The 72089-nt window shown below is 41.6% G+C and overlaps 1 protein-coding gene across 2 annotated transcripts; it reads right to left on the bottom strand.

Annotated features, from left to right (window-relative positions):
* Positions 1–25524: 25524 nt before the first annotated feature.
* Positions 25525–55085, bottom strand: LOC136855350 (tripartite motif containing 13-like). 2 transcript variants are annotated; one of them, XM_067132270.1, is made up of 5 exons: positions 54928–55084; positions 42590–42857; positions 34627–35325; positions 34052–34237; positions 25525–26660 (listed from the first exon to the last, which is right to left on the bottom strand). In XM_067132270.1, the coding sequence occupies exons 3-5, from the start codon at positions 35143–35145 to the stop codon at positions 26343–26345; spliced, it is 1023 nt and encodes a 340-aa protein (XP_066988371.1). In that variant the 5' UTR covers positions 35146–35325; positions 42590–42857; positions 54928–55084; the 3' UTR covers positions 25525–26342. The 2 variants fall into 2 exon arrangements, with proteins under 2 accessions (XP_066988371.1, XP_066988370.1); XM_067132269.1 differs by lacking the exon at positions 42590–42857 and having other exon boundaries at positions 54928–55085.
* Between the last annotated feature and the right edge of the window lie 17004 nt (positions 55086–72089).

Consider the following 72089-nt stretch of genomic DNA (forward strand, 5'->3'; position numbering starts at 1 on the left):
AGAAAACCAAAACATGAGATTCAGGACCCAGGGACGTCAAAGCAACGGTAAGCCTGAGACTGAGTACTGGACAACAAACATCACGTTAGAGGAAAGGTATGTAGGCCTACTTCATGGAAGAAAGAGCAGTCCGGCAGGAAGAAGGTGCAGCAGGATTTTCATAAAAATAATCTTTAAAATCATTGACATCGACTCCAGATTTATTTTGATTTCACGTGCAAATCTTACGCTGCTTAGAGTACTTCATGAAATTTGACGTCATCAAGTATTTTCTACTTGATTTCAAGCGAAGCCAGAAGACCCGAGAAGTCGAACAGAAATCAGTCATTCACACTTAATAGATAACATCTTATTAATGACGTTTAAGTTAAATCACTTTGGAGTTTCGCTTTCGTGTGATATTTTACACTGGGCGCTTTGCTTATTGTGAACTGCACCGACATGGCGGGAGGAATACGGAGGAACTTCGCATTGAACCCGAAGCTCCCGGGTTTTGTCCTCAGGAAGTCTTTCCGATAGGCGGTTGGCCAGCTCTGGGTTCCTAGAGACGGCTTTCTCTCTCTCTCTCTCTCTCTCTCTCTCTCTCTCTCTCTCTCTCTCAAGCGCGCGCACATTTTACTACCTTTCGTGAGGCACGAATTTTGCTAACTCAGTTTTCACTAAAACTGGTTTCACATTGTGAATGATAATTGGTCTACGCTTTGTCATATTTGAATAACTGAGCGATATTTCTTATGAATGGCCGATATTCACGCTGGACCTGTTTAAGAATATGAAAGCTAAATAGTAATAAATCACGTTCATGTTCGACTTTTGGCTTAACGAAGCTCTCTTGATTCTGCTTATTGCTAACCGCTTCACATTCTTGACAATAACCAGCGTCTTATTACTCTTAGAGCTCTCCCGCAAGGTGTTATCCCGTGACTCTTGCTCTGCTTGGAAAGCTTTGCCGATGAAAGGACTCAGTTGAGCTCAATTTACTTGCAGGCGCCAATGGAAGGGCTGACTGAACCTTCCATCAAAGGAGAGGTACATTTTCCCCACTAGTGGATCCAGGGGGGCGGGGGCACCTGGGCACGTGCCCCCTCCTGAAAAATGACAAAATAATGATATTGAAAATTTAGATACTAATAACAAATGAGAAATATAAAATTGGGGACAAAAATAAAAATCTATTATAGAAATAAAATTAAGAGAAAAAAATAATAATAATCTTAAGGATAAAATAATAATGGATTCGATATTTCCTGATAGAACAGGCGATTGCTGTCCATTTCACACACACACACACACACATATACAATTATATACACATGTACACATTTACACACATATTATATATATATATGTATAATATGAAATTAGTGGCCCCCATGACATTTTTTCTGGTTCCACAAGTGGTTTTCCCTGTGGAGATGGCATGGAAGGAGAAACATGAATATCTGGTGAATCTTGACACTGACAGTAAAAATCAACTTCCTGAAGAGATTTTCATAAGATCTGTAGGCCTACTCCCATTTCTTTAAAACAGAGGAACGGATGATGTCAACCTCAACATTTCTACATCACGAGAGAAACTACAGATGAGGGTGGAAGGAGGTAGACTCGGCAAAGAACGAACCTGAAACGACAAGGAGACTCATTCTTTAGGGTCGTCCTTCAAACATACGCGAGACAAACGTCAATTAGACGTCAACACTTGTTGTAGCTCCTGTTGGCATTGAAGATGCGCCGCGAGAAACTTTTAGTTGACTATATACTTGAAAATACTCTTTGTCATTTGAACTCTGATGGCATAAAAAGGACTGCTTCATGTTGGTATTTCTGCACCCCACTCTCCAGTGACCCTGCAGCCTTACTTTAAATAAAATCAGTTATATGTTATTTTACCTGAATTATTGGCATATTGCGTATTTTGTCACATTCACAAGATTAAGAATAGATTTCAATAAAGAAATATGGCAGTTATTACCTTAAAACACCGTCATTAAATAACAGCAGTTATGAAAAGTCAAAAGCTTATTTCTCGATAATTCTTACGTCACCTTTAAGTCCAGAACATCGTGTTCTTTTGATACTGAACAGAAGAACAAGAAGAGAGCAGCTGTATTTGCAAGTTGCCACAATGCTTCAGGCAGGGCAACCGATCAAGACTACAGTTTACCCCAAAGCCAAATCAAAGTCCTTCAAAAGGAGGCATCGCGCTTACCCCATTCAAATGGGAAAACAAGCACGTTAAAAGAAGGTAATGTTTCAGTCACAACGTCTTGTTGTCAGAGGTCAGACCCTGTGTACTATGCTGCGAGTGTTATAGCCTATAATACCACTGTTGAGGAACGTGCAACGCTAAAGATGGTGGGAAAGACTAAAACAAAGTGCGTCGAAGAAGCAGCCTTTAACGAAACTGAAAAGGAACAAACAACTGGAGAATGGAAGACATCGCCATGAAGAGAGGATCAGCATGGTGCTCAAGAGTAAGTGTCACGGATTATATGGATTATTTTTATATAATATATAGGTATTATTTTATAAGTTGCCAGTACACGATATGAAATTGTAACCTACATTTTTTAAAAGAGCTCTACATCAAATTATGACTTACAAGGTATGTCAATACCAGAACCCCGCCCCCTCCATAACTAATATGGGAAAATTGTAACCAGTAAACACCCCTATTTTACGTGGTATTATTTTATATTAGCAACTTATAAAGTTTTATCTATATATATATATATATATATATATATATATATATATATATATATATATATATATATATATATATATAAAATTTTCATTATTGCCGAAGATTTTAAGCCTGATAAGTACCTGCAGATTCGATCACGAACAAAGCCTGCACCTGTAGGCGACACGGAAGGCGAATGACGCTTCCATTTGGTCAAATGTGATTGTTTAGGGCTATCCGAGGTCATTGTATGTTGTGGGAAACTTTTCTATATTAACGTTGACCAGATGAGCTGCAAGCTATCATAACATTGAGCCTGGATTTGGTATTTGCAAGAGGATGGTTATTCTGTATTTATTGATTCCTTATCAGCAAAGCTTATAGGTTCTTGCAAACTGATATTCTCTTGTATTTAATGATGCATGCATAAAAAGCTTCGAGGATTTATTATACATGAAATTGACTTCCATCCATTCCCTTGATCGCAAACATGTCTGTCTGTGCCTTGATTATTGTGATAGCCTGTAAAAGACCGGGTATTTAATCTAATAGCATTTTTGTTGTAACTGCTGTAGATGGTGATATATTAAGAACAATTGTGAGAGCTATTTCCAAAATCTTGGCTCTCGTAGAATCATCGAGAACTGTAAAGCAACCGTAAGAATCCCGTAGCCCGAACTTAGGTTTAAATGTATTCGATCACCAATCTAACCTCACAAAGGTTGGTAATAAGGATATTTGAGTATGCTGTCACCCACCCACGCCTTCTTCTTCTTCTTCTTCCTAACGTAAATTATAAGAGCTGTGCCATTTTCTCAACACGGAACACTTACATATACCCTCCCTTTTATTACAAGTACTTAAGAGTCAAAGGTACACGGCTCTGTTATACTGTATGATCAATCGCCTTCCAAGGCATTCTCGGATTTGGAAGTTGTACCTTTTTCATTCAATTTGAGACTATTCGGCCGTCTCAGTCGTGACCTGCCTTTCTTCAGGCAAATTGTTTTGGGTAACTTGACTATTTTTTTTTTTATAGGCGTACGTGACTGACGTTGTTCGGTTGCAACAGAAAAAATATGACGACTTTTGAAGTCTGTTGTATTGTTTGTTCATTTTCAGCCCTCAGCGCGTTCATCAAATTATTGGTGACAATTTGGTAAAAGTTTTTATTGTTTTCAAGCCTCGTGCTGAACCATATATAATATGCAAATATATTGAAACTTCAAGGAGTTTTTCCTTGCTGTTCACTGACGAAAATCCACTCCCCAGCATTTTAATAAACCCAACTACAGAGGTTGAAATTCTGAGAAGCACTTGTGTGATTTTCTTTGTGCCATTCAACGTGAATTTGTTTGGTCTGCTGTTACCTCGTAGCTGACACTTTTCCTGTTGTGTGTGACGACTCGCCGTCAGATCAGGGGCGCCATTTCAGATTTTTGTTGGAGGGGCCAAGATTGTTTGGCGAGCGAAGCGAGCCTAACCAACGGGAGTTTTTTTATTTTGAGCTATTTTATTAGCTTTTTGAAGCCACATGAGAGGTATTTCAGCAAAAAAACAAACATTGTGTGTGATAGACATTTGAATTTCGGTAGGAATAATGGAAAACCAGCTGCTGTTACTTCTTGGGGCTTGGGGGTGTAAGGGGGCAATTTGAGTGGGGCGGCAGTGGTCCCCCCCCCAGCTCCCCCTAAATGACGCCCCTCCGTCAGATACTTACAGTAGGTTCAAGTTTCCAGCATGTGTAGTATGACTGTCGCTGTCTACATCTCGTCTGAAGAGATTCGCTGTTTTCCTTGCTCTAACAAGCGAGTGCAAGTCGTGGAGAGAGAGAGAGAGAGAGAGAGAGAGAGAGAGAGAGAGAGAGAGAGAGAGAGAGCAGTATAATTGACATCTACTTACATTACTGATGAGTATTGACCTATCAAAAGTGGAGGCTAAATATTAAGTTACTTTTTTAGAGAGACTTTTTTTATTTTTTTTTATTTTTATTTTTACCCGATTCACGTTCTTGTGCCCCTGTGGCTGAGTTGGCTTTGCTCGTTTCATAAGAATAGCCTGGGTCTAGTTTTGATGTGAGTGATAATTATCCTTTATTGCAAATGTGAATGCCATCCATTAATTTGCTTTGTAGTCTAAAAGTTCATGATGAATTAAGGTCTCTCTCTCTCTCTCTCTCTCTCTCTCTCTCTCTCTCTCTCTCTCTCTCTCTCTCTCTCTCTCTCAGATAATGGTTAATTAGTTAAAACATAACTTGATTGCCTTTCATCCCCACCTGACACATCCGAGGATGATATGATCTGTCGGCAAGTGAACTAGAACCCGTCGGCAGTTAGGAACCTTTGTTATCGTCCTCAGATGTTGAAGGATGATCTTCCATCCTTCAGGTGGGGGAGAACCTTGGATAACGTCACCAAAATAAGTAAGCGCTCAGAGGCATATATGTTATAGTAAGATTGTGAAACCTGGGATTTCACGAAATCCCTGAAGTTTTCAAGGAAACCGTGAAATCACCAATTCACTTAGGAACAGTTTTTGATCCCTGAGGGGCTAGTACTAAACACAGCAAAACAGTGGTTCATCTACACTGTTTCGCTGTGTTTAGTACTAGCTTGTCGGGGATGAAATGCACTTAGGGACATATGATCCCCTAGGGGCTAGTACTAAACATGGCGAAACAGTGGTTCACCTACACTGTTTTGATGTGTTTAGTACTAGCTTGTCGGGGATCAAATGCACTTAGGGACATTTGATCCCCAAAGGGCTAGTACTAAACATGGCAAAACACATTTGATCCCAAGGGGCTAGTACTAAACATAGCGAAACAGTGGTTCATTTACACTGTTTTGATGTGTTTAGTACTAGCTTGTTGGGGATCAAATGCACTTAGGGACATTTGATCCCCTAGGGGCTAGTACTAAACACGGCAAAACACATTTGATCCCAAGGGGCCAGTACTAAACACGGCGAAACGGTGTAGATGGATCACCGTTTCGTCGTGTTTAGTACTAGTAATTCAGAGATCAAATGTTCTTAAGTGAATTGGTGATTTCACGAATTCCCTAAGGGATTTTGTGAAATCCCAGGTTTCACAATCTTACTGTAACATATTATACACTGTACATACACGAGACAAAGTGGGCGAAGGAGGAACCCATTAATTAAGAAGACTGAGGACACTGGAACGTTTTCCATCGACAAAGTGACGTTGATCCTCAAATGTTGTTGTGATAAATAGGTGTTGTCTATGACGACAATTTCAGAATCAATTCAACTGGCTCACTTCAATTCCCTCCCTATCGAGCCTCTTTCTTTGTTTGTAAATATTGTCGCAGAAAGGAGCGTTCACAGATCACTGATAGTTATTTTTAGAGTTGTGATTCTGATAACGACAGGTTGGACAAGGCCTGTGAAGAGCAGGAACAAAGATTACTTTTTCCTGACACGTTCTTCTGGGGAGGGTATTTGTTTTGTTATTTACCAAGTTCGACAGAGGTTGTTATTGCTTTTTAGGCTGGGCGGGGGCAAATAGACTTTTACATTCAAGGTATTATTATTTAAATACTAAGTTCTCAGGAAGTCTGAAATAATTTGCAGTTCAATGATTACAGCGAACGCTGGGATCATTCACATGTGATCGTTTTTGTGGCTCATTCTTGCCAATCTTTAGCGCTCATGTTTGCTGTAATCGTCGAATTGCAAGTGATTTCAGACTTCCTGCGTACTTAGTATTTAAATAATAATGCCTTGAATGAAAGTCAATTTTCCCCCAATTAGCCTAAAAAGCAATAACAACCTCTTCTTCATCTCTCATCGCCTCTGTCGCACTTGGTAAATAACAAAATAAATATCCTCCCCCCAAAAATGTCAAGAAAAAATATTTTGTATTCCTCCTTTTCACATCCATTTTTCAACCTGACATCATCAGAATCACAACTCTGAAAATAACTGTGACTTGTGAACGCTCATTTCTGCCTCCAAACACTAACTCTATAACATTCTTGAGCTTTCGGTAATTAATCATCTAATATGAGCATTTTATCAGTCTGTTTTTATCTCGGGAACTTAACTGCTCGTTTAGAGCTCGCTCTCAGTATTTATTTCCGTGAAGCTTCAGTAGAAAGATCATTCGTTTGCCATGTCTCCTTCCTTATTCATTCTTGCGTTCCGTTTCTCTTTATTGATGCGTGATCTACTTTAGACTCGGTTCACGAAACCTCGATATATCGTGCAATGTTCGAGGTACTGACTTCGTGCTCCAATCTGTTGTTATAACTGACATAAGAATGGTTTTCTTTTTTGAAGGGCAGAGTCAAGAATGTCTTCATAATTGGGGAATGATAATATGCTGCCATTAAGAGCGGGCATTAGATTAGCTCTGTGAGAGGTCAAAATATGAATAGTTCGCGGGGCAGCAAACACTTTAGTCTCGCAGTAGATGAATTTAGAATAACTTCCAGTCTCGCAGTAGATGAATTTAGAATAACTTCCAGTCTCAGTAGATGAATTTAGAATAACTTCCAGTCTCGCAGACAGATGAATTTAGAATAACTTCCAGTCTCGCAGTAGATGAATTTAGAATAACTCTCCAAGACAGACAGATTCGATTGGCCAACTCTTCTATATCTCCTCAAGGAGATTCTTGGACAACTCTCTCTTCTATAGTATATATATATATATATATATATATATATATATATATATATATATATATATATACATATTATATATGTATATATTTGTTTCTACATAACATACACAAATTGTTGTTTACCAGTCATGGTAATAAATTAATTTACTTAATTTTTTTCGTCTACACTAATTTGTGTACACCAAATAATATTAACTCGAAACACAAGTTAAGAGATTTATATAAAATACTGAACCAAAACAATTCATTTACAGTTACATTATAATATATACCGAAGTACAAACATGTTTAATATTGTATTAAAAAATGTTTATGCATAGTGTTAACGTCAAATTACAAGACGGCAGTGCATTGATTCATTCTACTATATGTGAATGAAATAACTTAATTATTGTCTTTTACATACGGCTATTATTTGGTAGTTGAAGTTTTAAACTTTCTCTTTTTATTCAACTTTTTGTTAGCTACAATATAATTTTTCTTGGGAACAATAATTATTCAATAAAACGTTAGAAACCAATACTATTAATTTTGCTATTTTTCTGTATTGGAGTAGCATATTTATTATTTAACCTTTGACCTTTATATGGGGATTTTACATTCATTATTGCCCATCAAATGTAGTGTAAAAAAAAATTACATAAATCTGCAACTTCTGAACAAAAAGGGAAATAGTAATTTTTTCCAAGAGTTAGTAAAGCTTGAATGAGATACTCGTTGAATATTTGTAAAACTAAATGAACACACTGTTTCTCAAAGGTGGGTGAGGAGAATACTTTTCATGGCAGTTTATAATAATGTTTCAAGAGTAAACCATCTTCTATCTCATGAAGTTTTTTCAGAGCTGAATGGTGCATAATGAATTTCATTTTCAAAATTTTTCCATCAAAATATGATTTTCAATTCAAATCAAAAATTTTAGATAATTTACATCAAAAACTTCATTGTTTTATTTGTATCTTTCTGGCCAAGCCAATTATTCCTGGTAGCCTACATCTCAACAAGTGTACTGAATTTCCGCCTTTATAATCAAGATATGGTTTCAAGTGAGTTTCATCCACTGTCAGTAACACTGTTTTGTCATTGAGTAGTAATGATTTACATTTTTTCTTAAAATGTACATCAGAAAATGAGTCATTTTTTTTGGAGACACACTCCTGATGGTAGAGTACCTCAGCAATATTAGGAATTCCTTATCTCTCAAGAGTATAACTTTGAGGGGAACAATATAAAAAAAAAACCAGCTCTGATGAATAATCAAATTTATTCAGTCATTAACTGCAGTTGTTCAAATATGAATTTCAGCACAAGCAAATGTTCAACTGATCATATAAAATTATTGCCAAAAATGAAATCACTAATTTTATAAGTTATAAAATTAGTGATTTCATGTTTCTGAAGTACGTCACTTAGGAGATTTAATGATTCCTACAGAGGTTCATGATACTAGTATCATTGAGTAGATATAACAGAGATCTGACATTGAATAACATTGCTGTTATAAATTATGAACATTGCAGGTTTTAGAGTGTATTTCTGCTAAAACCTGATATTAGTATCAAACCTAGCATTGCTCCTTGATAACATGAACAACGCATGTACTGTGCAGTTAGCCTTCACAGTAGGTAGGGTACTGTGTTGTACAGTATGCTAATTCATAAATCTGTACCCAACTGTTACCTGTGGAAGAGGAAAGATGGTCTTTTAATATTTGTATGAAATGTATAAATGAACATTAAAACACAGTAATGCCATGAGGTTAGGTTAGTTTTATTGACATCCTTTCTGTACCTGTAACTGTAACCCTAGAAAACTAGGCCAGTCTAATTTTATCCACCTTAACCAAACTAGGTCCAATGAGGTTTGTCTCTTACCTTTGACTACTGGCAATGGTAACTTGCCTACTTCTTAATCACTATACTGTACATCCACTTGTGATGAACCTAACTTCTATGTCTGTGCCATTTCCAAAGCTCTTGCTAAGTCCTACACTGGGAGTTGTCTGGAGTTGTCTGGACACGGGCTGCACAAGGAGTTGTCTGGAGTAAGCCTAAGCCGGCTGTCCGCGGTGAGCTAGCCTGTGGCAATTGACGTTTTCCTATGTTATTTGACGTGTTCAACAAGATTTTAAAATAACATTTTGGCATCGGCTGTAACTAAATGTAATTGACCCTTGAAAACTGCACATTTATAGTGGTGTCACGCATACAGCTCATGTGAAATTGCGCTTAACAGCAGCCTCCCGGCAAAATGCACCTAAATTCATGTATAGTAAGCAAAACAACACGAAAACCATCAATTGCCATGGTCTAGCTCAACTGGACACTATTCGTTAATGCGACCGGTGTGAAAGAAACTGCACGGGTATACAAAGCCGCCATCTTTAGTTGCGTAACCACTGGGGAGCCATGTGTTCGGCTGGGGAGATAGGTTACTGCACTGCACAGAAAGTATGAGTTGGTAAAGTGACGTAGGACTTAAGTAAAGAGGCGTGGCGTAAATAACTGTTTACCCCAAAAATAACGCTTCACATAAAAACACAATGGTAAAATTATATATTAGCTCCGTGCCTCTTTCTACCTTTTCAACTGGTTTTTCTACACTTTTAGGGAGTTTCTGATACTGGCAGTGCATCCGTTTGTTGTTGGCCAAATGGAATGTCCCTTCTCCGTGTTTAGTACTGGCCCGGGGGTGGGTGTAAGTTAATAAGTTATTGCACTTGCGGACGGGATATGAACCGTTAAAACATTGTGCCCGTGCTCTGTCTTGAAGATGCGTGCCGACCTTGTTGGATGGACACGGGTTAGTACCTCAGCGCCAAAAATTAAGGTAAATTCATAATTAGCAATTGTAACCAAAACTGTGGAAAAAGTTAACATTACAACATGATTGGTTTGATCGCCCAACCCCAAAACACCACGTAACTCTCTCAGTTAGGGGCATTGGGTGAACCGAAAACTCCTGTGTCGACATGCGTGAAAAGTGCCTTTGGAATGGCTCCGCTGTCCATTTATTCAGCCTTTTTGCTTGTTTTTGTGTTCCAAATGGCACATGTAACAGGAAACACAACAGTAAGGTGGCCAAACTTTTTCCCCAAGTTATTTACCCCACCCAGAACCCCAGATTCCCAACTATTCTGGAAAGTGTTTTCACCCATTTTATAAGTTGCCATTACGATTTTCTACATTTTAAAAAAGACTCATCCAATTATGACTTATAAGGTTAGACAATACCTGTCCCCCAACCCCTCCATAGCTAATATGGCAAAATTCTCAATGTAAACTAGGTTACCTGGTATTATTTGTCCCAACTTATAAAATTTTACTGATTTAACGGTCCCTCTTACCGTCGTACATTTCTAAGGTAAATTACAGCTCAATTACTTTTGGCGGTCAAATATTACCTCGAATTCTTGATCAGCAGGTAAGTTATCGAAAAACGTCAATTGCGTAGGACCAGCTCACATGGACAGTAACCAGATCTACCGTTGTCTGGACAAAGAGGCTACACACTGGGAGTTGTCTGGACAAAGGCTACACTGGGAGTTGTCTGGACATAGGCAACATTGGGAGTTCTGTGTTAAGTCTAGTTTATATAGATTAACTAAAATTCAGTTAAGCTAAGCAGTCTTTCTTTATATTGCACTTTACTGTGCTGCTCCACAACACTACCTAAATCCCTTTTTCTGGCTACAGAATTCTTAGGCTATACTTGAGTGTAGGCTATACTTGCAAAGGCCTAACTCATGTTACCTTACCTGACAAACCTAACTGTATGTTATCCTAATATGGAATGGAATGGAATATGAAATTTATCTTAAAGCCAAGCACTGGAACTGCGGGATTACTTGGCATCCGCGGGATTACTCAGCGCTAGTTATCGTCATGTTATCCAGAGGCAAAAGTCAAACACTTGTTGCAGTGAACTTAGTGTTGAGTTTACCTATTTACCATACTAAGTTCTTTCAATAAAACACACTTGATATATCCGTGGCACGCTACTTCATTTTGCCATGTAAGTTTTACGGTCCAATTAACAAATAAAACAACAGAACTACGAGAAAACCTCGTACTCAAATGAAGTACAGGAAGGAAGCTCGAGAGAGAAAGACCGCTAACATCGGACTACTAGGGTCGATGTCGTCACGTCATGACGTCATCTCCAACAGGCCTTGTCTCTCGGATTACAGTCCGTTAGTCCGAAGGCCCGATAGTCCGAAGGCCCGATAGTCCGAAGGCCCGATAGTCCGAAGGTCCGATAATCGTAGGTTGGTATTTTTATGGGTGTTTACTGGTTACAATTTTGTCGTATTAGCTATGGAGGGTGGGGGCTGATTACAGTCCGTCGGACTATCGGGCCTTCTGACTTTCGGACTATCGGACCTTCGGACTATCGGGCCTGCTGACTTTCGGACTATTGGACCTTCGGACTATCGGGCCTTCGGACTATAGGGCGGTTACCGTCTCTCGGTGGCCTTGGGTGTACCCTCACCACCTCACTTCGCTGAGTCATGTAACCAATTGCCTTATAGCCTTTGTCGAAAGCGGACGCAATACTGTCTTCCTCTGCCTGAAAGTTTCTTGGCTATTCTACCTGCACTTCATCTTGGCTTTTCTTTCCTTTTGTTGTGCTTGGAGTATAATTGCGATATCTGTTCTTATTCGTGGATATGATGCAAACCCAAGAATCATCTACTAAGCCTAAATCTCGCTTTTGCCCGGGTGTGGGAGAGCGACATTGCCATTGCTTTCTCTCACCCCTTGAGGTAGACCGTCACACCGTTTGCACCAAATGCCACAAGTGAGTGTATTCAGTGACTTATACTTGTCCCGAGTATTGTGACTGGTCCCCAGAGCAGTAGATGATGTTTGCTGGGAAGAGGAAGTCCAAGAAGGCTGCTCGTCCATCTTCGGAGGGGTATTCTCCTGTGAGGACGCCAGGTAGCTCCTTGCAGGTAGCTCCTTGTCTCTTCCCATGCGATTCTGCTCCGCTGCCTCGTCATCTAGGGGAGAAATCACTCCTCCACGTTCCCCTGGTGCTTTGACAATGGGGGCTTGGTATGGAGGAGCGGGGCCCTCTCACAATCTCTCGAAGGCTTCCTCCAGTTGCGAGCGGGGGAGCATTCTCCCCCTGGGCAAAGGGGGGAAGCCTCTGATATTCCATCTTTTTCAGGCCTGGGGGAGATTGGGAAGACCTTTCAAGGTCTTAGGAACCTCTGGCCATCCCTAGGTCTTCCAGGGGAACTGTCAGTGCAGGTCTTGATTGCACTTCTTAAGTGCCTCCAACCAGCCCCTTCTCTACGGCATCAGTAACTGGGATTATGAACAACCACAAAGATCTCTCTACAACTCTCCCCCATCGCAGGACTGGGAACCCGCGTCTTGGATGTTCTCGGACATTGGGGGCGCAGAGTACAACTCTCCCCTGTCCCAAGATGGGGGACCCGTGTCTTGGGTGTCTCCGGGCATCTGAGGCACAGAATATGCCTATCCTCGTTCTCAGGGACCAGCCACGACATGGCTGATGCCCAGGGCACCAGTACCAGACACCATCTGATGCCCAGTAAAATCCTTCTTCCGTACAGAGCCAAGGTTCCAACTTGGAGGCTCATTCTCATCACAGTAGAAACGTTATCCAGGGGACACTCCTTTGCCCCAGTCAAGCCACGCTCAAGGGTCTCCTCAATCCCTGCCCCCGAAGGTTCTTACTTCTGGGCTCCAATGGACCCACACTGCCACAATGAGCATTCACAGTCCCTTGACTGAGACGCGGCCTACTAAAGAGAGTGGGTGTGTAACATGCAGACGTTGCTCCCACCCCCCGAGTCCCCGACCCAGGACGTGGCTTCACCAAGCTGCGCCTTGGCTGTTCGGAGGATTGGGTCCCAAGTCAGCGATGCTGACCCTAGGCTTTGCACACTAGATAGACCAGTAGAGGCCTCGGCCTCGAAGAGAAGTCCGGCATGTTGCTGGGGCAGACTGTGCTCTCACAATACAAGGCATGATCATTCTCTGGGGGCAGTTCTCGCTCACGGGAATGTGAGGGAGCCTACTCTCCCCAGGACAGCTCCTGCACATGTTCGCGAGGGAATGCATGCTCTCCCAGGGACAACCCCCGTTTACCTTCGCATGATGGGAGCTCTCCCTGACCCGTACACTGATCGTCACTGCAGGTTGACAGTTGTTTACGGCCTTCCTCTCCTGCCAAGGATTCGACCTGCGGAAGATCAACAAAGGGTGCTATGCCCCTCTCTGTCAACCTCCTGGGACTGCACAGAGACGAAATGCTGGGACTCGGGTTGGCGATCAGGATTTGGCCTCCCATTGTTAGCCTTCGTATGTATCTGATGAAGGTCTCTTGTCCAGAAAGAACAAGTGAGGACTGTGACTTGGAAGGGCTGGAAGGTCCTCTCCCCAAGGATGCAGATACTGAAACTGCAGAGTTCACCATTGAGATTGTTAAACTGATCCATCAGTACAACAATCTTAAGTTTAACAATCTCGCGACGGAGACCCTGGCTGACAAGGAGTTGTTCCTTGGGCCTTGAAACCCTGGCTAGGCCCCCGCAGGGAATCTTTACCATCTATAGAGTTGCCATGGTCGAAGCTTGCAGAATCAGTCCTGGGTCAGGTGAATTCTCTTGTCTCTGGAGGGGAGAACTATCTTGGAGCCAGCCACTTGTTCAAGCTGCTTCCTCCACCACTCCCTCATCAGAAGAAATTTTACAAACCATTGAAGAGGTCAATCCTGACTGCACAGATTGACCCGGACTTAGTTCATCTTAGTCCAGATCTGTTGTTAGAGCAACTCCTAGTGGAAAACATCTCCCTCTTGCATCAGGAGTCAGCCACATTGGAAATGACTGCCATGGGAGCATTTCAAGTGGTCTCTTGGATCAACCGCTGGTCTATAGCAGTAGCCAAGGTTATCACTTCCTCTTCATCACTCCCCAACGAGGAAATGGATAACCATAACAGACTGCCTGTCTGGAGGTAAGACCATTACTTACCTGGCCCACCAGACAGCTAACCTATGGGCAAACTTGCTACTTAAGAAGCAAGACGCAGCTCTTTGTCAAGTTCTGAAGTTCGAAGTCCCCAAATTGGTCTTAATTCTAAGGAATGGACCTTGCTGGCTCCGCTTCTCTTGACAAAGAACAAGTGGGACACTGCTCATTGCTCGTTGAAGGGTGGATGACAATGACCGCCTTGTCCATTGTGCAGTGGCAAAGACCTCAGTCCTTCGCGTGCCATTGCAGCCCAACCCTCGAGTCAGGCTGGCCCCCCCCTTCTGCAGGTTCTAGGAAAGCACAAAACCATAAGGCCCCTCACAAGAATACCCAGCCCTTCTTTATTTACGTCAGAAGGTGCAGACAGCACCCCTTTCGTTCCTCTACCCAGCCAGGGGAGAGGAGGCAGGGAAAGAGGAAGGGAGAAGGGTGCTAGGGGTGCATTCTCCATATGCTGCTAATGGTTGGGGGGTAAGGGGGCTGCCTGTTCAGCCATTGGGCAACATGGCAGTGACACACAGTGGACCTGGGTAGTGAATATCCTTGGGTGGGCTTATTTGATGCCTTTGAGTCTCCCACCCCTCACCAATCTTCCAGTCATCTACAAAATATGTTTCTGGCTTGTCGAAGGACCTCTCCTTCAGAATGAGGTGAAGATGATGCTGAAGAAGGGCGCTGTGATCGTGACAAACCAGTCTCAGGCTTTTTACAGCAGGACTTTCTTGTGAAGAAAGCATCAGGGGAATGTCATAGACCTGTCACTTTGAATCGATTTGATTGATTCAAAATGGAAACGACTCGGTCAGTTCTGGCAACCATCAGGGAGTCTGACTTCATGCTTACAGTGGATCTGCAAGATGCATATTTCCAGATACCCATCCATCAGTCCTCTTACAAGTACCTCCGCTTTATCCTCAATGGGACGGTGTATCATTTCAGGCACTTTGCTTCAGGCTATCAACTGCTCCTCAGGTGTTCTCAAGAGTGTTCACCCTTTTTTCAACTTGGGCCCATTCGCACAGAATACATCTTCTGAGGTATCCTCGTGATTAGCTAGTCACAACGAAGCTCATTTGCAGTTGCTCCAGTACAGAGATTGTCTCCTCCGGATTTTATGCTTGGCCTGGGCATTGCATTAAATCTTGAAAAAGTCAAACCTCCCAGCAAGTTCAGTGCTTTCAGCTTCCCTTCAGGATTGCGGTGGGGATACATGATGCGCGGGTGATGTCTGGTATGAAAGCAACGGTAGTAGGTTGACCATGCTGAGGAACTCCTGCAGGGACTTGATGGTTTTTGGCATTGGGAACTTCTTTACTGCATCCACCTTGGAGGCCATGGGGCTGGACACCTGGCAGGGAGATCTCATGGCCCAGAAAGTCTACCTTTTCTGCTCTGAAGGTGCACATTTCGAACCTGACGACCAAACCGTTCTCCTGCAGGCGCTTCAGCATGGCCCTGACGTGATGCAGGTGTTCCTCCCGGGACCTGGAGAAGATCAAGATGTCGTCTACGTAGCAAACGCAAAAGGGTAGGTCCCCAAGATGGTGTCCATAAGGCATTGGAATGTGGCCCTGGTGTTCCTGAGGTCGAAGTGGAGTAGGAGAGGTATACGTTCTGAATGGCATGCTGATGCTGTCTTCAGAATGTCGTTGGGGTGCACTGGTACCTGAAAACAAGACTTGAGTAAATCCATTTTTGTAAAAACTTTGGCCCTGTTAGGTCCTGCATGTTCGGCAAGGGATAGTGGTCTGGTGTCGTTACTAGGTTCAACTGGCGATAGTCCCCACAGGGCCTCCAGGAGCCGTCTGGTTTCTTTACCATGTGGAGGGGGGACGCCAACGGGCTCAATGTTTCCTTGCAGATGCCCAGCTGTTCCATCTCGGCAAAGGCTCGTTTAGTGTCTTGGAGTTTTTTGGGTGGCAGCAGCAGAATTTGGTGTGTGTTGGCAGGCCTGTCATGGTCATATGGTGATGGATGCCGTGTTTGGCCTGGGCTCCCGGCAACTGATGCAGCTCTGGCTTGAAGACGTCTGTGAACTCGTGGAGGAGGGTGCTGTACCTTTTGAAGAGATGGAGCAGACAGTGGGGATCCCCGGCCCGGTGGAGAGTGGTCAGGAGCAGCAGGTTCCGATATCCAGCAGGCGTTTTCGGCCGATGTCTACCAGAAGTCCATGGTGTGAGAGGAAATCAGTGCCCAGGAGAGAGAACTTGACATGTGCGATGACAAAGGGCCAATCATATTTACGGCCCAGGATGGATATTCTGTGGATGGGGCTTCCGTTTGCAGCCACCAGTGTGGTTGTGGCGCTGGATGTGCGGTCGTGGTCCTCTCTTGATGGTGGAAACACTGATTGCATTGCCTCGGTGTCTACCAGCATCCGTCGTTTTGATAAGGTGTCGTGGATGAAGAATCCTACTGGCCGGGAGTCTTTAAGGTTTGCGGCCACTGCTGTTACTTGTGGCCCCTTTTCTCGTTTTTTGAGAAAGAACAGGGGGTTCTGCAATTTCTGGCGGTGCTTCCAAACCTCCTATGAGAGTAACACCAGGCTGGATCTGTCCACGTCCTCTGCTGCTGTGGCAGCGCCTTCCTCCTGTACGCAGCGTTCGTGTCCTCTGCCTCGCCTTCTTCTGTTACCAGGTTACAGGCTGCGGGTGTTGAGCCATGTTTGGAGACTTTGGTGGCCTCATGGAATTTGTGTGCGATGCTCAGCAATTCGTCTATTGGAAGGGCATCCGCATCTGTGATTTGCACCCTCACCTCCTGTGGAAGGTGCCGCAGGAATATTTCCCCCGACAAACTGATCTCCTTCCTCCGACCATCGGCGTCGACCCCCTGCAGCATCAGGAGACCTCGTAGTGCAGGCCAGGTGTCCTTGGGTGATGCGTCCCCCAGGGGCTGGGTCATCAGGTCAAGGGCACGTTGGGCTCTCTCTGGGATGGGCATGGAGTATGTTTCGATGAGCTTGTCTCACAGGTCTCTGTACTTGACTTTGTCAGCTGCGAGTCCAACCATGGGGTGATTTTGTTGAAGACCTCCTCCGGCAGCGTTGTCATGGCTACGTCCGCCTTGGTCTCCTCGTCTGTAATTTTCGCCACCCGGAAATGGACATCTGCCCGCAGAAACCAGGATGCAGTGTTTTGTCGGGAGAACGGAGGGAGTTTTATCGCCTGGCTTAATGCTGTCTTCGAAGGTGAGAGAGGGATGCAGAGGATGTGTGTGTCCTCGGAATGACTTTCTACTTTCGTGTCTGACATTGTTCCTCACACCAGAACGTGAAATACGTGCCGTATTTAGTCTGTTAATGGTGTTTGGGGCTTGTCAGAAGTCAGAACTATATGCCGTGTGGTTCCGTTGATGACTTCTGAGTACGGTCGACGTGAATTGTAAATGGTGGGGCCAAACCATTCGAGCACGCCAGAATGTACCTGAAGGGGTATGCCGTAATTAGTCTGTTAGTGGCATGGGTGTTCTCCGAGGAAGGAGCTTTCAGAGGCCTAGACTTTTGTCGCCGTGTGGTTCCATTAAAGGCTCTCTGAAGGTAAAGCGGCCATAGTGAGTCCGTTAATGGCGAAGCCAAAACCGCTGTGTTTACCGTCACTCCTTGGGTCACCAGTTGTGAGGACAAGAAAGGTCAACTGGGTATTAACTTCTTTATTACCTGAGCGTAGGTATACATGGCAGAGTGCAGACGGAAACGTGGTGCCCAACCTCTGATCGCTGTGACCAGCACTCTGAGCAATTTGCGTTTGTTGACAGACAAACAAATAGCAATTTTAAGATTTGTAATAAATGTACAACGATGAAATACATATCGGCGGAAAGGCCAGAAAATTCTACACATGAAGATTTACATGAGAGTCTTGACATAGTAAGAAATGCAATGCATGACGTGATTGATGCGAAAACGAAGAGATGTCTGACGTCTTTACAGTATAAAAAACACACGTACCTTATTCGAAATCGGAATTGTCAGACCACTCTGGCAAGTCGATTCTTCTTTTGTTTTGGACAACGGGCACTGGCTGTTCCATTTGTACCGCAACGTCCAGTGTTTCATCTTTCACAAGACTAACTGCTCCTTCCTTACACTGTTCACACAGACCACAAAAATCGCCTAAAAGGCCACTTTTCATCAGAAACAAACACAATTCACTTCCATTGTCACATAATTTAACCAAATCAATAGTAGTGACTGGATTTGCAGCGGCAAATTGAACATGAGACGGATGGAAGATGTGGTGTTAACAGTTTGAATTCTGTGCTAGAGTGAATGGGTCACATGGTCGGATCGAGGTCAAACTACTTACTTATGCGGAGGGATTTGGTTGTTGCGGCTGCCCCGGTGAACTGTAAACTACCCAGAAATACCGTAGACTAAAAATGTGTCGTCGATGTTGGACTTATGAAAATAATTTAGTTATTTTTATTTTTGTTATGTTTTATCTTGTTCCATCCTGATATTGATAACTTTGTATTTATATTTTACTTATGCTTTTTACTTGTGTAAAAACTATATTAATTTTACGTATACTATTTGAATGTCTCTTTGACGGTTCTTTGTTGACCAATTTTCAGCTATCTATTTTTTTCTGGTTGCTTCTAAGTATGTAAATACCTAAATAGCAGTTCTTGGTAATTGTTAACAGGCCAGTTGTAAACAAGTTTAGTAACAAATCTGTATGTTTTAACAGTTAATTTCAAAACGCTAACTGCTGAATATTGGATTTTAACATTTGATAGTTACATTTTGACAATTATTCCCTCGAAAGAATGTTATATGTGTGAATTTCTCTGTAAACACCCGTCTGTAGCCGAAGATGTCTGTAGAGACGAAACGTCCCAACCAATAAAACATCCATCAAAATGAACTTTGGTACTTTACTCCATCAGTTGCCTGAGGAACAGAGGAAAATAATGGGGAAAATGGAACATTAGTAAGAAACTAATAAACTGCAACTTTGCTGTCATATTTAATGACATTTGCATAGAGGAAAACTTAGTGCCAACATTCACTTATATATATATATATATATATATATATATATATATATATATATATATATATATATATATATATATATATATATGTGTGTGTGTGTGTGTGTGTTTGTGTGTATCTCTCCAGTGTATAGTATGGGCCTTGGTTTGGGTATGATTATGGTACAGGTATGGGTATGTTACAGATATGGGTATGGGTATGGAGTGGATATGGGTATGGATATGGGTATAAGCATGGCACAGATATGGGTATTGGTATGGTATGGATATGGCTATGGGTATATTATGGATATGTGTATGTGTATGGAAAGGATATGAGTATAGGTATGGATATAGATATGGGTATGGGTATGGTGCAGATATGGGTATGGGTATGGAATGGATATGGGTATAAGCATGGCACAGATATGGATATTGGTATGGTATGGATATGGCTATGGGTATATTATGGATATGGGTATGTGTATGGAAAGGATGTGAGTATGGGTATAGGTATGGGTATAGGTATGGATATAGGTATGGTACAGATATGGGTATGGGTATGGAATGGATATGGGTATAAGCATGGCACAGATATGGGTATTGGTATGGTATGGATATGGCTATGGGTATATTATGGATATATTGGTAAGTGTTTGGAAAGGATATGAGTATGGGTATAGGTATGGGTATAGGTATGGATATAGGTATGGGTGTGGTGCAGGTATGGGTGTTGGTATGGTACAGATATAGGTATTGGTATGGCATTGATGTGAGTATGGGTATATTATGGGTATGGATGGGTATGGGTATAGGTATGGATATGGTACAGATATGGGTATGGTATGGTATGGGTATGGGTATGATACAGATATGGGTATGGTATGGATATGAGTATGGTATGGGTACTGATATGGACCTTTTGTTAAAAATGTAGCCAAAAATAAAGTGGGTTATGGATGATCTAGTATAATACTAGAACTCTGGAATGTTTGTTTGTTTGTACACCAGAAGGTAAAAGGGGCTGGTGCTGCCCATAGACTTTTGCTGACTATTATTAACATGAAATAGCTGTGGTGTTTTAATCTTGGCAGTTCCTAAAATTAAACTGTTTTATAAAATAAGAAAAATTATTTCTCCTTGATTTTGTTGACACAAGCCTTGTATATATTTATGGCATATTTGATCATTTGTTTTTCATACTTTGGATATCTGATTATCTTGGAAGTCTGGAGGTTAGGGGTTCTATTAAGTATGTGTTTCTAGGTATGCTTTGACAGTTTAATGATCCTAGATCTGAGATACTGATTCCCTTTCTAGGGAAATTACAAATTCTCTAATGTTCTATTAAGTCAAGATGCACAGAAAACTACAGTCAATCTTCACACTTTGGAACTATATATGTATACGAACACCAAATTAAACCTGGGATATAGTGGTCCACTGAGAAGGGGATATAAGCCTTTGTCAAGTACGTGAGAGCCAAATGATGACTGTCCATGTGACAAAAGCCTTTGAACGATGGGAATTTGGTCTTCACTAACTGACTTCAGTTAAAAACTGCAATAGTTTAGCTGCAAAAATGACGACACGCCATCGTTCTGCCTTCAGGCTGGTAGAGAAAGTTTTGGTTATGCACACTGTTCAGTCTTTCACAAAATTCTGTGCTATGTTATCAGACCCAAAGCCAAATCTGCAAAATGTTTGAGAAATTTTGCTTGTGTCAAAAGCAAAGGAAGGAAGACTCGGTTCTACAGACAGAGGGTTCCCTTGTGCACATATTGGGAAACTGAATGAGATTTGGTTGTATTGCTGCTTTTGGGCATCTGAGGTCTTCTCAGCTCCTTTTGGACGTCTGACTATCTAGCTGAAGCCCTCCTTCCTGCAGTAGTTTGTCCGTAGGTACCGGCTGCCTGTCCCAGCTTCTCTGCGTTGGTAGAGGGAGGGAGGGAGGAGACACACGCACACAGGAGGCGCAGTTATGCCCTTAATAAGGCACATATTCTGACAATTGTTGTGGATATTATACGGACATTAACAGGGACATGCAGGAGAAGAACGTGAGTGAGGTAATGCTGCATGATCGCAGAAGATGGAGAAGACTAATAACAAACAGCGACCCCATATAAAGATGGGAAAAGCTGAAGATGAAGAAGAAGAAGATTCCTTCACCGGCACAGCAAAATTTCAAAGCCCATTTTTGACCCATAGCTTTTGAGAAAACGAAAAACCAAAAAATTTAGAAAGTTGTTTTACGACTTCCCTCAAAACCATTGATTATTTTTGCTGAATATTCCTTTTAACACGAGAAACAACTCATACTGGTTAGATTATTTTGTACATATACCCCAATGTAAGTTGTCGAAAATCAAAGAATTTATTTTAAAAAGCTTCTTGAAAACCAAAAAAGGAAATTGAGTAAATAAACAAGAAAATTAATGTTCTTTCAAATGATATATGTAATTCTGTCATCATATATATAGAATAAAGAGTGTTCCCAAAAGGAACAAAAATAAAAACTCCTACCCATGACGTATTTGATGACTGTCGAAGATCTTTTTTGGGAGACGCCAAGTGCCGACACACAGAAAAACCATAAATGTATGATAATGAGGATGGAGATAGAGGATGAGGACGAAGGATGAGCAGATATAGTCTGTGAATGAGATGAATGATCTGTGAAAGGTTCGTTTGAGCTGCTTCTTTCTTTGGACTTACCTTTAAAACCCAGACGGCTACGAAATGGTGCCTCTCGACGAGGTATTAGTTGCTCTAAAGACAAGGTAATAGAACGTGCTAAATTTCTCTTTGTTGCCTGGTTATGGGCTGAGAATTACTTTGTTTTTGGCCTCTCTCTCTCTCTCTCTCTCTCTCTCTCTCTCTCTCTCTCTCTCTCTCTCTCTCTCTCTCTCTCTCTCTCTCTCTCTCTCTCATGTAGAGGGCCTTCTCCATGCTACTGCATGTCCAAGTAATAAATCTGTCTCTTCTTATCCAGAGGTGTATTTTCCAGTACTATTACTCGGCAAGCAAATATCTCTCGGAATTAACAAAAGCAAAAAGGTTTGTTTTGGGTCACTTCGTCTACAATCTGGAATGGAAGGATTCTTTTGGAATCGGCGGCTGTATTCAGAGACTTGTAAGAGACCACATTGGCAGTCCTACGGGCGCACGTGTGTGTGGATCATCCAGCGGACAAAATCAAGACAAAGCATCCCACTTTCTCCCCCTCCGGCGAGTCAGCTGGAGGGAACCGCTCGAAAGAACACAACTTCTACCATACAATATTTCTATCTGTTTCTCTCTAACCATTGTTTTCTCAATTCATGTACAATCACCACTACTTGCATTGCCATGCAAGCATTCCAATCATGTACTCATAATGTTCCACCGAATCTTCTGTATCAAACTGTATGTTTTTGTTTGTGAAAGCGCCAAACGTCTTGTCATTTCACATATGTTATGCTACTGCATTGTATTCATTAATCTGTCTCAAATCTTATGCCAATGTCCATATGTGGAATTTCCTGGCCTTTCCATTGATATATGGTTTATCATTGTACGTTTATTCTGTCTCTCACAATCGCCATCTGTTTGTCTGTCCACAAGCACAGATGTCCGAAACATAATCTGTTTTGCCCTGTCTGTGTGTAGAAACTACTTTGCGGCTCGCACCACCCAATAACAACTTCGAAGATTCTGTACATGCGTTTACGGGCTGCTCTAGAAGCAAGAGCCCGTGCTGGCACAAGGCCAGCTAAATCTAAAACAACAACAACATGCATTCAGTAAGGAACCACCAATAAACTAGACAACACCCAGCCAGTATGTCACTCAATACTATCCTTACACTGGTAACCCCGGAGTGATCCGAAGGAGCCGATGGTAGATGTCCGACCCAGGGTGACGACCCACGCGCCAACGAACCCTTCGCTGCCTCCCCGACCCAGCTTCCCGCCGTTTCTTCAGTAGATGTCTGACCCTCTGAGATGACCCACCCCACCACAGGACCCCTGGACGCCCTCCTCCAGGCAGCCTGTTGCTGCCCCGAACTTGTACTGGACGACCTGACCAACGAAGGACCAGCCGACGTCATCCTTCAACCCGCTGCTGTCCTCCTCGAGTTCCTGCTGGCCGGCGCCGCCCTTCAGCCTCCTGCCCAAGCCCTTCGCTCCCATCCGAATTGTCAGCAAGACGACTTCCGCATCGGGGCCTTGCTTTTGGTGGGGGGGGGGTGGGAGGAGTATTGTAAGAGACCGCATTGGCAGTCTTACGGGCACAGGTGTGTGTGTGTGGATCGTCCAACGGACAAAAACACGACAAGCATCCCACTTTCTCTCTCTCCCTCTGGCGTGTCAGCTGGAGGGACCGCTCGAAGGAATGCAACTTCTACCATACAATATTTCTGTCTGTTTCTCTCTAACCATTGTTGTCTCGATTCATGTACAATCACCACTACTTGCATTGCCATGAAAGCATTCCAATCATGTACTCATAATGTTCCACCGAGTCTTCTGTATCAAACTGTATGTAGGTTTCTGTTTGTGAAAACGCCAAACGTCTCGCCATTTCACATATGTTATGCTACTGCATTGTATTCATTAATCTGTCTCAAATCTTATGCCAATGTCCATATGTGGAATTTCCCGGCCTTTCCATTGATATGTGTTTTATCATTGTACGTTTATTATGTCTCTCACAATCGCCATCTGTTGTCTGTCCACAAGCACAGATGTCCGAGACATAATCTGTTTTGCCGTGTCTGTGTGTAGAAACTACTTTGCGGCTCGCACCAGCCAATAATATCTTCGAAGATTCTGTACATGCATTCAGTAAGGAACCACCAATAAACTAGACAACACCCAGCCAGTACGTCACTCAATACTATCCTTACAGACTCAGTTCTTTAAAGGGGGAGGTTCCGAATTATCTCTGAAGACTCTCTTGATGCATGTTAGGTGATTGATGGAATATTTTGATGCTTGCAGCACCGGGATTCCATTATTTGCTTTTGCTTTGTTATGAAAACAACGTAAACCACCTCCTTTAAGGCACAAATGGTAATGTGGTTTTTCATCTGATTGAAGTCTATGTATTGTCCTTGTGGCTGTAAACGTTTTTTTTTTCCTGCGTTTCCGTATAGCGTAGTAGTTACCTGTTGGGGTTTGTCTAGAGCAGAAGCTGTCAAATTATTTTCCCCTGCAAAAAAGCTACGTTTGATTTGTTTTCCTGCTGCTGTCGTTATATGAACTCTAGATTCTGATCTTGCCTTGAATCATTGACTCGACAGAAAGTGTACGCAGGCTTTCATTCTTTCAAACCTACTGATTCAGTCACTGACAAAATACAACCAGCGCATTATCAGCAAGAAAAGTAGGAAGCGGTGATTTAACAGAATGAACATTTCAGTGAAAAGAACCATATTTAAATGTCAAACGACCAATCTATTTATTCAGTGAATACCTTTCAGTACAATGAAAAACTGAGGATGGCTTTTATCAGTAGACTTTTTATGAACTTTTTGGTAAAATATCTAAAAATGTTGACGTTAAGACTTTCGTTAGTGAAACCAAATCCATTATTATTATTATTATTATTATTATTATTATTATTATTATTATTATTATTATTATTATAGTTTATCAAATGTTTTCTTTAATCAGACACTTGCTCAGTTTGGATGGTGCAATCAGCCAAATGACACCGTTGCTGACTAATGTTGTGTTAGACTCGTTTTGCTAGACCAGAAATCGCACCCAGTCTACCTCCAACCAATCCACTTATATAGTAAATGGTAAATGGCACCATCATCCGCTTGGACCAAGATAAAGGACGTGGAACTACAGCTCTTGGAACTTGCTGAGGGGAAAATAAAGCATGAGAGGATTATATATAGCCTACAAACTGGTCCCAAAGTAACTCTGAACAGAGATCTGGAGACCAATATGAAAAATCAGCTTTCATCTTCTGTCAATCAGACCTTATTGATTGGCTGTATCTGGTGTTTTTGACCATTGCAGAATCAATCTCTTGACTGTTCGCCTCCACGATTGTTGTGGTAAGACAAGAGTTTGTACTGTGAACAAATGTATAATTTAGAAAGGCCTTCAGAGGAAACTATAAAAAAATGAGAGAGAGAAAGACAATGAAGACTCGCGATAATAATAATAGATTATAATTTGGGGATCAAATGAAACGCGTATAGTACTTAGAACATCTTTACTGAAGGAACATTTTGACTCCTCGAGTCATTGTCAGGTTATTACAGGAAAACGTTACTAAATTACACAAAAAAATAATTAACTGACAGTATGAAGAACTTCTTATCTTGACGTGAAACGCACCAAAAATATCAGAGAGTTGTGTCCAGTCAGAGACGCTGATAGCCAATGAAAACAGGAATTATAGAAAATGAACAGGAGAATTAATGATAAAGAGAAGGGGGATATCAAAATTGATTAATTGAAAGTTCTGTCAGAAATCATTCTTTTTCGTTTTCATTTTGGCTGAAGGAGAGGAAAGCCATATCCCACTCAAAGTACTGTTATAGGCCTACTCACATCAAATGGCCTGTCCACACTAGCGGGCATGCCCGACGGGCATTTCCAGCTATTTATATTTTCTCTCGCTTCTGAAGCAGTGTTACCAGACAATCGCATCGTTCTGGCTCCATACTCGGTCGGTCGGTATAGTGGAACGGGTTTTGGGAACAGTGTTTGCCCGTCGGGCAGTGCCCGCTAGTGTGGACAGGGCTTAAGATCAGCGAGACAAAAAAACGAGGACTCAAAATCTACATTGAAATTTCATGGGTGGATAAAAGTCAGAGCGAAAATATAAGGCCGCAGTTGCTGACCATGACTTTTCTAAAATCCGGATACCGCAAGATGATGTCTCTCAGCACATCCAGTCCTTCTTCCACCATCCCGAAGCAAAATCCATTTTTCAAATTGGGATGATCTCTAGTGACGATCCAAAACTCTGAAGTTCTTTCATATGAGACGATTCCCCTCACTTGCCCCGCCTTATATGGCGTCTCGACATATATCTCCCTCTGACTCTCCCTCTCCCAATCCACCCCTGACAATAACGCTTTCATTGATGGGCCTCCAGGTGTCCCATACCCCCATGAGGACACACTCACCTGGCCTACCCTTATAATTCACATCTAAGACCTGAGAGTTGGCATAAGAAGGACCCATATCACCTTTACACATGTGGAGAAAATTACGTGCTTTATTACCTTCGTTCACTACACTGATTATGATCCTTCCTTGGTGGTTGGTTGCATATGCCAGATCTAGGAACGCCATTTGGGAAGACCCTTGCATCAGGGATTCAAGCTGTCAATGAGAAGGGAGGTATTCATCATCATTATTATTATATTATCATTCATTGCAGCAACATCAGTATCAGTAGACATAAAGAGCTAAAGGAGAGTCATAATATTAGAGAAGGTTAAAATGCCAAATGACAAAGAAAAAGCGTATAGTAGATGGAAGCCCTATGCAGGAAACTTCACAGTATTCATTGTTTTAAACTCCTACTCTAGAGGCTCATCAGTGACGCAACTTTCCCTTACAAACACCACCTTTCAGTTCTAACTTGAATTCATTCTCCTCCTCCTCCTCCTCCTCCTGGATGTTCAGGTCCATCCTATCCAACACTTCTTTTACTCCATCTAACACCACTGTCTTCCTCTCCTCTTTCCCAAGAGCGCTACTAAACTATACATTCGTTTGCCATCCTTTCCTCTTCCATTTTTTCCACATGACTCGACCATCTTATAGAGGGATGAAGAAATTTGTTTTTATTTAGCATTTCCCAACGTTTTGTGTGAGAGAGAGAGAGAGAGAGAGAGAGAGAGAGAGAGAGAGAGAGAGAGAGAGAGAGAGAGAGAGAGAGAGTGTAATTGTCGTTGTGAGTGGTTCAGTTGTTGGAGTTGGTTTTACGGCTGTCTCTCTGTCTGTCGGTCTGTCAGGAGTTTTTCGTTTTTAACAGGTCTTGGGCAGTTGAGGTCCAACCTGAAAGTGAACGGGAATTCGTCTGGCTTTGTTTTTTTCGGTACCGATATTGATGGTGCATGTGTCTTTTTTTTTTTTTGTTCGTTGTTGGTGGAGGTTTGGTTGAAATTTTGTTTTTGTGGTTTCTGTGTGCTGTGATTGGCGACCGTGGACCTTTACCCATCTCCAGCAACCGAAGATCAGGGTGAGTGTTGTTTTTTTTTGAGGTTAGAATTCCGCCACATAATATTTGGCGCCCAAACGTGGGCAGCTGGTATTGCAGCTGCAATTGAGGTTGGTGGCTGGTAGTGTGACTGAAGAGAAGGATGGAAGAGGAACTGGTAAGGTTGAGAGAGAGAGAATACGTGGTTGAGGGGTGAGAATGAGAGATTGAGGAGTCAGTTGGAGGAGGTGGAGGGAATACTAAGAAGTGCAAAAGAAGAAATGAAAGGGGAGATGAAAGAGTCAGAAGAGAGAATGGAAGAGAGGATGGATAAAAAGTTGGAGGGAATGATGAAAGGTGTGGAAGAAATGGTGAAAGGTATGTTCAAGGGTGTTTTTGGAGAAGGGGCTGTTGGAGGCTGGTTCTCTGGAACGTGTGAAGGGCAAGAGAGAAAGAAAAGGAGGAAGAAGTGAATGGAAGCGTGAGTGATGAAAGTGATATGGGAATAGGAAGTAAGAAACGAGGGAATGAGAGGCAGGGTAAGGAAAAGGGGAATGAAAAGCAAAGGGAAGGAACAGAGGGAAAGTAAGGATAAGTCAGGGGAAGAAAAAGGAAGAAGGGAAAGGGAAAGGAACTGGTAAGAAGGGAAAGGAAGTGGAAAGGCAGGAAAGAAGGGAGAGGGTGAAGGCAGTAGTGATAGTGAGGTGGATGGAGGTGAGTGGATAAAAGTGGATAAAAAGAGGGGGAAGAAGAGTGTAATGAGTAAGATGAATGTAAGTGCAGAAGTGGACTCTTTGTATTCGGAAGAGGGTATGAAAGGACAGAGCGAAAGTAGCGAAAGTGAGAGAAAGTGAGAAAGAAGTGAGAAAGGCTATGTATGTGAGGAGGTACCCCGGTGTGAAAAGTATAATGAGTATGGAAGTAGGGATGTGCATGATTTCTTTAGGAGTATGAAAGATTTTGTCAGGATAAGTATGGGGAAAGTAAGAGAGTATGGGCACGAGAATTAGGAGAGTATTTGACTGGGTTTTTACTTGACATGTATAGGGTTATTATGAGTGTGGGAGATGTTGAGTATGACAAGGTGAAAGCTAGATTAGTTGAGCAAGCGAGGCGTATGAAAGCGAGTGTTAAGTATAAGAGGAAGAATGAATTTGATGAGGCAAGAATGAAAGCTGGGGAAACCTTGTCACTGTATGCTTGTCGGCTGGAGACGTTGGCAAGGAAGAAGTTTGGGGATGATGGGATAGATGAATGTAAGGGAGTTAGTACGGAAGTTGTTAGGGACAGTGCCAGATGGAGTTAGAGAATTTGTGAACTTGAAGCGGAAGGAGAAGAAAAGATGGACGAATGAAAGGTTGAATTGGGGAGAAATTTGGAAATTGTAGAAGATTATGAGCTTGACAGGGTTATAAAAGAGAGCAGAAGTGTAAGTGTAAGGGCTGGGGTAGATGAGAGAGTACCAGAGTTCAGGCTTTAGGGATGCAGTGTTGAGGGGCCCAATGAGAATGGCCGATAGTGTAATAGATAGGAGTGTAAGAGCAAGTAATGTAGAGGTGCCAGTGAGGATGAATGATGGGTTTGTAAAAGGGAACAACGGGTTGGACGGGTTAGGGATAGTAGTGTACAAAGGGAAGGTCGATGAGTGGAAGTCGAGCGAAGTGTTTTAGATGTGGAAAGGAAGGACATACAAAGAATGAGTGTAGGTGGGCTTTAGGAGCGTGTTTCGGGTGTGGGCAACCAGGACATTTGGTAAGGGAGTGTATGAAAGATAGGGGTTAAATGCTACAGGTGCGGACAGGTGGGTCATATTGCTAATGGTTGTAGGGGTACCCGAGTGAATGTAATATGTGGCAACTGTGGTAAGAATAGGCATTATGCGAGAATGTGTTCAGAACCGAGAGCGAAGTGTGTCGAATGTGGAATGGAAGGGCATGTATCAAGTGTATGTAGATGAAAGAGGTGACTGTGACAGCGAATTCGGGAAACTGAGTGTGAAGGGGTTCAAATGGGTGGATCCTCCAGGATGCAAGCGGTGCGTGTGATGCATGTACGTGAGGGGTTGTTGCATGAGGATCAGCAATTTGTTTTGATAGAGTATGGTAGAAAACGTAAGAAAGGGAAGAACGTAAGTAAACTGAATGGTCGTAAGTTGTGTGATAGGGGTGAGTGCCAAAGTGGAAATGAGTGATAAAGCGTGTAATACGGATGAATGGGATGGTATGGATAGAACGTATAGCATATGCGGGTTTGATATAACTGAGTTGACTGAACGTGTAGGGGTTAGTGAACGGTTGGAGGTGAGCGAAAGTGTAAGAGTAAGAGAGCGTAGCAGTAATATGCGAGTGATTAAAAGCATGAATGAATCGTTGCAAGAATTGGAAAGGTCAATGAGCGAATGGGATGGGTTAGTTGAAGAATTGGGGGAGGTATTTGGGAACGAGTTAGAGGGTATAGATGAGATTGTGGATGAAATTGAGAGTGGCAATAGTGAAGAAGATAGCGTGAATCTGAGAGAGAATGGAGGAGAAGATGTGAGTTTGAATGTTGCTAGAAGAGAGAATGATTCTGAGAGAATGATTGCGTGCCCGCGAACGCGATCTAGAGGACCTGCTAGTGAGCATCCGTGGGTGTTGCGTAAGGCGATTTGAAAGGGTGTGAAAGGTGTTGGTTGGGAAATGCTAAAAGGGAGAAATATAGAGGATGAAGAAATTTGTTTTTATTTAGCATTTCCCAACGTTTTTGTGTGGAGAGAGAGAGAGAGAGAGAGAGAGAGAGAGAGAGAGAGAGAGAGAGAGAGAGAGAGAGAGAGAGTGAGAATTGTCGTTGTGAGTGGTTCGGTTGTTGGAGTTGGTTTTACGGCTGTCTCTCTGTCTGTCGGTCTGTCGGGAGTTTTCGTTTTTGGGGAGGTCTTGGGCAGTTGAGGTCCAACCTTGAAAGTGAACGGGAATTCGTCTGGCTTTTTGTTTTTTTCGGTACCGATATTGATGGTGCATGTGTCTTTTTTTTTTGTTCGTTGTTGGTGGAGGGTTTGGTTGAAATTTTGTTTTTGTGGTTTCTGTGTGCTGTGATTGGCGACCGTGGACCTTTACCCATCTCCAGCAACCGAAGATCAGGGTGAGTGTTGTTTTGTTTGAGGGTTAGAATTCCGCCACAATCTCAAAACACAATGATGCATCCATACTTCACAGACCATTCATCTCTACAGCTTCCATTTTCTTTCATTCATGTTAAACATTAACACTTCACTTCCAAAAAGGAGAGATGGCCCAACAATACCATCATACACCCCCAGCTTAGCCCCCATAGGCATTAATATTACTTTTCCTCTTTGGCATACATCCTGGTACTCTCTTAGTTTTTACTTTTGTGTTACTCACCTGTTCTCTTATTCTGCCATCATCCAGTATATCTATTCCAAATACCTAACCAAATCATCCATTCTCCCAACAACCATTTACTTTCAACGGTCTCTTCTTGCAAACACGTTTCAATTCTTTCACTGGTTCCATCAGTTTCTCTTCATTATCACCAATCAGAACTGTATAATGTGTAAACGTTAATAATTCTATTGCCCTTCTTCTAATTTCTTACATCACTCCATCAATAAAAAAAATAAATCAGCCAATGAGAGACAACACACCCTTATCTCGGCCTAGAATTTACAACAAACTAGTCACTCTCCCTTGCTATAAATGCTAACACACACTATTTCCATCACAAAAACGTTTGATCATTCTTACCAAATGATCTACTTTACCATATATCCTCAACACCCTCCACATTGTCCCTATTGATTCTAACTGGAGCTGCTTCTAGGTCCATGTATGTTTTACATATAACTTTTCTGTTTTCATGGCAAATGTCTCTTTCTTGACTAAACCCCCACTGTTCTTTCCCTATCAGTCCTTAAGTCACTTGTCTTACTTTGTCACTGAAAATCATGTCACACACCCTTTACTGGGAGGTAAATAATTTCATGCCCCACTAATTCTAACAGTCTCCACTGTCACCTCTAGCCTTATACATAGGAGCTATTTTTCTTTCTCTGCTATCTTCCAGGTTCAGCAAGCTTCAAAATAATAACTGCCAACCCAGGACTTAATTTTCTCCAGACAACATTTAACCATGTACCTTTTTTATGAATCCATTTGCTCATTAACATTTCTCTCTACCCTGGCTTCGTCATTCTAGAACAATTTCCTAATCTCCTCAAAGTCCTTGCTCACCTTCTCCCCCACCCCTCTTGTAACACACTCATTTTTTCTCTCTCTCACATTCTTCTCTGTCACCTTTTCTGCCCATCTGTGTTCCTGAGAGCACACAAGCATTCCTTCTGCCTTGCAACTGTTCTTTACTAAACTCTTCATTTCCTTCCCCCATCACTAAGCTTTATTCCCTCCTGTTCTCGTACAACCACAATCACTTCCTGCTGATAATATGACCCCATACTGGAACTCTACACACACTCTTCATATACTTATTCAACTTCTGTGTCTTTGACACTAGCCTATTTTTTTCAATGTTTTCCGTATATGACCCTCCTCCCTTCTCCTTACCAATCTCATTGACTTTAATGACCCTTCCAACCACATTTTCAGTTCTTCCTCTTCAAATGAAAGTTCCATCTACCTCAGCTTTTGCTTCAACCTAATAATGAGCAGATGTACACCAGCCACTTCATTAATCTTTGCATCCATCAACTTGCTCTTCTACCTACTTTGTACTAACAAAATTTCTTCCATCATTTTCTCTTTTCCAAGTATATTTTTAAAAACTTCCTCGAAGAACAAGTATTTCTAGCAATCAAGACCCTTTCCATAATAAGTTTCAAAAACACTTTCATTTCTCACGTTATCAGGGAACTCCATATTTGCTTATGCCACCATCCCTTTCTCCGACATTAACTTTTGCATTCAAATCACCTAGCTTGAACAACCCTTTCATGCTGTTGAAATTCAGTAAGTTTCAGACTGAAACTCTTCCCAAACCTCTCACCCTCATTTTTTTTTTCCAGTCCTGGCCCATACACCTCTATCCTGCCACAGTCAGTCTTAACCAGTCAGTTCCCAAATTACCACATTTGTACTCTTTCATCCTTTCCCAGGGTCCCTCTGATACAGCCAGTGCTAAACTTTAACCAATCTATTTCCAGGCATAGAAGATGTATTCCTTTTCCTAAAATAAGTCTTGCGTCCCAGAGGCTGGAGTCGATCCTAACTGCGGAGGAAGGTAATCTTTGCTAGACCGTAATCAGAACTCATGTATATGACTTCTGAATGAAGTGTATAAATTATTCCTAGCCGAAGTAGTGTAAAAATAAAGTTATCATTAAAAAACAAAAAATTATGTTATAACAAAGGCTCTTACCATATCAGCAGATTACGGTTGACGAGTACTAACTTCATTAGTGTCTATCGATATTACCACTATTCTTGTTCTTTTCAAAGCCTGACTCCAATGGAACATTATTAATTGACAAAAATAAAATTATAGTTAACCAATAACTCTCAATAAAATAAGAATATCTGTAATGAAAGTGGAAATTTTGTAATAAGTTGCTTTTTTGTGATAGTTTCTTCAGGAATTTACTCTTGACTTTTTTATACTTAATAACAAGTCAGATAATATTTTCAGGTTTAGAAAATTAAAATACTTCTTCTTACTTGTAGTCTCTGTACTGTATGGATTTTGATATTGTCTATTTTTTATTTTGTAAAATTTGGAATGTCATGTCCATGCCAAGTTTTCTCAAAGTGCAACTGAGCAAGAAAATGTTATTACATACTTTTAATAGTTCCTGCTTTGGTGTTTAGTTTTCAGTCATCTGAGATTATAAAATAATACTCTGTAAGGTTATATCTAGTTCTGTCTAAATCTTAAAGTGCTGCAACAGCTGTAGCCCCATCTGCTTATATGCAGAGGCACTATTGGCTAAGACAGTTTCTTACACAAGCACGGCTTGGCAGCTTATGTCCTATATTACTTCATATTCTCACTCGAGTTTATCAGTTTGTTGGTATGTCGCTCTTCAGAAAGTTTATTCAATAATAAAATCAGTGAACATGACAACATGCACCAAAGTATCTTTAAAATAATTGATCTGAAAAAACTACAGTAATCAATTTGCTGTACTATCTTAAGTCGCGATGTTTCAGTGCACTGAGAACCGAATGTATGCAGGACATTAATCAAAACAAAGCCACCAACTCGTGAATGTTGTCACTTTGTCATTTTATTTCTTGTGTTCAAAATTTTGCTGATCAAAATTGGGTTGCATCTCTGAGGTCGGAAGGTCTTCGATGCCGGGAAATATGGAAGTTCTGTACCTTTGTCCTTTCCATTCCTGCAAACACTCTCCACTCCCTTTTGTCTCACTCGTACCTTTATCCTTGAAAATGTGTGAAGTAGGCCAGTGCTGGACTCACCACTCTATAATTATCAAGAACTTCATATAATGTTCATTTGAAATTAAAATCTTAACATACTAGTGAACTAGGGCAAAGATTCCCACGGAATTTGAGAGACAGAAGGACTCCTATCCATTTCCTCTCTGGAATAAACATACCTCTATGGCAAAGCTTCTTGGTGGGATATCCCCTTCCTCAAGATGAGTCACTGAGACTCGGTCCTTGGACTCAATCTGGACTGGAGCCACCCGCTGTTTCCCTTCGAAAGTCTTCACAGCAAAAGTCGAGACAGAGTCTATGTCATGTGATAGATTCCTCAACCTTGCTTTCATCTGGAGAATTTCCTGCAAGGACCAATCCGAAGAGACAAATATTATGAAGAATAACAGTAATTAGGAGGTGGTTCCAGCTATAGTTATGATTATTTGGATTATCAAAACGGAAGAAATTATGATTATCTATAAGGCTAGAAAGATCACCCAGTCGATAGTTCTATCAGTCAAACTGAAATATTTAATTAGTTCACAGATATGAAAAACCTTGATCAAAACTTTTATTTTACTTGAATAATTTGTCTACAATACTTGAACATGTTTTAGGTCATAAAACGAATGTGAGAGAATAGGAAAGAAATTGCATTTTTCATGAGTAAATTGTTAGATAAGCAGGAATAAGGGGAGAGAGAGAGAGATAAGCAGGAATAAGGGGAGAGAGAGAGAGAGAGAGCACAAACCTTCTGGAAATTATCTCTGTCTCTTTTGTTCTTCTGAACAAGATCCTGCAGTTCCTTTATCTTTCCCCGAACTCCATCCAAAATTGCTCCAGTTTCATCAAGAAGAGGTCCATTTGAAGTAAAGTCCGTAACAGATGCAACTTTAGCATTAAAGACTTTAATGTCATCTTCACCTTGGAGCACAAGATGCAATCTATCCCCCATGAGCTCAGTACATTGATCAATGTCTCTAACTTTGTTTTCATTTGAAAGCTTCAATTCTTCTATCATTTCCTTAAAACCCTCAATATCTTCATTAGCTACAAGAAGGACATCTTTCATTTCGTTGAAGCTTCTAATGAGGTCCTTAGTTTCAGTCTCTGCTGCCTGGCTGTCAGCAATGCTTTGCAAAGTAGATTTCTCAATGAAATCCTTAGTAGACTCAAACACAGACTTCTTTGGTCCTCCGGACCAGTCCTTGGATCCTACATGTATGGATGAAAGTTGCTTTGCAGCATCAAGGAGGTCTCTGATAATCATAAGGCCTCTAGCTGAACTGGCTGTGAATCCCTCCCTACAGGTGGGACATTGTTTCTTCTGGGTCGAGATGAGCTCATCAATGCAACGGCTGCAGAACACGTGGGAACAAGGGAGGATCCTGGGGCAGTGATCTTCACTGAACTCATTGCAGCAGATTTTACACTCCAGGGGACTGGGCTCCTGAAAAGAACACAAAAATCAGTGACCCTTCCAGATGCAAGTGTGATCCTACATGAGATCATCATTATTACTGAAAAAATGACCCTTGCAGCTATCCCTAATGACAAGACTTAATTGCCTAAATCTAGTGCTATATTGGAATACAACATGGAATAGAATAAAGTACAATTAATTTGAAATCCAAACAGTTCCTAAATATAAATTTGGTTAATAGGATGAATCCTTTACCCCTGAGATAGATTACATTTCTAATTGAATTTTTGCTCCCAGAAAATGAGTTTTCCTCACCCTAGTGATGCAGCCCTAATGTGGGGGTGTTCCCTTCTTCGGCAGGATTCAAATCTAGGACAACTCTTCTATTAAATGATGAAGTACTTACCTTGACTATATTCTGTGCTTACCTTATCAAATGCTACAGCTCTTCCTGTCCCAATCCCTCTCTTTCCTACCTCTACTTTTTTTTGGTCTGTGCTCCGTGGATGTGAATGAGAGACACCTTTCTCAACAAACCCTCGAAACATCCATCAGTTCACGACATCACACATCCCCAACTTACTTCGTTTTCGTTAATATTCTTAAAATCTTCTAGCACACAAGACAAGGTGGCACACTATCTCTCTCCAGCTTTGTGTCAGCACAGACTTTTATAGTAAGAATCACACCACGGTACTGCAGCATTCTTTTTTTCATCCTTCTCTTCTCCAGACATACCTTGCACATCATAGTTAGCTACCCGGTTACTCTTTTGCCACTGCAACACAACATCACGCTAGTAATCCCACCAATTCCTGGTGCATTTCCTCTCTTCAACCTCTTAAATGCCCTCCTTACATCCTCAGCAGTCAATTCCATGAGCTGTCTCTAACTTACCCTAATGCCTTCAACTCCTGCATCACTTGGCTCTGCCCTCTTTTATCTTGCACATTCAACACAGCTTCAAAATAATCACTCCATCACTCAGGACTGCATTTACTCCAGACAGTATTTGTCCCTTGGCTTCTTTTATAGTGACTCCATTTACTCATGAACCTTTCTCTCTGTGCCGACTTTCTTGTAGAACAACTCATTCTCCCCAAAGTCCTTGCTTACCTTCCCTCCTCCTTTTATCACATTCTCCCTTTCTCTCTCGCATTCCCCTTGGACGCTTATCCATCCTCCAGTACTCCTGTACATGATTTTACTCACTCTCTCGCAATTGCTCCTCAATTAATCTTTCTTCTTTTTCTTCTTCACTAAACTTCCCATCTTCATCCCATCACTGACTGTTTTTATCTCTCTTCCTATTCTCATGAAACTACCAGTACTTCCTGCTTATCCTATGATCTCATCCTGTAACTTTACATACTTGTCATATATGTGTGTATATATATATATATATATATATATATATATATATATATATATATATATATATATATATATATATATATATATATATATATATATATTATATATATATATATATATATTATTATTACATACTGGGTCTCTTTGGAAGAATGCAAGAGGGTTTTTGTGAATTTTTACTGCCAGAGGGGCCAGAGGACATAACCAAAATGAAGGGAAAATTTAAGAACTTACCTTATTTTACCAATTTGATCAAAGAATGGAAGGTCGCCAAGGGAAATGAATAAGGGTTACGTTACAGTGAATTTATTTACACAAGAAGAAATCAAATGAAACTGGAAATGGGGGTCCAGCAGGCAATCAAAATTAAAGAACATGGAAATTACAATGAAGTGAATGGCACGTCTCAAATTGGAAAGCATGATAAGGCTTGAACTTGTTTCTGTGTTTGGCTTTGTGTGCAGCAGGGGGAAATGCTATCCAGACTTTCTTTGTTTCAGAGATGGCAGTATTCTTTAAGGATTTGATTCACAAGGCGGTGGTTCAAGTTGAGCAGAGCGTGGATGACTCTTGGTGCCTGTAGATGTTTGCGCTTGACATGTAAGGGCTCAGCCAATCAACGTTATTAGTCGTCACCAGTGGAAAAGGTGGAGAGACGCCCGTCTTTACACATTGCTGGTTTTGCATGGAGTGCTTGGGTGTGAGAGTCCAGGGAACGCTCCTCCAGGTTGTTTTTGTTTCAGAGTATAGGCCTCGGTCGATCTGCAAAAAGTCATACAGCCAGCAAAGCGGGTGGAGAAAAATAGGTCTTATGGTTAAGTACTTATAGGCTAAGTTCCTAGCTACCTCACAGCCTGGATTCGCCTATAATGCTTCTGGAGGGGTCACTTGTTGGTCACGTGATCAGGAGGGGGCCTCCAAGGTCTGGCTATGCCATTCCTAGGGGGTGACGAGGGCACCGATTCTGGGGAAAGGCCAGAAGTGCCACCAGGAGCAGGATCAGGGGTAGCCTTAGTAGCTACGAACTGGTTCCCTACTTCGGCTGCTGTGACAACCGTCATAAGGGTAGAGCCAGCGTCTGCGTCCCAGCCGGACAGTTCCGGGTCTACCAGAGAAGGTGTAACATCCAGGTTTGCCAGAGGGTCATTTTTGGGTCGGATCTCACAATGGGCAATGACTAATTCGGTGAGATTTTGCGGCTCTCCTGTAGGAGGATCCAGGTCATGGTTTGGATCCGGCACTGGCACTAACTCAGGGCCAGGCACAGGAATTAAGGTTAGTGTAGAGGTTCTGTCCAAGATAGGTGGAGCTTGGCACTGCCCAGTGCTCTCAAGTGGCACTGGCAGAGGATTGGAGTCAGGCGTGGCTGACGAGGGACCCGGGAGTGTAAGACTCCTCGGTGTACCTGAGTGAGTGGGAGACAGAGATTCTTGTCTTGGGTGGAGGGCAGAGCCTGTTAGACTTGTTGTGGTGGTGGTATCCACTGCAGCTAGCTTGCTGGGGCACCTTGCCCAGTTTTCGGAATGCCCTCTTACGTTGCAGATCCTGCAGCAGTACTGGGTGGCGTCCCTTCGTGGTGAGGGAGGAGATTTTTGGTGGCCATCCTGTCGTGCAGACTGAGTACTGGTTCTGGAGTGGTTTAGATAATGTTATGTTCATTGCACACCTTGGTGCACGGAAGGTTGGGCTGACGGTGGCACAGCTGTCACAGTGGCTGTGTCCCAGTCAGGTTGGGTTAGAGTGGCCTCTCTGGGGGAGGTAGATAGGCAACAGAGTGGAACGGGGGATGGACATCCCAGAGAAAATCTCATCCTAGCAGGAACTCCACTCCGTGCCGGATGCGGTTCACCACGCCAAGGCGGTGAGATTGGGTGCCCCAAGGGGTGGTTACCCTGAGTTCGACTGTTGGGATGATCTTGGAGTGGTCTTCTACCCAGGTCATCGTCCACCTGGTCTTCTCATCCACATTGGCACTGGCTGGCACTTGGGCCCGATCAGTTAGGCTAATATCTGAGCCAGTGTCTTCTGTGGATGGCAGGCTCACTGGTAGGCTAGAACCATCGAGAGGGGCCACTGAGATGGACTGTGTCCAGACCCGCTCAGGGTGAGACCTCACTGGTGGCACAGCCATAGAGTATGTGGCAGTAATCAGGTTGACGTGCCTGGGATAGGACACGTTTCAAGTAGGCAGGATACCCGGAAGAAGAGTGCCCTAGAGCTCCACAAACTTGGCAGGGTCCCCTGGGATGGGCTGATCGTCCTGGGGTGACGGTCTGTGGAGGAGGTTGAGCAGATGTAGAAGGAGAGGAGGTTTGGTGGTGGTTGGTAGGCTGCCCATGGTTGTTCAATTTGAAATGGCACTCAGCTTCGGCGTGGCCGAACTTCTTGCAGTTGGTGCAAATGGATTTGCTAGGCAGGCCATTCCTTGGGCAAGTTGAGCCTGAGGGGTACCCAGGTGTCACTATGCGGCATTGAGACGTGCTGTGGGATTGGTTAAACATTTCCCAGGTGTCGGCCAAGCGGCAGGCTTCCATAAGTGTGGGGGGCTGTTATCACTGAGATACACAGCAAGAGGCCCAGGCACACATTGGAAAAGATCCTCCAGCATGGTCCTATTAAGGAAGTCCACGAAGGTCGTGCAGGAAAGGGATTCAACCCAGCGAGTCCCAGACTGGGTCTTGTGACAGGCTCATTCCATCCAGGACCAGCTGACTTCCTTGGCAAGACCTCGGAACCGTTGTCTCCATTTCTCCGGGGTTATCTCATAGGCCTTGGCGATGACCCTAGAGGACTTCGGGCAGGTCTCCTCTTTGACTCTGCTCCAGCGATCAGAGGGCTGCCTTTGCTTTTCCTTCCAGGTGTTTGGTCAGCACTAAGGCCCTCTCGGCCTCAGTGGTGCTGAAATTACTGAAGAGTGCCTCGACCTCTTCTAGCCATGCTTTCTGCTCGTCCTCAGTCCACTTGGGGACTAGGGCATTAAGGCTTGATAGTGGAGCATTTGAGGCAGCAGGTGTGGGGCTAGAGGCTTGTTGGGATGCTAGAGCTTCTGCACTTTCCCTCCTGGCTCTCTCCAACTCAAGCTCCTTGTCTTTGAGGGCTAAATCTCATTCCTTGAGGGCTAGTTCATGCTGTCTTCTCTGTTCTTCTTCTTCGCTCCGCTGGGCGGCTTCTTCTCTCCTCTCCTCGGCTTCTCACTGTCTTTTCCTCTCTCCTTTTTCTTCGTCTCACTGTCTCTGTTCTTCTTCATGCTGCCTTCGCTCAGCTATCTGTTCTTTGATCCATTTGGTGAGCGCGGCTCCCGTGAGACCGGCCTCCTTCCCCATGTCCATGAAGGCTTTGTAACTCTCTGCCTCCATGGTGCTGGTGGGTAAGGGCGTCTTAAGTGGGTGGACTGGACGTACTTGGAGGAGAGGGTTGTGATGATAGGGGGGAAGTGTCCTGTAATGTGGTGGCTTCAGTGATAGTGGCACCCATATAATAAGATGGCACTGTGGTTGAGTGTGCCATGCAAAGGTCACACTGATGGAGCGATCCTGAAGGGTGTCTGATCCTTATGGGCGGATACACTTAGGAGGTGGGAGTGATCCTGAAGGCGCTACGGTCCTTATGGGCGGATACACTGTTGGTGGCACTCTGTATCTCAGGTACAGGTGCAGTGGCTTATGATTGATTACTTTGATTTGGTGGCACTGTGGTGCCGGTGTGCTCCTGGGAGCGATATTAAAAGGTCAGTGCAATCAAACAGCACTGAAGGAGTGGCACCCTGCCTGAAGCAGAAGGTAAGTAAGAAGTAAGAGGGAAAGGAGAGACTCCGGCAGAAGTAAGTGGTGAGTAAGAGGGAAGGAAGAAAGGTAAGTGCTTCAGTAGTTTTAATTGATTGGCAGTGCCTCAGAGTAGGGCACTATGGAAATGAACCCTTGGGCATGCACTCGTGGGTGGATAGTCCTAAGAACTAGTGGTGATTTCCTGACATGGGGGAAAAGAAGCTTTCTCCCTGACATGAGAAAGGGGAAGTTATGGGGTTTGCATGCAATATGCGATTTGGTGCTTGCGGCATATGCAAGACTTGGATAATGATTCCCACTCATGCACGGCAGTTGATAAATGTTATAAAATGTCGGTATGTATGCCCTATGACATACAAGAATTCACTCTGTGGCTGAGCACTTAACGGAAAAGGAAAGGAGATGGGGAAGGTAATTCAATGAACGCAGGCACGTATATAAATTTGTGCACTATGTGTGAGTAAGGAATAATGGATTTGGATCTTAAAAGATGGAAGGTTGGATAAACTAAAGAAAATTCTTGTCATATTTGGCTTTATGATTCGTGGGTTTAATTTCCAATACTCAGTGCTTAATGTTGGTATCCCCTTGTTATGATGAAAAGAAGAAAAAATCTCTCTCTCTCTCTGAGAGTGTAGTGTAATGGAACACTAGGCGGTTAGGATTTAAGTTACTTTACCTTTTGTTTTAAGATAAATTACAATTGCAAAATTACGCTAAGTGATTTTCGAAAATGGAATTTTGGTATTTACGTAATTTCACTGATTTGCTCTCGCCATGACAAGTGATAGTAAGTAAGATTTCAGATTATTTCAAAGATATTCAAGTCTTTGTGAAGGTTTACATTAAGGTTGAAAAGTGATGAAACTTCGTTTAGTGTGAACGAAAGATGTGGGATTGAGTCGCGTGTGTGAGAACAGCCGATCGACTCGCTTTGTTGCCTGACTCATTGCTTTGTTGCACGCCAACAGAGAATGGGAAAGTGTTGCAGGGAAAACTAAAACTCTACTTTCTTGGCTGAAGGCAGGTTTCGAATGCAAAATGAATTATTTGACTTTAAACAGCAGCAATGCCGTTACGTTACTTTAATATCAAATGTGAGTTTTGTTAAATGACTATGCCTGGAATGTTTTTTGTTGTTGGAGCCAATGGAACTGATTTGCGCATGCGCCAACTGACAGAACGTCTACTCATTTGTTCGGCATCGGGATGCCAGAAACCGCTACACGTTTCAAGTGCTTGAATTCAAGATTTATCCCAGACAGAGAAATTGTATACTTTCTCCGCCGTAACTGTTCTTGAATAAAACTCCTAGCTAACTTTTCACGGCTACCACATGCAATAATCCCTAATAAAGCACTTTGTTATTCCTACTGCCTATTCATCTGGCAACACAACCCAGCTGTCCTACTTACAACTCGAAAGTTTACAGGGCGTAAGGTCCCCAGCTTGCCGCTTTGTGTTGCTAACTTAAAACCCACACGCCTCCCTATTAAGAATCCTAACCCGGCGTGTTGCGTGTTTCTTTAAAGAAAAATTAATATCACTTTCCTATTTAACCCTACGTATCCTTAATTTTACTAGACATGATGATAATGACCTTTTTACCTTAATACGCTTGCTTTAGTCGTTCTGTATTGCCCTTTGTGAAATAATGAAATTAATTGAATTAAACGGATGATTTCCTGGTTCGTTTTGTTCCAAGTCTTTAGCGAATGGCGAGGCTAATTTTGCTAATCCGACTAGATCCTGGCAAGGTTGCCACTATTACGCACTGGGTCTCTTTGGAAGAATGCAAGATGGTTTTTTGTGAAGTTTTACTGCCAGAGGGGCCAAAAGGCATAACCAAAATGAAGGGAAAATTTAAGAACTTACCTTATTTTACCAATTTGATCAAAAGAATGGAAGGTCGCCATGGGAAATGAATAAGGATTGCGTTACAGTGAATTTATTTACACAAGAAGAAATCAAATGAAACTGGAAATGGGGGTCCAGCAGGCAATCAAAATTAAAGAACATGGAAATTACAATGACGTGAATGACACGTCTCAAATTGAAAAGCCTGATAAGGCTTGAACTAGTTTCCACATTTGGCTTTGTGCGCAACAGGGTGAAATGCTATCCAGACTTACTGTCTTTCAGAGATGGCAGTATTCTTTAAGGATTTGATTCACAAGGCGATGGTTCGACTTGAGCAGAGCGTGGATGACTCCTGGTGCCTGTAGATGTTTGCGCTTGACATGTAAGGGCTCGGCCGATCAACGTGATTAGTCGTCACCAGTGGGAGAGGTGGAAAGATGCCCTTCTGTACACATTGCTGGTTTTGCGCAGTGCTTGGGTGTGAGAGTCCAGGTGTGCTCCTCCAGGTTGTTTTCATTTCGGAGTTTAGACTCGGTCGATCTGCAAAAAGTCATACAGCCAGCAAAGAGGGTGGAGAAAAGTAGGTCTTATGGTTAAGTACTTATAGGCTAAGTTCCTAGCTACCTCACAGCCTGTATTCGCCTATAACACTTCTGAAGGGGTCGTTTGTTGGACACGTGATCAGGAGTGGTCAAAAAGGGTTCCATTGTACTCGCTTCCATTCAGGTGCAGAGAGGAATGCGTTCTTGGTTCAAAACAAGTGATAACCCTCCTTTTCCGCCATGTTGTTTGGCCTAACATTCAAATGAGAAGTGCTTTTATTGAGATATTTGAGTTATTTCCTAGCTGGCTACGAGGGAGGAATGTAAATACGCAATATATAATATATATATATATATATATATATATATATATATATATATATATATATATATATATATATATATATATGTATATATATATATTGTATATATATATATATATTGTTTGTATGTTTTTTTTGGTTATTTTAGTGCATTAGTATAATAGTATGTTGTATTTTGTATGTTAATATTAAGCCATTTGGGCAGAGTTTCTTAAGGACGTTGTTTATCCTCCTCACCGGCCCTTTGATGTTCAACAAGCAGTTACATTTTTCTTTCTCTTTTCGAGTGAGAAAAATGGGTGAGAGAACTGTTTCTAAGCCGTATGAAGAGTTTTGAATTACCTGCTGCTGTGACTGCATACTACTACTTTAGCCTATGGCTGATATTGATATTGGACTATCTGCCCTGGATGGTTACAGCAAGTCCTGTTGCGTACATCATCTTTCCATATATTTGGAGGTTTAACGTCGCGTTTACCTCCGTCTCTGGCTCAGTATTAATGCCAGAGGGTACTCTCTGCTGCTATCTGGCAAGGTGGAATACGAGTGTACCTTTGAAATCGTCAGCTAGACGAGGAAATTTATTTGGGGCTGTATTTGCCTGACGGGCCCTTACTTATACCATCCTGCCCGGGATGGTTGCATGTGGCGTGGAGGTGGATTATTCCCGTCTTGGGGAGATCTCTGCATATATTAAAGTCCTTAATTGTATAATCAGGTTAGAGTGTAATTGTTAGGCTATTCTGTTTCCTTTGATCCTCTCTTACTTTCCAGACCCCCTTTTCAATGTAATTGTGCTTCCTTTTTTCCTTAATAGCATATGTGTCTGTTTTTTATTTCATATGCAAGGGTATTTGCGTTGTTATTAGCTTTTGTATTAAGGGGTTCAGGTATCACTTCTGTCTGAAGTTTATGTATGAAATATTAAGTGTTTTTTTCGGTGTTTGTTTGTCCCCCTTGAATCACTTTGCACATTCTGTGGTAGCTGTATGACTGATTCCACCCATTGTGGACTTAAGCGTTTTTAAGGTGAATGTTGAAAGAGATTTATGAGATGTTTGTTGCTTGGTGGTCGATAGGCCATTACAGTATAATATGCACACACACTAACACACACACATATATATTTGTGTGTGTGTATAAAAAGTTTAGATTCTTGTTCCTTATCAGGCATTATCTCCTTATCGCTGGGAAATCCAGATCATACGATATGCATCTCGACTAGGTAACACGACTCCTCTTATATGAACCTTTGCTCCTGCGTTTCCCATGTGTGTAAGGTCAGTGGATACACAGACCAGACCTCTCTCATCTCTCTCTCTCTCTCTCTCTCTCTCTCTCTAGGAATGAAATGGATGCCTTCAAGTAACCCATGACATTGACCCTTTCTTGTTATGGCTTCCAAGAAGAGGCCAAGAAGAGAAAACAAGTTTTTTTTTATTATGGACCCAATTCTCGGGACAACAAGAGCCTTCTTCCTTGCAGAATGCTCAGGGAAGACTGTTTGATAAGCAATAACGTCATGTTTTGCAACAACACCTTTTCATGAGGTGTAATGACCAGTGAATAGGATCTCAGGAGGCTTTGAAAGGTCTGCCTGTCTGTCAGTCTGTCTCTTTGCCTGTCTTCGTTTCATTGGGAAGTAATGAGTATTGTCAGGCCTAAGAAACATCCTCACCACAGAAAGAAGAAGCCGCCAAAAGAACGGTTAAGGCCTTGTCAGTAAAGTTCCTTATCGCTGAAAATTTTTCTCTCCCTGGCAAGGCCTGCTGGGGCTCCTCCCCTGGGAATCGCTGAGAGAGACCTATTTTCCTGTCTTTCTCTCCAGGCAGGAAGCAGCACCAGAAACCCCATCAGTCCTCTTTCTTGTGAGGTCTTGCAGGAATTGACTCTCATGTTGACTATTCTCATTTGCTCATAATCATAATCATAATTATAATTATAATCATAATGGCTGTCCTCCTTGCCTGTCTACTTATTTTATCTCCTGAACATCTCTGCCCCCTTGATGTGGGAGCACCTTGACGTGGTGACGGGGCTCTTGAACCCCAGAAATTTGTTTCTTCTCGGGTTTGAGTCCAAGAGTCTCATATATTATTGTTTATTTCTTTTGAAAAATTTTGTGGAATTTTCAATTTTTGTAAAATTTATTGGACCTGATAAATAGGAAAAGATATCATAGCTGGGATTGGGTTTATATCCGAAGCTAAACAGTGGGAACTGGCAGGATCATCAGCTACCCGATAATGTTCGGACCTGAGAGATGTCAGATTGATATTTGAATGGCCGAACTATTTTTTGGGGCTGGACCACAGATTCCAGGGGGGTCTAGCTCTAGGGATAGGACTTGGCATTCTATCCGGTTTGCCCATAATATGATTAGGGTAGTGATGATTGTATTCTTGTAATACTCTCAGTCCTAGCAAGTGGGTTTGGCTTACACTTGTGCCACTCTAATCATGTTGTGCCATCCCCTGTGGGGTAGGGTAGGGATGCGGACATTTGGAAGTCGGTTCTTACTTGTGCCATTGGTAGAAGAATAAACTCCATGAAAGGCTGATGATATCTTTTTAAAGTTTTCTGGTTTATTTTTTTCTTTGTTTTTTTATTTATTTTTTTCCCAGTCCTTTGTGAATAGTGGCCATAAGGATTTGAGTACCCCTGGGCCCTTTGATGATGTTTTGGTGCAGATGATGACCTCTGACAAGGCCTTGAAATGATTTACCCTCCTTATGACTTCTGGCAGGGAAACTAACCATCCCCAGGAAATCTCAGTTAATCAAGAGCATAGCGGTGGTTCGACAATGGACTCTGCTAATGCCTCTACTAAAGATAAAGTATCAACAAAACAATGTGTTGGAAAATTACCAAATGTTAAGAATTTGCAAGTGCTTCATGTAATAGATATACCAGATCAGTGAGACTATGAAACTTTTTTGACAACTTTCCATCCTTTTGGAACCATAGTTGAAATCCGGATGAACTTCCAAGAAGTAGAGTTAAAATGGGAAGCATTTGTTACTTTTGATAAAAATGAAGATGCCATAAAGGTTAGTAGTAACATCAATACCCTGCAAATAAATCAGTCTGTTATTAGAGGAGCTTTGACAGATAAAGTACCTAAAAATTTGGATATATAAATACCATCTGAATGGGTTCAAGATACCTGTCAGAAAACACAGGGTGATACTCCATCCAGAACTCCCAAACCTCCCATGTGACTAGTTGCTACAACTAAGGAGGAAAACTACAATTTTTATAAGTTCTGCAAGTACCTCCAGAAGAAGGTGGAGATATATCTAGGTTTGGAAAAGGTACAGTGCTCATACATGCTAAATCAAAAACTCAAGCTCAAATGATATCTTTAATGAATCCTTCTGGGAATGATGTGATTAAAGAAATCAGACCACACCTAAATTTTAGTTATGGCCGAGGGTCATTTTTGACAAAGATTTATATGAGTTCATGGAAAGTGGAAACCTTGAAATGAACCCTTCAACAGTATGGAAAGTAAAAAAAGACATCTATTGCAAATATAATAATTTTGACCTTTGAAGACCCTAACGTGCCATCCCATGTAAACTTTGAAAACGAAAGAGTTCGAGTAAGACCCTTCCTCCCAAAACCTATCCAATGCTTTAACTTTTTCAGGTGTGGTCACTCTTCAGGAGCGTGTAAGAACGCAAAAGTCTCTATAAATTGCTCCACCCTTGATCATGGTGCATGTTCTAAAACAACAAAGTGTAGTAATTGTCAGCTCAACCATAAGGCTAATGATAAAAATTGTGAAGCATAAAAATGTGAACAATCAGCAGTAAATAAAGCTAATGCTGAACATATGAGCATTGGATATGCCAAACAACAATTGGGCCAATCAAAGAGCTATGCAAGAGCTCTAAACCTGGTACCCGTTACTACCACAAGGGGACCAGTGGGGACACCTTTTCCTGCAGTAGGTGTATCAACCCCTGTGGTGGAGTTCCAGGTATCTGGGTCAGGTGCTAAGTCACTAAAGGCAAGAGCACATTCCACCAAAGCAGGCAAACTGCCTGTGGTTGGTAATGGGTCTCCTCCAGATGATGAGGCTCTCCCGTCATCTCTTCCATCTCCTATTTTTAAAGTAGTAAATCTATCACAGGCAAAATCTCTGCCTGATCTAATGGAGTCGGAACAATTAAGAAACCCCAAAGAGAGGAAGGATTCCTCCAGGTTCTTCCCCTTGTGCTCCAAACGAATTTGCTTCAATATACAACAGCTATAGTGTGCTGAGCTCAAGTGAAGCAAGTACTTCAGTGGAACCTAAAAGCCAAGGTAAAGAGATGGCTCAAATTACAGCTGCAGATATTCATCATCCTCCTAAAGAAAATCAAACTAGGAGAAATAAAGATCTATTTCCAGGCCACCCAAAGAGGAAAAAAGAAAGACTTTCAAATCTAATCCATAATGGCTCTATTCAACATTCTACAATGGAACTGTAAAGGATTGCGTTCCTGTGCTGAAAATCTCAAGGTCCTGCTAAGAGAAACTAATCCTGGTGTAATTTGCTTGAAGGAAACTCAATTGGATCCAGAGATGTTCAATCCTGGACTTAATTATGAGATCTCCACCTCTACCCTTCCAGTGGGTGATTGAACGCATGGATTAGCTGCTATTATTGTTAGCAAATCACTGGAATACTCGCCTGTAGCCCTCAGTACAAATTTACAGGCAGTTGCTCTCAGGATCATATTAGACAAGCAGATTACTGTTAGCTCCATCTACCTGCCTCCTAGGTCTAACTTCTCAGATGCTGACATCCAATGACTAATTGATCAACTACCCCAGCCATTTTTTATTCTTGGTGATTTTAATGCCCATAATCCACTGTGGGGAGGACATACTTTAGATAATGAAGGTAAAATTATAGAAGACATTATTAATAATAATGATATTGTGCTTTTAAATGATGGTACTATGACTTACCATAATATATATTTTAATTCTTGCACGGCTATTGTCCTGAGTATATGTTCCTCTGCAATAGCTGTAGATTTTATTTGGTCAGTAAATGAATTTTTAAATAGCAGTGATCACTATCCCATTCTTTTAAAATATGCCAGAAATACCCTTACAGGAATGCCACAGGGATGGAAACCATTAGAAGCTGACTGGGAGAAGTATAAGAAGGAAATCAAACTAGATAAGGAATGTGAATCTTTCAACAACCACATAAAAGCAAAACATTGTTTTAGTCAGTGCAGAATCCTCTATTCCAAAAACTACTGGCAAGCCAAGAAAACCAACCTTTCCATGGTGGGACAAAAAATGTGCCATCTTAAAAAAAATTACCAGGACATGCTACAAGAAGTACCAATCAAGTGGCACTCCCACTGCTAAAACAATATATCAAGGAGCCATGGCAAAACAATGCTGATACATTCATCGTGCCAAGAAAGACTCTTGGATTTGTTATGTAAATGGAATTAACTGGAAAACACCATCGAGGTTTGTATGGAAAAAGGTACGAAAACTTGCAGGGAAATTTGTGCCACCAAAAACTCCCTTTTTGAGAGTAGGAAATAACCTCATTAGAAACCTTTCAGACATAGCTGAATCATTGGGTCAACATTTCTCCAATATTTCTAACCCTAATAACTATTTTAGTGAATTCCAAAGAATCAGGAACACTCAGGCTAATCTGAATCTATCTGGTGATAGCCGGGAGGTATACAATGCAAGATTTTCTCTTCAAGAACTACATGAAGTACTCTCTTCAACGGATGACACTTCTCCTAGTGAAGATACCATTTTATATATAATGCTTAGGAAGTTACCTGAAGAGGCCAAAAGCTACCTTCTTAAGATCATTAACAAGATTTAGGGAGACTGGGATTATGCATATTTCCTGGAAAATTTCCATCGTAATCCCAATTCCAAAACCAAATAAAGATCCCAAGACACTACAAGTTATAGACCTATAGCACTAACAAGCTGTATTTGCACATTAATGGAATAAATGAAAAATTTTCGCTTGGTATGGCACTTAAAATCAAATAAGCTTCTCTCTCCTTTCCAATTTGGGTTTCATAAAAATAGATCGACCCTTGACCCACTTATAAGACTCTCAACCAAATTCAGCAGGGTTTTGTCAGTCAGTGCCAGACAATAGGGGTCTTCTTTGATTTGGAAAAAGCCTATGATACTACTTGGCATTATGGAACTCTTAAACAACTACAGAAAATGGGTATTAAGGGCAACTTAATTCGGTTCATCCATTCCTTTTTATCTGAGAGATTCATAAAAGTTAGAGTAAAAGTCTCTGCTGAGCAAGTTTTCTATGGTGACGTCCCATTTTCTTTACCTCTACAATTCGTCACACCTGGCGTGACGGGTCATGCAAATCCAATCATTTAAACCATGTATATAATTGTTTACCTGTCTCTGATTTGTATACCATGCATTCTTCTTTCACAGGCATCAAGATTGTATTCAACTTCAATTCTGTCCATTTGTATAATTTTAAGTGTACTCGTTCACTGTATTTATTGTTAATTATTATCGACCTCAGGTCACCCTTGTTCCCATTGTATTCCGCGGCGCGATGTCAGTCTGCCGCTATATAAACCACCTGGATCACCAATAAACCAGCAGTACCTTTTTCCAGCTCGTCTTATTTTGCACCTCTTAAAGTGGTGACCCCGGAGTGGTTCCCGGAGCCATTAGTGGACCCATACGGTGACTCAGTCTTGGCTCCAGGAACTACCTCACACCCCTAACGGTCTAACTACGGCGCTGCAACCAGCGTTCAGGCGTGCTGACTCTCGTCGGCAAATCACCAGCGTCATTAACGGACTCACATGGCGCGCTTCCAAGTGCATTTTGACGCGAGTATCCCACTCCAATTAAGAGGGCAAGAGCGAGCATGGACGTGGACATCTCCTCCCTCGTTCAGTTAACCGCTAACCTTGTGGATTCGGATGTCTACCTCCCTCCCATATCACCCGCGCCTGCCCCCGTGCTGAGGCTCTCACGCTCCTCCACACCCCTGCCCGTGCCCTGCACTCTCCCCTGCCCAGGGCCCTGCCTGGCAGGACAAGCAAGGGCCACCCTGGCCATAAAGCTGCCGCTGTTAATGCAGGGGAACCCGTCTGTGTGGCTGTACAGGGTTGAGAGTCAATTCAGGCTGGCGGAACTCAATGACGAGGTGCTACAAGCAGACACAGTACTCAATGACCGGCCGGAGGAGATCTACAGGAAGCTCGTCCTGTGGGTGTCCGCCGCACACCCCCTCACCTACCACCTCCTGAAGAAGTCCCTCCTCGAGGCATGCTCCCTGCCCATCGCCGAGCGGGATGCCCGTGCCCTCGACCTCGCTGTCAGCCCGCGGCAGGATCAGAGCGTCATGGAGTCATGGGGCATGATACAGGACCTCCTTAGCCTCCCTGACACCGACGGCAGTGGAAAACAACTCGAAATAAGCCTGTCGCGGGAGCTCCTCCTCCATCAGCTCCTCCCAGAGGTCCGCACACAAATCCCTGAGCCCTACACCATGCCCCTCGAGGTCCTGATCTGCACGGCGCAGCACTTGACGGACTCCGTGAAGGCAACGAAGTGGGTACCAGCGCCCGCACTCCCCGTCAGCGCCATCCAGCAGGAGTCCCTGCAGCCAGGGCGGTGGTTCGGCCATGTTCACGTCGACATCGTCAGGCCCCTTCCCCCGTCAGGCGGGTCCAGATATATCGTGACGGTGGTCGACCGCTCAACAAGGTGGCCCAAAACTACGCCAATGCAAGAAGCCACCGCCAGCGCATGCCGAGGCCCTACTCTCCAGTTGGATCAACCACTTCGGTGTCCCAGACCACATCACAACTGACAGGGGCCCCGCTTTCCTGTCCGAGTTGTGGTCTGCCCTGGCTTGGCTGCTGGGGACAGCTCATCACACTACCACGGCCTACAACCCTGATGACAATGGCTTGGTCGACTGGTTTCACAGGTCCCTGAAGGCGTCCCTTATGGCCCGCTGCACCGCCGAGGACTGGAAATACCAGCTGCCGTGGGTCCTCCTAGGGTTGAGAACCGCCCCCAGGGCTGACAGTGCCCCGTCCGCAGCTGAGGAAACTTACGGCGAGCCCCTCGTGGTCCCAGGCGAGGTAGTTACAGAGGACCGCCACAACCCATCTGTCCAGAGGCTTTGAGACATAGTCGACAAGTTCACCCCTGCAAGCGGACATATACCGGCAGGTTGGTCACCTTCACGCTGCCCAGCCTGTCCTCCACCACCCACGTCTTCGTCAGGGATGATGCCATCCACCCACTACTGACCAGGCCCTACAGGGGGCCTTTCCGTGTGCTGGAGCGGAACAACAAGGCGTTCCTGCTCGCCCTTCACGGGAAGAACGACTGGGTGTCGGTAGACTGCGTCAAGGCCACTCTCCTGGAGGAGTACACAGACGTCACCACACCGCACCCTCCACCTGGACAGCTGTCGCCGCAGCTGGGGCACGCGATCACCTCCGAAAGCACCCGCCCACACCCGCAGTCAGCTGCCCCCCAACACACAGGGTGTCTCCCCGATGTCCTCACGCAGCCATGGCACCCTTCAGTGCCCCAGCAGATACGCCGACTAAGTCTCTGCTGAGCAAGTTTTCTATAGTGACGTCCCATTTTCTTTGCCTCTACAATTCATCACACCTGGCGTGACGGGTCACGCAAATCCAATCATTTAAACTTTGTATATAATTGTTTACCTGTCTCCGATTTGTATACCATGTATTCTTCTTTCGCAGGCATCAAGATTGTATTCAACTTCAATTCTGTTCATTTGTATAATTTTAATTGTACTCGTTCACTGTATTTATTGTTAATTATTATCGACCTCAGGTCACCCTTGTTCCCATTGTATTCCGCGGCGCGACGTCAGTCTGCCGCTATATAAACCGCCTAGATCACCAATAAACCAGCAGTACCTTTTTCCTGCTCATCTTATTTTGCACCTCTCAAATTACCACAAAGAGCATTTTGGATGAAGCTCCAAGCCCTGTTCGAGCTTCACTCTTTGTGGATGATTTGGCTATTTACTGCACTACTTACGATGCTATATCTGCATGCCGACATCTACAGAAAGCTATTAATTCCGTCTCCAAATGGGCCAAGCTAAATGGGTTTAAATTCTCAGCCATTAAGAATGTTGCTGTCCGCTTTTCAAGGCGCAGACGTCAAGAGGTTATACCTAATTTAAAACTCGAGGGATCTATTTTGCCAAATGCTGACGATGTTAAGTTTTTGGGAATGACCTTTGACTCAAAACTCACTTGGCTCAAGCATATTGATAACCTTAAATGTAAAATGAAAACATTTTTTAATCTTTTGAAAGTGGTCTCTGGATATGAGTGGGGAGCTGACAAGAAATCTTTATTAAGACTTTATGATGCACTTTGTAGATCAAAACTAGATTATGGATGTCAGATCTATTCTTCAGCATGCAAAAGTAAACTTAATGAGCTCAATATTGTCTATAACATGAGATTACGAATTTGTTCCGATGCATTCCGAACATCCCCTGTCGAGAGTCTGTGTGTGGATACCCATCAACTGCCACTTGACTCACGGTGGGAGGAACTGGGTCTACCTTACTTAATGCGCATTAAAAGCAGTACTTAAAATCCTTCAAATAAGGTCATTTGCCAACTTGACAACAGAAAATTTAAACCAATGTCATCTGTTCCTTTCCAGGTAAGGTTAAATCAAGAAGTAAATGATGACGTGTTAAAAAATCAGAATATTTCACAGTTGGTTGCCTCCAGATTCTCATCCCCGCCCCCCTCCCCCCCATTGCTTATCCCTAAGGCAAAAGTTTGTAAAAAAAAAAAAATAATGGTTAAGAAGACTCTTACTGATGAAATGGCCAAGAATTTATTTTTAGAACATGATGTAACCCATGAAGGTGCATATAGGATTTATACAGATGGCTCCAAGTCGAGAGAGGGAATTGGGCTAGCCGTAATTACAGAAGATTCTTATGAGGCTGCAAAGCTACCTCCTTCGGCTTTGGTATATACAGCAGATCTTTCTGCAATTAATAGAGCATTAGCTATTGTTCATTGTACCAACAAAAAGACATTTGTAATATATTCGGATTCTAGAAGTGTTTTGGAAAGTCTAAATAGTCTCAATTCATCCTGTCCTTTGATTCTCAAAGCTCATGAGTGGCTTTTTCGAATTTCTAACAAGCGCAAGTCTGTTTCATTCTGCTGGGTTCCTGCCCATGCGGGGATCAAAGGTAATGAAAAAGATGATAGAGAAACAAAAGGGGTATGTAATCAGAGACCACTGGATACCCATGAAGTTCCATACGTTGACATGGAGTCTCTTATCCGAAGCTGTATACGCCGCAAATGGCAGGAGCAGTGGTCCTTAAACAACCTTGCCACAATTAAGAAACTTTAGGCAATTAGACCTGGTTTGAATTTTTAGCAGTCTTCATTTCAAAGAGATCGGAGGACTGGAATTGTTTTAACGAGACTTCTCATTGGTCATTCCCGACTGACACAGCTTTATTTTTGATGGAAGTGATGCTCCAATCTGTACTCGCTGTGGCAGTCTGCTGACAGTTGAGCACATTCTGGTGTCTTGTCCAGTGTATGGTGCTGTCCGCAGGAAATTTGGTCTTTTAGGGAAACTTGCCCATATTTTAGGAGACAACGTTGATATCGACAACCTTGTAAAATTCTTAAAAGATATTGATGTATATTCTAAAATTTAACTTGCATTGCTATCTAATTCTACCAATTACCTAATGCATACAAACATATGCACTTATACTTTATTTTTATTTTTATTTTTTATTCCTTTTATTTTTATTTTTATTTTTTATATTCCTATTTGCATATTAATATTTCATATATATATATATATATATATATATATATATATATATATATATATATATATATATATATATATATATATATATATATATTAAATATGGTTTTTATGTTGTTACTCCTGTAGGTTATCAACACCTTCATTTACATTTCACTTATTCATTAAGTTATTTATTTCATTTCACTACGGAGCTGAATGACCAAAATAGATCCCAGTGCTTGGGCTTGTCCCTAAATTTCATAATCTATCCATCCATCCATCCATCCATCCGAACATCACTGAACACACACACGCTTCACACAAAAGTAGATAACACAAACTTGATAGTTCAAGTTGTGTATTTAAGCTCATTCTAAAACAAGTGATTCTCATAGATAATAATAGTACCAAGACTAATAATGATAATGTTCACCAAACTCTTTATATATATATATATATATATATATATATATATATATATATATATATATATATATATATATATATATATATATATATATATAGACAAATAGATAGATGCTTGTATAAGTGTGTGTGTGTGTGTGTGTGATGAGACGCACTCAACAAGAAGGTATTTCCTCATCCTGTGACACCTCTTATCAAACCTGTGTCCTTATCAGCTACATGATGACAATGGTTTATTGCAAGGCTATATTTTGATACATAATACATTTTGGATGTATCTATTCAATTGAATGTTATGTATGTAGAGTGCAGCTTAGTGGAAGCTAGGGAATGTATGGGATGACTGTAGTAGCTGAAAGCATTCTAGTGAGGGCTGATGAGACTTTGTGACTCTCCAGAGGGCCAGATGGACCCCTTAAAAGAAGTAGGTGGTGAGAAGAGTCTTTGCGAGTGATGAGATGATCCAGAATCTCTTACCATTGTGACTGCTGATTCCGACTCTGAGGGACTGAGAACCCACAGGAAGGAAGGAACGAAGGAAGAAGATTCCCCAAGGTAGGCGATGCAATCCTCAGGAGTCTTTTCACGGAGGGCACTCGACGACGACCAATGTGTTACTTACAGGGGAACTGATCGCCTGTTGAGGGCACCCAGCTTTATATCCGTGGGCTTATCACTAGGGAATCCAGGTCATGAGATGTGACGCCCCTTGTCACACCTCAGCCAGGCAACGTGACTCTGATAAGGACCTTCGCCGCTGCTTCTTCCTCTTTCGAGCAACTTTATAAAATAGATTGAAGTTATTCTTTTTATTGTGATGCTTCATTCTTTAATGAAATACATTTATCATTGTCTTTGTCACTTTCTCCTCCAACCATCATCCAAATATCTCAACAAATCCATTCTCGCAACATCCATTCATTCTCAATTACTCTTCTTGGAGACACTTTCAGATTCTTTTACTAGTTCCTGCAGTTTTTCTTCAGTATCCGTTCTTCACTATCCCGATTCAGTACCATATCATCTGTAAACACCAGTTACTCTGTCCATAAAGGTATCAATTTGCCAGTGAGACATGTAACATTCTTGTGTTAGCCTAGATTTCGCAGTAAACTAGACATTCTCCCTTGCTACGAATTCTAATCACACTTTGTTTCCATCACAAGAACTTTGTATGTATATACATATATATATATATATATATATATATATATATATATATATATATATATATATATATATATATATATATATATATATATATATATATATATATATATATATATATATATATATATATATATATTACACACATATTGTCAAAGTCACACTGCCGTGGTAAGGGAGTGTGACTCTTGATTTGGGAAACGACAACTGACTGAAGGGGGACAGTGCTCCAATGAACAGAAAAGAAAATGTGAAAATATACTTTTAGATTACCAATATTCAAATGGGGATTAAGGTAAACTTGGAATGTCCACTTAATAAGTATAATTCACAAAATCAAAAGATGTAGTTTTGCAAAAGCTATCAATAGAGCTCTGTGGCACGATTCAAGATTTTACGTTACGCAGAAAAGTTCACAAATGGTCAAACAAGCGTGTCACTACTGCAAGCTATGAATTAAAACTCCAAGCCGTACTAGGCTAATACTAAAAATAAAACTAGGATCTAAAATGCACAGCAAGGGGTACAAGGAAGAGATAAGTATGCACTTTTGCTTTCTGGATATCTTGACCAGGAATGGCACCTGATATGCAGGAATGTGGCACTGTTGACCTACAGTTGACTCACACAACAGGAACTTGTATCACACGAATCCGCAAAAGCAGGAGAGTTGAAAACTACATCTTGACTCAGTTAAAATGAGTATGATTTTACATAGTAGGCTATGCAGCTAGTACACTGCTTCTTATTTACGTTAAATATCACAAAATACAAGCTGAGAGTAATTCTAAAAATGCACCCAATGAACACAGTTTCACAAGATCACTATCACAGATATCTCAGAAGGAGATAATTAAATAATAGATACAGGTAAATGGGAGAACAGGTGTATAGACAAGGTTAGCCTAGTAAAGGCCAACAAACAACTTCTGATCACATTACCTGAGGTCTGTGGATGAGACACAAAGGTTTTTGTAGAGCCAGAGTTCTGCAGAGGAACGTCAGTGGAAGCGTTGTCACTTAGGTTTCCCCACTGAGGTAGAAGGGAATGGTGAAGGTAAAGGCACTGGGTGGCACAGTGGGTAGCAGCACGTGTGTGTAGGTGTGGCTGAGTACGGGATTATGCAGCATATCAGTGAATGTAGGACTCGAGCGGACTCTCTCAGGGTGACTTCTGGACTGTGATGTCTACAGGATCAAGGGGGAATGATGTCGTGAGAAGTGGCTAGCATCGATTTGTCCAGGGCGTGAAGTCAGTGTAGTAGACTGGTGAAGTAGTGTTTCAGACTAGCGATGAGTGTGTGTGAAGTGCCAGATTGCGTAGTGGTGTTATGGGGCTAGTTTGGGGAGCACTGGTGAGAACCTTCAGAAAGGCAGTCAGCGGAACTTGTGAAGGTGGGCTTCGTGGCTAGTACTTGCAGTGTGGGTTTCTTGAAGAAGACTAGCAAAGTATCAGAGTGCTGGGACAGTATATATGCCCAGTTTTGCGCCGGCGATGGGTATGTTTGTGGCACTTGTTAATGGCTTCTTGTAAATTGGATTTCATTGTCCTCTCAGAGAGGGTTGCTGCTAATCTGGCCTGGTACCTGGAAAGGTCATTGTTTGGTGGCCAGATAAGAGTTCGAGAGAGAGGTAACAATAGGTCAGGAGATTGATGTGAGAGGTGAGGCCTGGTAGGCAGGGATGCAGGTGTTTAGTAGGCAGAGCCGCAGGTGCGGGCCAGGTCAAGAAGGGTGGCCGATAATGGCATCGCAGGTAGTTTTGAAGGAGGGAGGACGAGAAGGGTGTGCAAGTTGTGAGAACTGAATACAGTAGAGACAATAAGAGGGTCATGCAGTTAAATTTCGTTACCCACCTGCATTGGCTTATTGTTGCCTGGGAAACAGGATGAAAGATATCAAAACAACTAACATGCTTTTAACAAGTGCTGTCATTTCAAAGGGGAATTTTTTGTTATGTTATTTCATAATTTTAAGATAAAAGCAAAATCAAGAGGGGAAAATGGAAATCAAATGAAGTAGGTGTTTGTAACTATATATATGTTACAGTCAACACGCGTAATCAGTCATTACACGTAATGACTGAAATTTCAGTCATCACGTGTAATGCACTTAGGGACATTTGATCCCCAGGAGCAAGTACTAAATACAGCGAAATACATTTGACCCCAGGGACTAGTACTAAACCCGGCGAAACAGTGTAGGTGACTCACTGTTTCGCCGTGTTTAGTACTAGCTCCTGGGGGATCAAATGTCCCCTAAGTGCATTACGCGTGATGACTGAAATTTCAGTCATTACGCCGTAATGACTGATTAGGCATGTTGACTGTAACATATATATATATATATATATATATATATATATATATATATATATATATATATATATATATATATATATATATATATATATATATATATTGTGAGTGTAGCAGTTGTTTGTTTTGGGAATATCGCTTGCGGTTGTTTCCTTGTTGCGGGAGTGTGCTTCTTACCCAGTAGTGCTTGCTTTTTTGTATTTGGTGCTTACGTCTGTCATGGTGTCAGTGACAGCGACAGTCAGGTTTGGGATAGCAGCGAGTCAGGTTCTCGACAGCAAAGCAGCATGGGGGTTTCTTGATTTGAACAGCAGGTATTGGTTACCTGTTGTTGTCTTCGGCAGTTGGAAGATGTAGTTGTCTGTGGAGCAGTTTGTTTCCAGTGAGACAGCCAACCTGTTGTCTCTTCGACTTAGCCGTAGTCATCTGTGTTTTGGGATGTGTTCATGTCAACAGTCGTGGGCTGTTTCGTTGACTCGACGGTGATCGTCTGATGGTGTACGTCCTTCCGGACAGCGGAGTCTGTCTCAACATGACTATGGAGATTGTCTGATTTTTTTGTGGTGTGTGGCACTGCCTGGAGAATTTGTGTTACCACTGGGATATATTTATTACTATTTATGCTATCTGTTTTGTGATTATGCATTATTATTGGTGCTGCGTGATTTTGATATTTATGCTGCTTAATGATGTGTGCTGCTTGCTTTATATTACGTTCATTGCTTTGAGTTATGCGGCTTGTTTTGTGGTTTAAGCTTTATGATGTAGCTATGTGTTATTTTACTATGTTGTTTTGTTGTAAAGTAACTTGGTTTTGCTACATTTTTTTGATTTTGGATTTCATTTACCGACTCCTGTTATGTGATTTGATTATGATTTATTTATTTTTGCCAAACCTTGATTCAGTTTTCCTTCCTCCTTTGTTTGTCGCAGCCCCTGTCTATCATTCCAGTCCTAGTTGTTTTTTTTTTTGTGAGAACCTGATGGTCCATGACAATATCTACACACTTCAAATAACACCAATTAACTGTGTATAAAGTTATTACTTTCACGGAAGATCTCTTTATAATAAGGAAGGTTCAGATGAGGGGATTCTTTACTCCCGAGGTTTTGAGGCGTCTCTCCCTCCACTTAAGGAGCCAAAATAAAGAACTACCTCTTTTGTACCTTCAGTGTTATTGAGGTCCTCTGGGATATCATATAATTATATTTATATATACTGAGATTTCAGGATTTGTATAAAAACACACAAGATAGAAATGATGCATAATCATTTTTGGGGATAAAAATCACATTAAATACAAACAAAGGTGCCGAGTATTTGAAGAGACGGTGATATAGGCTCACTGCTTGCAATGGCGGGAAACAAAACATTTAGAGAACATCCGTAAAGGCTCGCTCTGGAGGAGTCAGGAGGCCTCATGAGATCAGGCCAAAAGATCCAGCTGCTTCTTTGCACAGCTGAAGGACCTTGAGAGAAGGATTACCGAGAATCCCCAGACTGAAGAGAAGGAGGCAAAGGATTAGCCAGGACCCTCTGGAGGGGCACGAAGGACCCTGGACGAGATCGAGGGACAGAAGGTAACGCACAGACAGGAGTCACAGGACTTCAGTTCACATCCCAATGCCCAAGGAGCTATTGTGAGCTAAGGGCTGTATTGTTTAAGTTGTTCCCAAGAAAACATGTGAATGGAACAAGAGGGAAAGAGAAGGATATGGTTCACTTGAGGTGCCGCATTCTCTTATTCAAGATAATAATGATGCTCTATACTTTTATTTGATGCTTGTGCACAGAATAATATTCTCAAGACCAGGAATGTTGTCATCACTCATAGCTTCTTTTCATTCTCTTTCATTCACTTTCGTTCAGGTGTTTCAGCTGAAGGCCCAAATGACTGAAGAGATAAGGCGTCCCACTTCAACGGCTGAGTGATAATATCTCGAGTCCTGTAGACTTCGATCAAAGACCCACTGCTGTCTGTTGTTTTTTGGGTGGATGCATTTTGGTAAAGTCGTCGATGTCGCCTGATTAGCCTAGACTGCTCTCTCTCTCTCTCTCTCTCTCTCTCTCTCTCTCTCTCTCTCTCTCTCTCTCTCTCTCTCTGACATTAAAGACTCCTAACTAGGACTGTCTTTATGGTGGTCATAGATGACATATTTGTCTCATCTAATGACATGTTGGAGAGGTGGAAGGTTTCATGTTGGTCCTGAAGGAGCAAAAGAAGAGGAAGAAGAAGAAGATATATGATAGAGGAAAGGACGAAAGAAGAAGACGAAGTATAAGTGTGTGTGAGAGAGAGAGAGAGAGAGAGAGAGAGACCTCTGATTGACACCAGGTTTAACAGAGCATAATCAAGGACACCACAGGCTACTCTCTTCAGGTTTTTTTTTTATTTGATGGTGTGTGTGTGTGTGTGTGTGAGAGAGAGAGAGAGAGAGAGAGAGAGAGAGAGAGAGAGAGAGAGAGAGAGAGAGAGATTACCTCTGATTGACACCAGGTTTAACAGAGCATAATCAAGGACAACACAGGGTACTCTTTTCAGGGTTTTTTTTTTATTTGATTATGACTTGATTGGGGCTTTCAGTCAGGTTCCCAAGGGCTCATTTTGTTCCGATTAATGATGCAACCCAAGATGAGGCATTTCCGGCTGATTGCACTTGTTTGTGGATGTGTGCCTATGAATACTCCTTCCATAGTATCAAGTGTCCTCTGCGTTGCTTGTCATTTTGTTTGTTGCTCTGTCTCAGGTCATCATGAGTTTGTCAAGTCATTCTGAGTTCTGAGAGGGACTTCCGTTCTTCAAGGTGATGTCCAGCAGAGATTATGTTTTTTCATGTTTGCAGAAATAGTTTGACAAAGAACGTTGCATCCTAGAAGGTGATGTGTTGAGCAGTGTTTTAATAAGTATTCCCCCCCCCCTCTTAATAGTTAAAGGTATATTAGATTCCAGTTGTTACAACAAAATGTCAAAGTGAGTTCTCTTAGTGATTACACAATGAAGATAGATTCGCTGGCAACTGGGATACTAATTCTACTAAACTTTGTCATAGAAATTAGGAATGAAATTCGGCAAAGGTGATTCACAGAGATGAAAGAAATACACATCGACCCCCAATTTCCATGAAGGTCATTTCATCATCATCATCATCTGAAGAAGGTGACTCGGCAGCCCCTGTGGCAAATTGCAGCCTTGATTTCTTATCACCACCTTCCATTGCTGAGGGCGGTGCTGGTGATAAGGTTATCCTTATCATGGGATCTAGGAGGTTTGGACTCCGGGGTTGCAACAAACTTGCCTCCCTCCTTCTGTGGTTGGGAGGGATTCCTAGCAAAGTCCAGCGTTCTTTGCAGTTAAGCCCTGCCCACGGCTTACGTCATGACCATCCCTTAAGCGGCCCATACACGATCAGTTATATTGCGCAAGTCTGGTTGCACAATATAATTGACAATTTAATGTTGTCCACACACAGGTCAATATAATTGACAATTTAATTGGGCAAACCAGGCACAGTGTGGTCTTGCAATCCGCTGAGAAAGGATGGAGGATTTTGACCCAGCAATCGCCATGGCTGTTGCTCTTGCTGTAGAAGAGGAAAATGTCGTTCAAAGCTAGTTTACAAAATACAGGCAATTTAAATAAGCTCAGCAGCACTCACGCACCATGAGCGTGACATAATAAATAAGAAAATGTGTTTTTAAATTAAAAATCGATTCTGTGCTAAAGTAAAATAATACCTCATGAGAAGGCCCGCTGTCATCTACAGTCGATGATAAACTTGTCTGCTTTGTGAGTGTACTCCGCGATTTTGCTGGGATTTCTTGGTCGTTGAGGAAGGTGAGGGCATGAAAATACCACAACGTTGGTTCATATACCTGGTCCGCCCCTGCGCCAGATTTTTCCGACTCCTGCACTTTTTTCAATTCTTTGCGATAGTTGGTTCTATATGCATTGATCTTTTTTTTTACATCTTCTCTTGTGTACTTTGGGTATTTTCATGGAATTTTTCAACCAACACAGCGTAAGCTGCATCTTTCTTTTGTCTGTTGCTGTAATCATCACTTTTTACTTTCCATAGGGCTGGTAAACTTTTATAAACTTCGATGCACTCCAACTGGAATGTCCTGTCTTCTTCTTTGTCAGACATGTTGACGATACGAAATCTGGAAGACAAATGATTTTATTGCACAATTTAATTGGCGGTCACCACAGACGGTCAATTAATTGTGCAATAAATTACTTGCGTTATCAAGAGAAATTGATTCACCAATACAATTGCGCAAGTCATCAATATCGAACGAATTTAATTGTCAATTCAGAGTATTGACAATGAAATTGCCGCAATATAATTGATCGTGTATGGGCCGCGTTAGAGCCTAATTGGCTGGCAATAGTTTCGAAAAGTTGGTTAGTCTGTGGTTCTTTTCATGTTCATTAATATTGCAATGGCTGTTGTACCGAACTAAATTACGTTCTGCAGATTATCAAAAGGAAACGTTATATTATCCCCTGAAATGAAATCGTAATACGCATCTCAATAAAGGTGGTTAAAAGAAAGGAAATTATGAACGAAGTCAGGAGTGTTCCGCGATGCTACAGTGTTGTGTTTCGTAAAGGAGGTTCACCTGAACACGGAGGTGACACAGGGAATATCTGCGTTCGAATCGGTGCACTTGAATCACTGGACAGTGATAATTACCGTCTGATATTGTCAAGCGTGTTCACCATTCTAAACTTAAACACAAAGACTCTCAGACCTATGCAGACTGATATTTCATATTGATTTCAGGAAATTTTACTGCATTTTAAGTCATAAAATCGATTTCATTGCACTCGTTCACACATTCGGAGGGATGACAAGCAGTGACTGCACTCTACAAAACCTGTATATGACTATGTTCAGCTTAAAGTTTTACAGTATAATAGGCTGTATGAGTAATATTGGATATAATTTGCTGAGAATTTTCTTAAGGACGTTATCTTCTTTCGAAATAACAGGATCATAAAAATGGACGTAGCTCTATAATGTCCTGTGTCGTTTTGTCGGTTTATGCAGCTTATGGTGTTTGGATTATAGGCCTATCTTATACTCAGTCGTTTTATTGTGGTTATTCTCATTTTTTTTATGGTGCTTGTAGTTTTGTGTCTTCGAAAACTTTTTTCATGTGGTGACCTACAACTGCAGAATAAACCTATTCATAAATTACTGGTGTAAAGAATTATCTGCCTACTCTTGTCAATTGAAATATAGTAACTTGTTTTAATTAAAAGTAATCGAGATCTTTATTTATATAGTCTACGCTAGAATATTCTCCTAACAACAGAGAGAGAGAGAGAGAGAGAGAGAGAATATTTACTGGCTCATGTATCCTTTTGTCCAACAGGGTAACCTATAAGAATGCCCCCAAAAGTAAATGAATATCATGGGCTACTCACAGACTGGTTTGGATCCTCTCATACATAACTTTTTCAGCTGTCGTTTATTTTTTCTTATTTCGTTAAGCATCTTGTGATGCCTTCCTACCATAGCCTTCATTTTCATGGAAACGCTACAGCAGCCTTATATTTAACCATCACAGTAATATAATTTGTTATCCCTTTTGTAAATATATTTTCAATATATATCATTGATTGATCTGTGTGTCATTGGCTACGTGCCCATAAGTTTTACTTTTATTCTCTGTGGTATAAGTGGCGTTACAGTTACTACGGCCATCCACGCATGTCTGTGCATGTGCACTTGCTTATATGTGTACATTCCACTTAATATTATGCATTATGTATCGTGGAGTTGAAACTACTATATTAATTAAAAGTTACCCTATTTCCAAGAGGATACGGGAAGAAAACTATTTGCAATAAGAAATTGACGTGGAGGCCCGTGCCCTGTCATGTTCTCAAAATATAAGAATGTAATGTATGGTCCAGTGACCTGTCATTGCCCCAGTATATAAGAAATTGACTCGTAGGTCCACGACCTGTCATTGCATCAAAACTTAAGAATTTGATGTGTAGTCCTATGACCTGTCATTGCCTCAAAATATAAGAAATTGACGTGTAGGCCTAATCTCTCAATGATATTAACATTTGACATGGCTGCATAAGTCTATGCTTCATTTTAATTAATGTGGCCTATGTGGGATCGCTTATGTAGGCCAACACCAATTAAAAAAAAAAGCAAGATGCTTGTGTATTTAGGCTCCGCGTGATAAATTAAAAAAAAAGATGCACAGACTAAATGATCCAAGATCTTCCTAATGATATATAGCTTATTATATCTTTTATCGGAGATATCAGTTGCATACTTCACAACTCCGGGAACTCAAATCTGTGGTGTCATCAGTTAAGCACGACGCTCAACATGACCGAACGGAGTCAAATCCGTTCTGGTAATCATTTGGACTCCTAACTAGTGTGACGTCATTCACCCCTCGAGAACTAACCAATCGCTGGCGTGCAGTGGGCGGGGCTTAGCTGCAAAGAGCGGTGGATATATTCTATCTAGAACTAGATAATGACAGTCCAGCTGTTGAGTCATTTCACTTAATTTACTTTAGCAGAGTCCACCGCAGTAAATTTGTCGTAGTAGTTTGTATGTTTTACGTATGGAGCATATTAAGGAGCCTTAATAGCAAAGCATAAAACTCCTCTATGGAATTTAAAGAACAGAAAACTGAAATTTATTGTACTGGAGATGTAAAAAAAGATTATCGATCAAAAGTAAAACAACAAAATGTCATCCGTGCTTGAGTATATGGATCGAAATTATATTACATCAAGAGATTATTACATAGAAAACTGTTTTGCTCTTGGTTGGGGAACTTTTTGTTGGGGGATCATGGCTCATTCAGCAACTTTTTATCTTTAAACACCTAAAGGCATGAGCTGTTGCCCTTTATTATTGGCAGTTTTAACTGAAAGCCAATTTAGTCTTGCGATAGTAACAAAGGGGATTGTAACTGAGTTATATAATCCGTTATGGGTATGGGCGAAGTTGGTCTATGTTAAAGTAAACAGCAGTGTATTCATCCGTGAACTAAATATGCCCTAGATTTTAGTATGATTTTCATATTAACCGTTCAGTAAGTATATATGTATATATACATAGCACGCCAACGCTACCTTAGCCGTTTATATACGGGGAGCAGATGTTTTGACCATGGCTTTTAGTACGTATATAAACGACTGAATTTTCCAGCCTTCCTTTCAAAGTTAATCCTCTATAATATATTTTCTCTAGGTCCGAGGAAGCGTTGTTGACCATGTCGAAACAAAAACATTTCCTCCCGAACCCCCTTTTATCATAATTTTCCTGATTTTCTGCATCACCTGCATCCTGTCACACATAATCGGCGGAGTCGCTCAGTCTATCCCCAGCAGCTAGCATAGATAGGTTAACTATCATGTTATCCAAACTGAATGTTATTTGTGCATTAGAAGCAGAGGGCTTACTGAAACAGTCAACTCGTCGTAAACACTGGATTCACCCATTTAATGCAGAACGAGAAACAAGTAAAAGATTTGAAAAGTTTCATGAGAATATACGAAAATATGACGATGAAAGGTTTTTCGAGTATTACCGAATGTCTAAAGCTCCTTTTGATGAACTGCTGGAAGTGCTGAGGCCTCATGTCTCGAAGCAAAATACAAAGTTTCGAAGATCAATATCTCCAGAAGAAAGATTAACAATTACACTAAGGTGAGTAAAAAAAATAAATAAATATTATTACATGATTTATTCAGACTGGAAAAATGGTAATGCAATACAGTAACTACAATATATTATAATAATTCAAATCCAAATAGAAGATTCAAATGTAAAAATAAAATATTCCTTGAATTCTGAAAAACTATTTCATAATCGAAGCAAGTAGATGTTTAGTAAGGAGATTGAGGAGACACTACGTCAATCATTTGAAAGTCCTGTGAAGACGTGGATTGGATAGCTATATGGTGCCATGATGGACAGGAGTTGGTGATTGCATAGAGGATCCTTGTGCAGGAGATGGTGCCTGCATTAGCTGAGATGGTGCCTGCATGTGAGCTGGTCCCTGCATATGGGCTGGTGCCTGCATATGAGCTGGTCCCTGCATGTGAGCTGGTCCCTGCATTTGAGCTGGTGCCTGCATTTGATGAAATGATGCCTGCATGTGAAGTGGCCCCTGTACATGTAATGGTGCTTGCATATCACTGCTTGACATAGAAGCAGGATACCTTTGAAAATGATAACAGGGATTCACTACAGACTGCTGAGATGAAAGATAGGGTAGGCCTACTTGAGGTAATTGACCTGGCTGTAAGTTCTCTGATTTTTTTCGTCGGATGCTTTGAAAGAATTGAAGAGTCAGCAGTCTGAAATCTATTTTCTTGTCATCATTAAGTTGCTTGTAATCAGGAAGAATGGATATTAAAAATGATTTGTCTGGATCTTCTTCTTTCTGTTTGGAGCTTATCAAATATCCTTTATCACCTTTTCCCAAAGTGATGTTTTTACAGTTGAATGCATTGAATGAATAAATCAACTGGAAACATCTTTGTAAAACAAGTGGTTCAGTGGAGCGCCGGGGAAGATCGTAGCCGTTGGGACAATGCGTCATAGAACTGGTGTGTGTTTTCCCGAGACTTGAAAGAGGACGGATGCGGCGTTGCGGCGGTCCGAGCGCTGTGGCATACTTGCGGCGCAGTTTTATGCGAAAACCAACGCCCTAACTGCGTGACACCTCGGCAGATGGTTTGTGTGTAAGCATCACTAAGATGCATTAATCACCGCATGCGGTTTCGATCAACGCCGCATAGTGTGACAAGGCTTTATTGACATTTATTCTGATTGAAATATGAAAATGCAAACCTTGACTGTTTTATTGCATTATGGTATGCTCAGTGCATGTGACTGAACTCAAGAAGCGCTTCATTCTGAATAATGGCCGAAAGCCGTTTTGATTGTTTATTATGAATTGGGAACGTTGGCTCGTTGTTTGAAACATCAATTTAAATAGCAACCATTTGTCATAAAAATTACTTCAGAAGATGAGCATTATGTTTATGTTGCTATAAGAGCCTGATGCCATCTCTTCCAAACACTTGTGTGTGTTTTCGTCCATCGGACTGGACAAGACAACAAGAGCATCTCGTTTTCTTTCTTTTAAAGGAACGCTAACAACCATACAATATTTCCGTCTGTTTCTCCCTAGCCATTGTTGTCTTGATGTATGTACAATCACCACTACTTGCATTGCCATGCAAGTTCTAATCATGTAATCATAATGTTCCAACGAATCTTCTGTATCAAACTGTGTGTATGTTTCTGTTTGGAAGACATTCCAAACGTCTCGCCATTTCATATTATTATGCAACTTTGCTGCTTGTATTCATTAATCTGTCTTGCATCTCAGAACAATTGGCATATACTAGAATTTCTGGCCTTTCCATTGATATATGTTTCATCAATTTCTGTTAATTATGTCTACTCAATATCGCCATCTGTTTGTATTAAAGATGACAAACACAGATGCCTGAGCCTTTTAGGCTACCTCTGTTTTTACCTGTCTGTGTAAAGGCGCTTTCATCTTACCACTTTCATGCGTCAATAACATCTTCTGATTCTGTACATTCTCTCTACGGGCTTCTTATCACAAGAGCCCGTTGGCATAAGGCCAGCTTAATAAAAAAAAACCTGTACATTAATATCAGTAAGGAACTACCAATAAATCAGTTAACACCCAGCCAGTATGTCGTTTGTAAAACATTCCCCAGTCCTTACACTGGTGACCCCGGAAACCCGGCCGACCCAAGATGATGACCCACGCGCGGTCAGACCATTCGCCGCCTCGCATGTTTCCCGCTGTTCCTGAGTTGTCAGTAAAGTCTGACCCTCCGAGATGACCCACCCCACCACCGGTTTTGTGGATGCCTCCCATCCAGGAAACCTGAAGCCGCCCCGGTTTGTACTGGACGAGCTGAGCCGGGACCAGCCAACGTCATCCTTCAGCCTGCTGCCGCCCCTCTCGAGCTGGCTGAAAAAGGATCAGCCGCTGTCATCCTTCAGCCCTCGAGCCGCCATTCTGATTGATCATCCGAAAAACCCACTTCAACCCGCTTTATTACTCCTCGATGCTCCTGCTGGCTGGCTCAAGCGCTTCAGCCTCCTAATGGCCGAAAGCCGTTTTGATTGCCCAAGCCCTTCGAGCCAACTGGCAATTGTCGGCAAGACAATTTAACTGCATCGATGCCTCGCATAAAAATTAGAGTATTGTAAGATGTGTCGCCCGATGTTTATGTTTCCAAACACAACCGCACCGCACCCTCTACCTGAACAGTCGTCTCTATATATATATATTAATCAGACGTTACCCATATATTATATAGAGTATTTGTAAGAGCCTGATGCCGTCTCTTCCAAACACGTGTGTGTGGGTTGTCCATCGGAGAGGACAAGACAACAAGAGCATCTCGTTTTCTTTCTCTAAAGGAACGCTGTTTCAACCATACAATATTTCTGTCTGTTTCTCCCTAACCATTGTTGTCTTGATTTATATACAATCACCAATACTTGCATTGCCATGCAAGCATTCAAATCATGTACTCATAATGTTCCAACGAATCTTCTGTATCAAACTGTGTGTATGTTTCTGTTTGTGAAGACGCCGAACGTCTCGCCATTTTTCATATATATTATGCTACTGCATTGTATTCATTAATCTGTCTTGAATCTCATGCAATTGGCCATATGTAGAATTTCCTGGCTTTTCCATTGATATATGTTTCATCAATGTATGTTAATTATGTCTCTCAATATCGCCATCTGTTTGTCTGCCGACAAACACAGATGCCTTTAGCCTTCTGTGTGTAGGCTACCTCTGTTTTACCATCTGTCGTGATAGACATTAACCACCAAACCACTTTCATGTATCTTAATAAAGTTTTCATTAACATCTTCTCAAGATTCTGTATCAACATTATTACCACGGGCTGCTCTAGAAGCAAGAGCCCGTGCTGGCACAAGGCCAGCTAAATCTAAAACAACAAACAACATGTACATTAATCTCAGTAAGGAGCTACCAATAAACCAGTAAACACCCAGTCAGTATGTCACTCAATTCCCAGTCCTTACATATATATATATAGGCTATATATGTATATATAGTATATATATGTATATATATATATATATATATATATATATATATATATATATATATATATATATATATATATACATATATATATATATATATATATATATATATATATATATATATATATATATATACATATATATATATATATATATATATATATATATATATATATATATATATATATATATATATATATATATATATATATATATATATATATATATAACGGAATATATATATGACTTTTCATCACATCACCGTGATTCATATACAATCAGTAAAAGTCTAAAAACGTCCTTTAATATTCAATTGGGCTCTACCTCGAAATAATATATTTTTTCATATATGTTACCGAAGGGGTCTTTTTAGTTGATAATAAGTTCGTCGTCCCGTGACGACGAACTTATTATCAACTAAAAAATTCCCCTTCGGTAACTATATGAAAATATATTATTTCAAGGTAGAGCGAATTGGATATTAAAGGACGTTTATATCTTATTGTTTATATATATATATATATATATATATATATATATATATATATATATATATATATATATATATATATATATTGAATAACTAATTGTCGTTAGCCTACTTGTGAATAAATTCTGGGTAACGTTGCAGAACAAAGGGTTAGATATAGAACGAACAAACTTTCACACATTAAACAACTGACAATTACCATAATCTAAACGAAAACGGAGGGTTAATATAGCAAAAGACAGCAGTGAGGTACTGCAGTATATATATATATGACGATTGTGAACGGCTTGCTAGTAATTTCCGGGCCTGAGATTTCGTATTTGATAACAGTGGCAGTTTCATTACATCGATAAAAAGAACTTCTTTTAAAATATAGATGATGATATTTATCTGTATCGACATTTTCTTAACAATTAGCGCACGGACCAATGAACAGAGTCAATATGATGTTTTATGTATATATATATATATATATATATATATATATATATATATATATATATATATATATATATTACATGAATTTCCCAGGGTTTATGGTATTTTTACAGGCTATCAACGGAACCTTAATTTAATTGGCCTTGGAGTTCTGACTTGCGTTAAGGGAAATCGTAAAAAACAAAGAGCAAGGGATGATTTTAGGAGCTGAAGGCTCTACTTCATAAAGAAATGTTACGCAAACACTTGGGATAAATTAAAGAATTAATTTACAAAAGAAAGCATTAGAAGGGAAAGTGGGTAAGTAAATTGTTAAAGGGCTTGCAACACCTGAAGATCCTTCTGCTGGAGTCTTGACTAAGGGCAATGCGCAGTCGAAGATGAGTCCACTGCGAATAGGTCCCTCTGCAAGAGAGATTTACCAGTTACATGCCAGTAAAGGAGCAATATAACACAGAATATGACTTGAGTCTGCACTGAGGGTGCCAAGGACTCGAAGAATGAATGACCACTTTACACTTGAACACAGGACATTGGAAATGGCACTGGATAAACTGGCACAAGGACAGAGGTGAAATACTGGCACCCCAATAACTTTCTAAAGGGCAAACTGTCGTGACTGAAAAGTCTTTACTCGCACTTTACCTTAGGGGAAGCGGGTCTCTGGCGAAGGATGACGAGGGACGATCACACGTATGGCGATGCACTCAAGGATGACTGGTCTGGAGTCAGACAGGGGGTAATGAAGGTCTCTCAGCAAATGTATCACTCGCCCATGTGTATGGCTAACGGCCACACTAACTCCCCTACGACTCCGACTGCTACAGTAATTCTAATCCTACTGCCTTTCAGATCTCCTGTCTTTTCCTCTTAAGGCCTCGGCCGTGTGTTGTGGCCGCGTGCAAACTTCTGCCGATAACTGGGGCCGTGTGCAAACGATGTGTGATTTGCCAAGTGTTCAGCCATCGGGTTGCCTCTTCCCAGGTATGCTGCAAAAGGAAAGACAATTCAGGAGCTTAATCTGCCTTTAGAAGGTTGTTTTAAGCAGCTTAGTTGGGCTAGGCTGCTTAAGGGAGCGGCACCGACCCTCGTATCTTTGCCTTTTTAACCCGTGCCATTTCAATGTGTGTTCCAGGTAAAGAAAGGGACAGATTGAGATGTGGATAACTTTGTTCTGATATCTAGGTCAACCAGGACCGGCCATGCAGCGACAATTCTACTCCCAATAAACAAATGGCAAATTAGGTGGGGGGGAGGTGCGCTGTGCAGCGACTTCTTGTAAATTATAATAATATATATACACATATATACAAGAGACAAAGAGAGAGAGAGACAGAGCCTATATATATATATATATATATATATATATATATATATATATATATATATATATATATATATATATATATATATATATATATATGTATATATGTATATGTGTGTGTGTGTGTTTGTGTGTGTGTATTGATTTCTAGTGCACATAGAAGCACTGTACACACAATATGGGTGTCATTAGCTACATTGCCAAACTTCTTCCTGACTTATGATCTGACTACAGTTAATACACATTCCTCAGTTCGGAGTTTTCATTAGTATTTGTTTGAGTTCTTAAAATTAAGGACAGTGGTTCTAGTCCAATGTGATTTATTTTTTCCACCAAATATTACTGTAGAAAAAGACTCGCTCAACTGCTTAAACTAAGATATACTTACTTTTAACCAGGGCATTACTGATTGGTAGGCCATATGTTTTCAAGGAAAACTCGGTAAGGTCAGTGGGCATAGGCTCTGCTGCAACACTTTCAACATTTATAGCTTTGGTCAGTGTTGATCCAGAAGTCGGAGTCTGCCCCTCACAAATGCTGACCCAGTTACTAGTTAATAGTGAATGCCTGTCAGCTAAAATTAATAGAATTTCTGAAAATGGTGACTGTGTGAGGCTGAAAGTATACCTTAGTTTAACCAGACCACTGAGCTGATTAACAGCTCTTCTAGAGAGGGCTGGCTCGAAGGAATTAGACTTATTTTACGTGGCTAAGAACCAATTGGTTACCTAGCAACGGGACCTACAGCTTATTGTGGAACCCGAACCACA

This window comes from Macrobrachium rosenbergii, chromosome 31 (assembly GCF_040412425.1).
Source record: "Macrobrachium rosenbergii isolate ZJJX-2024 chromosome 31, ASM4041242v1, whole genome shotgun sequence".
NCBI lineage: Eukaryota > Metazoa > Arthropoda > Malacostraca > Decapoda > Palaemonidae > Macrobrachium > Macrobrachium rosenbergii.

Bases quoted from the DNA above. Each gene is read 5' to 3' on its own strand.
- LOC136855350 (XM_067132269.1), bottom strand. The intron at 34,238-34,626 runs GTTTGTGCTCTC...TGGTCCTTGCAG, and splicing joins ACAGAGATAATTTCCAGAAG to GAAATTCTCCAGATGAAAGC. The intron at 26,661-34,051 runs GTATGTTTATTC...TCTCATTGACAG, and splicing joins CAAGAAGCTTTGCCATAGAG to CTTGAATCCCTGATGCAAGG.